The following is a 71287-nucleotide window of genomic DNA, read 5'->3' on the forward strand; positions in this document are numbered from 1 at the left end:
AAAAGGGACTCTCCTAAGCTCCGACATTTTTCAACACGGAAAGAATTACTACCAACAAGAAATGTTTTTCCTCCAGAGTCCTCCTGTGTCTTAATTAGTAATGTTGAGAACAGTTTCATTGTGCGGCTAGCTCCTCCAAAGAAAATTTTTCCAGCTGATGCTTGCCTGCTTTTTCAAGGAGGAAGTTCAAGTGTGCTTGCTGATGGGAGTTGGAATGTGGCAATGCCTAGAACACACCAGGTTGGGGCTGGGTGCTCCAAAACTTTTTGGAGGATGGAGCTACCCATGTTGCTCTTGGGGGGGGGCAAGGACAGGACATCTTTCCCGATGAGCCTATCGCCTGGTTACATCTTGTGACTTTTGCAGGAAATTCTGTGTAACATTCTGAGAGAATGTGACTTCATGGCTGAATCCTGGTCTCTCAGGTGCCAGTCCAACACTCTAACCACTACACCACAGTGTGGCTTACCCCAAGGAGCTCCTGGCACCTCAGAGAAGGGCAATAAATTGGTGTTGGGCATGCAGCAGATGGCCGGTTCAATCCTGCTATCATTTAGAGGTAAAAAAAAGAAAATCAGGTGGGAGGTGAAGACTAAGGTCTATTGAAGACTAAGGACAGCCGCCACCAGGCAAATAAATATTTAGCCGTTCTCACCATCTTTCTCCCACACATGGGACCCACTTCTTAATCTTCCAGCATATATAGTGGTAGCCCTGCTGTTGTGACCTTGCCGTAAGCTCTGGGCCACCAACTGAGGAACAGAAGAATGCTGGACTAGATAGGACAATGTATGTTTATACATTTGCATGGAATTGCATGGGAAGAAAGAGGAGGTGGTATTGGCCAGAAATTATGTGGTCCAATTTATAAAAGTACAAAAATACAGAACTGAAGAATAAAAGAAAAAAGTGAAATAAAAAGAAGAAAAATGATACGTTACATCAATCCCTAATTTTATTCCATCCTTCCATGGCTCCCTAAAGTTTCTCATTCCTGCTGCATATTCCATTTTTTCTAACTATTCAAACATTCAAATTATTCTCATTATAAACTATATCTATACTATGAATTATTATAAACCATTATTATTATTGTGGGTGAGCACTGCTTCTGGTTCACAAGCCCCTTCCTCCACCCAGACAGGCCAAGCACAGGTCAAAAGACATTAATACAAAGTGCTTTTTTTAGTGTGCTGTGTGCTGATTCTCTCAAGGGAGACTGTTCACCTGCCCACTGAAACCCAAGAAAACTCCTGAATACGTTCAAAAGCCCACTTATGGGCTGAACACTGCAGCACACAGCTGCTTTCTGTGCCCCAATACAGTACCTGGTGTTTACAACTTTCTTCTTTAACACATCAATGACATTATAGCACATCTCAATACACATTGTGGGAAGCAGAGGGGCAGGACAGAAAGAAGCCTTTGGTGGGATGAAGGAAAGTCCTTTCCCCCAAAATTAAGGGGGAGAAATGAACTTACGGTATTCGGTTCGATGACCTTTTGCAACTTGTTCAGAAACCATTTTTTATTTGCTTCTTTTCTGTGTTGTAAAAGCAGAAGAGGAAGGGAAACATTTCTTCCTCTTTATTAGCATTACTTTTTCTAATGTTTCCTCAAACTCATGACAAACTACAACTTCTGTGGTTGTTGGAAAAGGGTTGAGTTTTGGCGTGGTGAGGGGGTTTCACCAACAAACAACTGGAAAAACAATGTTGAAACTCAACACAATGTTTGCAGATATCAGCTGTACTCATTGGCACACTAACCTGAGAGTAAGCCTTTCTGAACACAGTGGGGCTTACTTCTAAGTAAACATGGATACATTGGATCAGGCCGCAAATGTAGTCTTGTTGTTAAGGTTGTGTGGCAGTTAATTGGTGTGGTCATTATTAGATAAGAAATTTCAGAGTTCACCTTGGCAGTGCTATATGTTAGTGAAAATAACATATAAAACTGCATTGTATTCTGTGGAATTGCTTGCGAGGGATTGTAAATGAGTCAAAACGACATACAAAAATGTGTCTATTAGGAGCAATCATAAACGACACAAAACGCAACCTACTGAGAAAATTACATCCAGTGTCTAATTTATCTCCACATAGGGAGAATCCTGCAAAGGGTTTAAGTTTTTCTTCTGCTAACTATACCATTGGAATTAGCTCTGGATCAATATTGAGTAGAATTTCATGACAATTGGTTCCATTGCTGAGCTGCTCTTACCCTAATGGGTTTCTCCTAATGGGCTACCAAAAACTACCAGTATCCCAGAATCCATCCCCCAGTTTATTCAGGAATCTCACTGAGAACTCTGTTAACTGATAGCTCAGTCAGTAGAGCATGGGACTCTTAATCTCAGGATCATGGGTTCAAGTTCCACATTGGGTGAAAGATTCCTGCATTGCAGGGGATTGGACTAGAGGATTCTACACGTTTGAGATTCCAGAATTTTCAAGCAAATAAAGGATCCCCTCACTTAGGCTATATCTAGACAGAGACCCACAGTCCCCCCTCCTTGCTGTCTTTTATTTCATTTTGTTGTTGTGCTGCAATGTAATTCGCCTATTCATTTACACATGCTTCCTCCTCCCAGAATTACAAGCTTTGTTGTTGTTGTTGTTGTTGTTGTTGTTGTTGTTGTTGCAGTTCCGGTCAATGACTGGAAACTGCAAGCCGAAGTCTAGACTTGTGGATTTGGGCGTGAAGTGACTGGGTTTAGCTTCTGTGGAAATTACCTAAAAGGATGTGTGCCGTGGTACAAATTCTCACCAGCCTTCATGACCCATTATGGAAACGCCTGTGCTCCTTTAGTAAAGAAGCAGTTTTCCCATGAGAAAAATCTGGAGGCCAAGTGCTCCAGGGAAACAAAGAGCATCAGGTCACTGAGTGCAGTGCAGACTATGCCAACCTTGGAATTGTCGGAAGCAGCTGATCATCAGAGACAGAGATGGGAGAGATTTGGCTGTCTCTTGAATCATAAGCACAAGGCTCTCTCTCACACACACACAGCTCAGCTTCACTCAAGGCTGCTTCCACACTGAGCATGGACTCTGGAATAGCTATGTTCATTCACTTTTTAAGGGTCTCTTCATCAGGGCCGGCCCTACGGCAATGCTGGGTGGCGCAGGGCACCAGGTCACCGGGCTGGGAAACGGGGCAGGGGGGCACCGGAGGGATCTTCGCGCCAGGGCGCCAGATATGCTTAAGACAGCCCTTGTCTCCATGACATCACGGACACCCTGCTTCCATTTCCCTCTTGTTCAGCTTCCTTCCCCAAGTCCAGAAAACCCAACATTTTAAAAACAACATTTCAACACTTTAAGGATTTTTAGCATCTAAAAAAAAACCATACAACATTTGAGATCTACATAGCATCTTATGAAAACGTTACCCAAGAAACAGCTTAGCTTTACAACTTGAGCTGTTCCCTGCAATATGGCTGGGTGAGCTACAATTACACTAGCTAGGCTGTCTAGCAAGGAGGCGCAAATCCAAAGTCTTCAAGTACGTAATTTCATCTGGGCACGACATTTCAACAGCACTGAAATTAGAAATATTCTGTCCCCAGCAAAAGCAACTATTATGAAAGTGGGTGTCAAATTACTGGAACTGGCACCAAAAAAATTGCCAGTTTTTGAAGTCCAGATCAATACAGATTCTGCTGAACTCCCCACCCCCACCCCTGCCACTGGCCAGGGCAGACAAATGAGTTCTGAATTCAGGGCCCAGATCCCCTCATCCATCTCCACTGCAATTTCACCTTTTATTTTGACAGATTCCTTACCAACACTCACAGCCACTGGGTCCACCTCAAACAGTTACCTCTAGTGTGCATGCACACGAAAGCTCATACCAAAATAAAAACTTAGTTGGTCTTTAAGGTGCTACTGAAGGATTTTTTTTATTTTACTCTACTTCCCAGTAATGCCTCTCTGAAGCAAGCTTCTCATAGCCCAGCACACAGGCAACAGAACCAATGTCTATCTGAGTAAAGAACCGTGCTTTGTGCCCTTTAGATTCCCTGACTGCACTAGATGCACATTAGTTGGATCCAGCCTTGCATTTGCTTTAAAGGCCTGTGCTTGCAATGGCAGGGCCTTTGCCCATTTCCTAAGTGTGTTCTGTGCAAAAAGCCTTCTTAAAGAGAGATCACACCGCTTCACTTTCAGTTGCGGTGAAGCACAATCAAGCCCTTGAAATGTTTCACAGCTTGGGACAAGGGTGGGGGAGTTACAGCCTGCAGCATATTTATATGTTTGGTCCAGGACAAAAAAGACTTGTTGCTTTCTCAGTATTGTGTTTCATCTTATTGTGTGGGACAATGGCACAGTGTAAAGGGAATGTGGAGCCCAGAGAGAAAAGATTCCATACTTGCTCAAGGTCTGTTTGATGTCCTGTAGAAATTCAGAAGCTGGCTGTTTACAGACTTTCTCTCCATCTTAGTGATTTGCTTTTCAACACTGGCGATTTCTGCCCAGATAACTTGATAAGTTGGTCGCCATAAGTCTCTCTTCATTGATGATGTGTTACGTCAGCCTTGGCAGAATTGCTTGTATTCCAGTGTGATCTTCCAAGGGTTTCGCTAGATTTTGCCTCTGACTCCCTGCTTCAGGGAAACCTCTGAGAACCACTTCCTGCTGCTTCCTTTTGGATTTAGAAGTGTCTGGATTTCATCCTTGTACCCATCATCTGCTGGTTCCAAAGGACCAAAAATGTGACTTGCGTGACTCGCGTGAGCACTCTGTTCGGTACACTTGCAGCAGAGTACTTGGTCACCCTTGCGGAAGAGGTTTGGGGGCTTCTGGTGGAGCTCACGCATGACAACCATGACATGCCACAACTGGCATTGCTTCAGAAGCCCCAGGATGTTTCCAAACTGGCTGTTTGGCCTGTGTATGTGTTGGAGCAAATCGAAATGCAAATTCCATCTTGGTAGTCAAGATAACCCCAAAACTAATTAGTAGTTGTGGCAAGAATGAGCTCATATATGCTTATTTTTCCTTGCTTTGATGTATGCTAATTGGCTTGCTTTGATGTTGTGCTTATCTGTGAGCCTTGGGATGGGCCCAGAGAGGGGAGGAGCTTTGGGTAGCTGCCACCTATGGCCTCAGCGACCAGGTGTGATGGGAGGTTCTGGACAGACTGATGTATATTGCTTTGTGCATAAAGGATGCATGAACATTTGCTGGGGTGTGAACAAGTCAAGACAACCTCACATTGCATCAAACCACTTGCTGCAGCCCTTCTTGGGGCCTGCGGTTCTGAACAGCCTGGTATTCATATTAGGAATTGTCTTCCTGCGTTGAGGGTAGGGCACATCACTATCAGAGCCTTGCCAGCATGGGATGATGCAGGCATTTTAAAAACTACATGCACAGTCTAAAATTACAGGCTTCTTAAAAATTTATAGGCAGATTGAACAGGTGGCCTCATTCTGTATGCAGTTCACTGCCTGCCTGACAGCCATCCTTACAAAACCTTTCCAAGCTGCTTATATAAGCTGCTCTGCTCAGCCAATGAGCACCAACCAATCTACCATAAGAACCTGCCTCAGTTTCTCCTTCGTGCATGGGAGTGCCCTTAGATTGCCCTTGCTCCTTCTTGTTGTTGTTGTTTAGTCATTTAGTCGTGTCTGACTCTTCGTGACCCCATGGACCATAGCACGCCAGGCACTCCTGTCTTGCACTGCCTCCCGTAGTTTGGTCAAACTCATGTTCGTAGCTTCGAGAACACTGTCCAACCATCTCATCCTCTGTCGTCCCCTTCTCCTAGTGCCCTCAATCTTTCCCTTGCTCCTTCTACCTTTGGACTAAAATTTAATCAACCTCACCTGCAGATTTGGGGGCCAGCAGATTTGAGGGGTTTCTTAAATAAAAAACATAGAAAACACTTTTATCTATGTTTTCTGTGTTTTTATTTACGTATCTTTAGTTATAATAAATAATAAAATATCTTTATTTATAGTAAAACATAATATTGTATACTAACAGATGCCAAATAAAATAAAAGTAGAACTAAACATATGAGAACAAGTTTCCACACCAACATCAAACATAATAAATTAATATCGCAGGGTCCCAAGTAACACAAATGCCTTTACATCATCTTGAACATTATTACTCCAGTACATTTTAGAAAGTTTCCATTCCTCAATGAAGACATTATCCTTACCTGTTGCCTGTCCTCTCTGGTTCTCACTATATATGCTTAACTATGCATACTATGTCCCAAATCTAGCTATTCTCAAAGATGTAGTCATGAAGTGATTGCGTTTAGCTTTTGCATATGTAGGAGAATTTGAGTGCCATGGCTCAAAATTCTCACAAACCTCAATGACCCATTATGGAAAACCCTGTGCCCGTTTAGTGAAGAAGCAGTTTTTCCATGAGAAAAGTCTGGAGGCCAAGTGCTCCAGGGGAACAGAGAGCACCAAGTCACTGAGTGCAGTACAGACTGTGATAACCTTGGTATTGTCGGAAGCAGCTGATCATCAGAGAGAGAGAGATGGGAGAGATCTGGCTGCCTCTTGAATCATAAGCACAAGGCTCTCTCTCTCTCCCTCTCACGCGCGCGCGCGCACACACACACACAGCTCAGCTTCAGTCAAGGCTGCTTCTGCAATGAGCATGGACTGTGGAATATGTTCATTCACTTTTTAAGGGGCTTTTGCATGACATCATGAACACCCTGCTCCCATTCTCCCTTGCTCGTTCTAGAAGATATTCAGGGTCTACACATACAGAACGTTTTATCTTTTGCAGGTCTCCCCTTCCCCACATTTGGCCAATTTAATCAAAACCTGGTACCCTCCTTTGCCATGGTTTTGCTGCCCTGTTCCACTGCTTTGATCTGTGCAGAAGAAGCAGACTGGTCCAGCTCATTTCTAAATGGAAAAACACGAGTTGAGGTGCTACTTTCCATCTTGGGCCCTGACACCAGAAAGCGAAAGTGGCTGGCGTTCGGAATTCCCTAAGAAATTGTATACAGAGCAGAGTTGGGAGTCTGGCACACCTTGTATTTATCTATCCAATGGTCAGGGATGATGATAGTTGGAGAACAGCAACACTTGGAGGGCAACGGGTTCCCCATCTCTGACTTAGGAGGACCTATTGAAGTTAACCAGCAGAGGTCAGGCTCTCAGCCGAGTCTCACTATAAGAATGAATTGCGTGCCAAGGCCCCGTGACCTGCAGTTCCTTTGCGGGTAATAAACACATGGACGTATTTAGGTTTATGAGTTCCAATAGGCCACAACTTTATTGGTTACAGATGTGAGCTGTTTGGCTTAGGAATTTGGGGAAGCCAGGCTATATCTCGATTCCCGCCCATCTGCAGGGAGTCCAACTAAGAGTAAACCACCAATAGGGCGAGCCCTATAAGTTACATCAAAAAGGGGCACCTGAGAGGTCCCCGTTGGGTTTGTGGCATGGCCCTAGCCCATGTCCGGGCATCGGGCAGAATCCACACCCCCAGATCCCTTTAACAGGATACCCTTAATGAGGAGCCACCAGTGGAGGCTACAACCTCTCCTCTATCCAAAGGCTTATCCAATGCCTAACCTCTCCAAGTTGTGACAATTGCTACGAGGTAGGCTCTGGTGCCAGTTTGCCAAGTGGAAAAAATTCTTACCCAGCCCCAACAATATGGCGGCAAACATTTGTGCATAGCAAGATTGCGTCATAGCAAAGCATAAAAAGAGGGTGGGTTGGGAGATCCGGCAAAGGACGAGAGGGGAGGGCACCCTGGCTGTGCCACGGTTTAAATTTTCCGTGGCCACATCCCGTTCCAGCGAGGCCACCCCTGGGCATGGCCACACCCAGCACCAGTGATGCAGCTGGGATGGCACAAGGGGGGTGTCAATCTCCGCCCCCCGCCGGATCACTGCAGGGGCCCGGATGCCCAGCCACAACACTGCCCACCAGAAAAGGTGTGCAGATTTCCTTTATTGATGGTCCTCCCAGTTGCTTTGCAATTGGCAAGAGTAACTGACCACAAAAAGGGTGATGGAGCAAAATATCTACAGGAATGCAACTGTTTTTACACAGGCTAAGAAATGGGTACACATACTAAGAAATGACAAAATAAATGCACACAGGAACACATGGATTTATTCCTTCAAATCTTTAATCCAGTCCTATTGGAATCAGGAGTGGAAGAAATTAATACAAATATATTTTGTATACAAAGAGCCTTAAATATAAACTTTGAAACAGATATGTTGTTTTATAACTAGTTCTGTTTACAACATACATAGTATGCCATTAAAAAAGGGAAACAGGTGGTTAAAAACGAAACTAATCCTTAGTACACAACAGTTTTATAAAAGTTTACAAATTCATCCCATGGGATGTACCAAACTATGTTCTTGAAACAGCTTTACTGCCCTCTAAAACATCACATTTAAATGTATTCAACATCTTCAAGAGAAAAGGAAGTCTTTTTCCATAGGAACATAAAATAATGTATCATTCATGGCATCCAAACACATGTTTATTTTAACCAACATGAAGTCTTGCAGCCACAAATTGAACCACCATCTGAACTGGCAAAGATTCCAAACACAGTGCAATATTGTTCACCAACATTATACATCAAATGGCTCGTGTGCACAGCTGCTCTATTCTTTGCAGAAGTTTGCAAGCCAGAACTCATTCCGTGCTTTTTGCACAGCTCCCATTCATGCAAAAGAACTTTCTGGGAAACTGCACCTGATGCGGCTAACTCAGGCTGCAATATGATGCAGAGCAAGCATTATTGGGTTCACCTCTGAGTAGACATGCCCAGCATTGCACTGTCAGTCAAAAGGCAAGGGTGCTAGTGCTTTCTGAACACCACCCTACTACGTGCAAGCAGGAGACATGCCTGTCGCTACAATTTGCTTTCTTTGCTGGTTTTCAATTCTAAGAGTCTGTCTTCAAGCCACAGGAGTCCAGCTATTTCTTATCAATGGGCTAAATCCTGAATCATGCCACAATCCTAACTCCACTTTCCTGAGAGCCTATTGAATTCAATGGGGTTTACTTCTGAGTAAGAACGGGCAGTGCTGCACTGTTAAGTTAGCTGAATTTACAGCATAATGCTAATCATGTCTATTCAAAATAAGTCCAGTTTGGGGTTTGCTCCCAGGCAAGTGGAGTAAGGATTGCAGCTTCAGTCCCTGTTGAACTCAATGGGACAATTTAGTCATTACTTATGTTTACAGCATAGCTGCCAAGTTTTCCCTTTTCTCGCGAGGAAGCCTATTCAGCATAAGGGAAAATCCCTTTAAAAAGGGATAACTTGGCAGCTATGGTTTACAGCTCCCATTTATTTCTACAAGCTTATTCCGGATCTGCCACAACACCCTTGGCCTATATAGCAGGGTTCTCAAAACTCTGGTGTCAGTGTTTCAACTTAGCTTGGAGGTGGAGGGGAAGCACCTGACTTATCCCCTGCATAGACTTGGGGCAACAAAACCACTGACTTGCCCAAGTTGGCAAACTCTCAGTCTGAAAAGCGGGGAGGTCAAATAAGCGCCATGGAGAGAGCTTGGGAAATGTGTCAAAGAACCCAAGGGAAGCAAAAGAAGGGCAGGGAGAGGAAGATGGGGAGTTTCCCTTCCTTGGCATCCAAAACAAGCCATCAGCAAAACAAGTGGGCGGTTGGGTGGAGATGAGCAAAGATGCTCATGCCATGCTGGTTTGTGGGTCAACTGAGCTGCCGCTGGATGCAAGCAAAGATCAGCAAGGGGAGAGGGGACAGAAAAGGGCAGGCACCCCAACTAGCAATGCCCCAGGCCTTCTTGGGGAAGCCAGCCCCATGCTGTGAGCCAAGGATTTGCAAAGAGGAGGCATCCTAGCCAAGGCAACGCTACAAAAAGCCACTGTTGGAAGCAAGCACTGTTTAGAAACAGCCGTAGATCCGATCCAATGTGCACTTTGACAGTTCTTAGGTGGAAGCGGTCAAGGAGTCTTAATGGGGGTCTGAATGAAGCTTAGCTTAACTATTCAGACCCAGTCAGGTCCGTCTTTCTTTCTTTTTTAATGCACATTACGTGTGTGTGTGTGTGTGTGTGTGTGTGTGTGTGTGTGTGTGATATAATAGAATTCTACAATATATATACAAATACACACACACACACACACACACACACACACACAAATATTTTTACACACTGAACATTATTCAAATCACAAATGATGTGTGCACGCAAAACACACACCATATGCCAACAAAACAAGTAATCTGTTGACGTTTGCTTTCATCCAGAATGTAAAGACAGTGGTGATCATTATATATTGGTCAGAATTCCCAAAAGGGTTAGCTTTAGAAAATCCTTCCAGTGATAAAACTGATTGCACTCTTCTTCAAAAGCAGTTAGTTCTATAAGAGGCATTATCTCCTTCTGTCCAGCACAAGAGATCCTCAGATTTATTCGTAGTCTAGCGTTGTTGTTCCCCGGACAATGTTAAAGTAGCCAGCTAATGCTCCAATGTCTATGTACAACGATCGCTGCCTCTTTAGCAGTTCCGATTCCTCTGTAATCCCAAGACTTGAAGAATCTGACAAGGAAGAATTTTAAAAGAGAGAGAGAGGTCACCATATGATATTATGCTGCAAGACTTGCTTTAGAGTAATTGGTGGTGATTTTTCAAATCTGCTTCAGCTCACTAAATATGCTTCTTTTCGAGAAAACTAATAAATCAGCAGCCTTTGCAGAAGAAAAGGAAACACAGACTCGAGGGAGATGAAACCGTAATAGGTGGTTACAGCCATTCATCCAGTTCTCAGTTTAATTCCTCTGCAGCATCAATAAAGTTTACAGTGAGTAGAAGGGATGTTTCCTTTTTATAAACCTATTACAGTAGTAGGGGGCAGCTTTCTTAGCAAGTGAAGCGCAAAGCATGAAATAGTTCCATTCTCGTGTGCACTAATCTTTCTCTCTCCATCTATCTGTGCCTCCCATTTCTTGGTGCAGTTTACCTCCGGTATGCCAGAGAGGGAACCGGCATAGGGAAACCAGGCATCATGAATGCAAATGTCTGACAAACCCTTGCTCGGCCTGTGCTGCAGCTGAGTTAGTTATTGCTGCAAGCTCGAAAGGTAGTGGAGCTCCACTGACGGGACAGCTGACATATAAAAGGTTACCGCTTCCATTCTAAACACACGTACACAGTTGCCAGCCCCATGGAGCACAGCGGGACTTAGTTCTGAGCACTGTTAAAGGGCTAGGATATTGTCACCCACCACACAAGGTACGTTTTAGCAATCGTCTTAGAAAGGGTCTAGTAGCAGGATGTGGGTGGGACACCTCTGGACAGTCAGACATAATTTTGTCAGATTTGCCCATTGCTGCTTGAAAAGGTCGGGTGCAGGTAGTCCCATACTCATGTGTTTGTTTTTTAAAACAAAACCAAAAATTAAGAAATCGCATTTTAAAAAATTGTATGTTGTTTTTAACTCTGATTTGCATTGCTGTTGTTTTCCCTCAACACGTCCCGTTTCTTAAAACAAAAATAAAAAAACCAAATGAACAGGAACCTCAGCCTGACCTTATCCTAAGACTTTGACCTTAAACTTCAACCTTGCCGTAAGCACAGCCTCCACCTGAAAAAGACTAGCGCAGGGATAGGTCCATCTAGAGCCTTTTGGATAGGAGCAGCTGTGCACTCCCTCCTCCAGACAAATACTCTGACAAGAGTCTATATCAGTCTCCCGCGTTCACCTCATTCCCTTCACCTGCCGCTTCCAACTTGACCTGTGACGTGACAAAGTGCTCCTGTCTAGCACAGGCTCAGTCCTGTCCGCCTGTCCCCTTCTGTTAGAGCAGGGAATGGGGAACCTGTGGACCCCCCAGAGGTTACTGGACTATGATACCCATCATCCTTGGCCACTGGCCATGTTGTCTGGGGCTGATGGGTGCCGGAGTCCAGCCACACCCAGAGGGGCAGAAGTAGATGGATTGGTTTTGTACCAGCAATGTTTTCTGGCAGCTCCAGCTCCTTCCTGGTCAGCAGCCTTTTCCTTTCGAAGAGTGCCGAGTCCAGGCTCTGACACCGAGGCTGTTCCTCCGGAGGGGGGTGCAGGGCCTCGTGCTTAAGCAGCTCTGTGGCAGAGGGTCTTTGGTTTGGGTTCCTTTCCAGAGAAGCTTCCAGCAACCTTCTCATGCCAGCACTGCAGTCCTCAGCAATGTCTTCCAGAGGTGGTGCTTGCTTGTGGATCTATCGGGAGGAAAGAAAAGCCGGCGGCCTTTAGCACGATGCTCACCGAGAGGGAGAGGGGAAAACAGCTTTGGAGAAGGCTCCTTTCTATCATAAGGTTACCGCCCTAGGAATTTCCTCGCCCTGACTCATGCTTTGGAAAACTGCCACTCTGCCGCCGCCGTGGAGAACCACAGCAAAGCTGGAAAGGGAGCCAGTTTCAAAGTGGAACAGCAAACCCTAACAAACCGGCTTAGAGTTCACCCAAAGGTCGGAGATCCTCGCTCCGCAATCTGGGCCAACGAACACAGAGCAACTGGGGATGACCCAGCTTGCAGGCCAAAACGGAGCATCAATTCGGTTTCGGCAAACATCGGTTTGTGTGCTGGCAATGTGACACACTGGTTGGCAGTGTGAGGAGGCTTGGCGGATCAAGGTCACCATGCAAACAATAGGAGTATAGGAAGCTGCCTTATACTGAATTGGGTCATGGGGACCCGCCAGCTCAGCACTGCCTACAGTGACTTGCAGCAGCTCTCCAGGCTTCCAAGCAAGAACTTTCTCCCCACCACCACCTTGCTATGTTAGGGACTGAACCTAGGAACTTCTGCATCCAAGGCAGATGACCTACCACTGAGCTACTGGCTTGAAGAAAATCTGCTTTAAAAAAAAAACACCCTTCTGCACACAATGGCTCCAGTTTGCGAGGCCTAAAACCTTGGGGCAGTCACGGGGGCCTGAGTTCATCGCCCTAGAGTTCCTCTGCCAAGTTCACATTCTGCCTGTGAACTTGCAGTTTCCACCTCCCTCCCACTCAGATCAGAGAGAAACAAATGGCATCATTCCCCTTGTTGTTCATACTTCCACAATCCCATGGAAGTTTACCAAGTTCAAACAGCAAGAAGGTCAAAAAGAAAAGGGAAAAATAGGCTTGGGAGCGAGCGATGCAACTGTGGAAATGCAAGTCAGGGGGCTTCGCTCTCGTTGAGGCACTAAACCTCTGCTGTGGCTGTACCACTTCAAACGACAGGCGGGAGCTCATAACCCAAATGCTCCTCTAACTTTCGATTTTTCTGTGTGCAGGATCCCCTGCCGACGGATAAGCGTTTAACCATGTGAGACCCCACCTGCCATCTGAAGTGCTGTCCAGATTCTGCAGGTTTGTCACACTTTGGGGACGGGGGCAATACAGAAGACACACAAGTATTCTTAGAAATATATTAAATAAGTAGATGATGGAGCAAGCTCCAGTTTGGGTCAAAGCAGTGGTCCCAGGTGAGAATCTAACCCTTTCCTTCCATGCCACTTTGCCAAATGAAACCACCCTTCATCCTGCTCCTGGGTATGTGGAGAGAAGTGGTATTTGTATCCTTCCACCCACATAGCTTGGTGAGGCTAATAGCAGGGGGGTGGACAATTATATAGCTTGGGGAAATGGTGTGAACACACACACACACACACACACACACACACACACACACACACACCTGCTGCTCTAATCCGGGTCTCTTATAGCTTCTTTTCAGTTAAACTTAGAAGTCTGGTTTCAGATCTCAAACATCACATGCCTGCTTTGTGTCCCAGTGAGAATTCATTCCGAGTGCCATTTCCAAGCAGAGTTGGGAAATACCTATCTGTGGTGCTCATTGTGTTGCCACTCTGGGCCTGGCAACTGCGCAGGGTGACTCAGCCTGTAGTTTTGCCCTCGGGAGCATTGCAAAAGGAGCATTTCTGAATCAGGCTCAGCGGTGGGGCGCATGGAGCATATGCAGAAAGTCCCAAGATCAACCCTTCGCATCTCCTGTCAAAAGAGCCAGGTAGCAGGTGATGGGGGAGAGCTTCCCTTGCCCGACACCCTGGAAAGCTGCTGCCAGGCTGAGCGGACAGTTCTGAGCTAGATGGACCAATAACTCAGACCGGGTCTAAGGCAGCTTCCTATGCTAGTTAAGGGAGTACCCTGTTTCCTGCAGTGGCTAACCAGCTGCTTATAGGAAGTCAACAAGCCTAAAAATAAGGCAGGTGCTATCAGAAAGGGGTGTGTGCTGGGAATGGGCACCTGGGCCAGCACAGATCCATTGCCCACGCGGCCAAAGTCCATGCTTACTATGTAGAGGTAGGAGGGGTATGCCGCACGGGGATAGCGATTCACCCATGGCGGGATGCCAGTCTGCATGTGGATGATGGTTGCTCCCAGGCTATAGATGTCGGCTTTTGTAGTGTGGCCTCGGCAAAGGATCACTTCTGGGCTCATGTAAATCTGCAAATGGAACCCAGAGGGAAAATTAGCTCCAGTCTTGAATCTTGACAGTCTTAACAGCAAGAAAGATTGGGCAACAGGGAAGTGGTTTTATTTCCCCCACCCCCACCCCCTCTTCTAGCATAGGTGTGGGGGAATTGTTTTGGTCCTCTAGATGATGCTGAACTACAGCTCCCATCATCCCTGGCCACACTTGCAAGGGCTGATGGGTTTGAAGTGGGTTTCCCATTTCGCCTTGGAGGCAAAACCATTTGTCAAACTATGGTCTGCTAACAAAACAAAAAAGACAGCGGGCGTCTGGGAAAGAGCAAAGTGAGCAGGGACCGCTTGAGCCTGTGGCTCATTCATGTAACACCAAACCGTGGTTTGGCATTACATCTGAACTGAGCCAACGGTTATAGAGAAGAAATGCCATAACCCAGGCAACTGAAACTTCAGCACGCACACATTTGCAGACCAGCGTTGCAACCTGCAGGTTAGGATTGAAACCTTCCAGTGGAATGATGGGATGTAACTAAACCAAAGTCTGGTTTCCCTGCCCCCCCCCCCAAACTATCAGTTATCACCAAATCATTCCAGGCTTTTTTAAACCATTACTATTGCCTATTTTTAAACTTAGACGGTGCAAAATCAAGTATTTGTTCATTTTCATGACTGCATCAAAAAGGGGATACAGTTGAGTGTTCTCCTGCACAAGCTCCCAATAGATCTTCCAATGGGACTATGACCCCACCCCCACCCCCCACCCTTGCAGCAGCTCTTTCCCGTTCAGCACTCATTATAATGACATGAGAGAAATAGCAGCAAGGCTTCCTTCTTGCACATGGGTCTTACCTCTGTTCCTCGGAGGTCTTTGGGATAGAAAACATCTTCCGTCATTTGAACGCTCAGACCGAAGTCCACCAGAACTGCTTTGGTTGACATGAAAACAATGTTGCTGGCTAGAAACAAAAGGAGGACAAACGAGGGATTTGTTAGGGACCTGGAGAGGAAATCTCAACATCTGCTTGAGGTGCAGGCGAGCAAAACGGAGGACAATGTGCACTGGATTTTTCTCCCCAGCAGAACTAAACAACTTGAAGGTGGTTTCCCCCATCATCCCCCTGCAATGCAGCAATAGTAAATACTGGCCTACCTTACAGGGCTGGCTGTAAGGTTTACAGAGGAAATGTATGCAAGGTGCTTTGAAGACTAAAATTAAATGCAAAATATCATTATCCCCTAAGTATCCCCTAATAGCTAAGAATGCTACACTTTTATTTACTATTTATATTACTACTACCTATATTATTATTATTATTAAATTTGCAAGAGCCTATGTGTAAATGCACAGGAGGCTGGGAGAAGGAGGAAGCAGGAAATCTTTTTGGTTTAGTTTCTCTTTTCTGGGACTCTGGTCCAAGCATCCAAGCATCCGGCTAACCAAGAGATGTTAAAAAAAAAACCAAACCAAAAAAAAAAAAACCCACCTGAAGCAAGACATTTTTTTTTTAAGGCAAACAAACTAGAGCTCCTGTGTAGCTTTCAGGCTTCAGGGCAAATGTTGGAAGCTGAAGCTTTTGACAGCAATAAACTGAACAAGATTGGAGACAGGAGTCCCCAAAGACACCAGACTTCATGGCATTTCAGCTACACACCTCTCTTAATGAGGCTTTTTGTACAAATCCTGGCCTTTGTAACGCAGAAGGCACCGGCCTCTTGGTTTTTCCGCCTACCTCGTAGCAATTCGTCACATCTTTCTTTCGGTATTTGGTGGTTAGGCATTGGAATATGGAGCGTCAGGTGTGTTTGAGGACTGGTTGTGGCCATCATCCAACCCTCCTCTTATAGGGGTATCCCCTTAAGGGATCCGGCAGTTGATCCTGTCTGATGCCCTGCTGAGGCTAGGGCCATGGCACGACCCCCGGTGACACCAGGGGGAGCTTTCAGTTGTATTTGCATCAACAGGCTCCTTCCTTGGGGTGTTAACCTGATATGACCCCCCCCCCCGCTGAGCGGGGTGGAGTCACGCTTGCTAGAGAGTCCAATGCCTAAGCCAATACCTCTCACTTGCTCTAACCAACAAAGTTGTGGCCTTATTTTACCCATTAACTCAAATCCATGTGTCACTGTGTCTTCATTTCTCATGGGGGGTGGGGCGGGTCCTTGAACCGCAAATGAGGCTTTTTGTACAAATCCTGGCCTAAAGCTATAGATGTAGAGAAGAATAAGAAAGGATTTCCCCCTCCTTGGGCCTCCTGGCCTTTGTAATGCAGAATCACAAACTCAAGGGAGCTTCCGCTGCATAACCTGTTTGTCTAACTAACTACCGGTAAGCAAACAAACAAACTGTCACAGTGGCCGGAGTGGACTACTTCAGAGTAACGACGCTACGCAGCTCTGCATTTTATTCTTTTATTGGTGCTGCGTATTTACAGTGCTCAAGTCATTGCTATTTACACGGAGCGATGTTGTCAGTCTGTTTCAGAACCTCCTAATGGCTTTTGGCGCGTCTTTCTCCAACACAAAAGCTTTGGCAGACCCATCCTCTTGCCCCTCCTCTTCCTGCGTAATTCTGGAGTTGGGGGGATGGGTCTTCCCCCCCTTACTTGCCCCTTCCTGTCCCACCTGGGACCCTGGCTCCTCTACCTTGCCTGAGCCTCGGACACGACTTCCTGCTTCCCCACTGGAATCGGAACTCTCCCTGCTTTCCCCTTTGCTCGGGGACGGGCTTGAACTCAGGAGGGGAGGGACTTCGCGATATCCCCTGTCCCTCACATCCACCCCCCTCCCAAGCTCTCCTTCACCCCTCCCCAGGCCCCCCCCATGTGTCGGTGACGACTGGAAGCCTAAGAACTCGGTGCTCTCCGAGCCCGTTGGTGTGAACACCTCCCCCCAGTCCTGCGAGCCCCCCCCTTCCGCCTGGGAGGACGGGAATCCCAAAAAGTCCGTGGCGTCAGAGCTGGTGGGGGTAAAAATGTTTTGCCAATCTGCTCCTTCCTCTGACTGGGTGGATCTTGGCGACACCCATACCTCATCCTCTGGTTCCTCAAACTCCGCTTCCCAGCGCCATGGTGAGCTGTTCTCCCGTGCCTCCTCCTCCTCCCCCTCCCTTTCCATGTGCCAGGGCTTGGGTCTGTGGGGAAAGAGGGCGTGAAATTCTTCCACCAAGAATTCCTCCTGTATCTGAGTGGCGGGAACCCATTCATTCTGGGACGGTGGAGCATCCTCCCATGCCATGAGGTACTCCAGGCCCCCCACCCCCCACCTTGAATCCAGGATGGCCGTGGCCTCATTGAGTTGCTCCCTGCTTTCCCTCTCCCCCCCTCCCTCGGGGGTTTGTTCGCTGTCTCGGAGCCTGCTGCTTTCCCTGTACGGCGACAGCAGCGATCTATGAAACACTGGATGCACCCTCATGTCCTCTGGCAGTGCCAGCCTGTATGCCACCGGGTTGACCTGTTGCGTGACCGTGAAGGGGCCCAGCCATTTGGGTGCCAGCTTTTTGCACCTCCCTCTGGTGGGAAGGCCCTCCGAGGACAACCACACCTTGTCCCCCACCCTGATGACCTCCCCTTGTCGCCTGTGGCGATCTGCCCCCTTTTTGTACGCTTCCTTGGCCCTCTCCAAGTGTTCTCTGAGCTGCTGGTGCACCGTCTCCAGTTCCTCTGCCCAATCCTCAGCCTGTGGGCCCTCCTCCTCCTCCTCCCTCTCCCTCTCTGGGAAAGATCTGAGGTCGCGCCCGTAATTGGCCTTAAAGGGCGACACCCCTGTGGAGACGTGCACTGCATTGTTGTAGGCAAATTCTGCTAGTGGCAAGCGATCCACCCAGTCCGTTTGCCGCTGGCTGACGTAGCATCTCAGGTACTGCTGCAGAATGGCGTTGACCCTCTCCGCTTGTCCGTTGGTCTGCGGGTGTCTAGCCGTCGACAAGCTGACCTCCACCTGCAGGAGGTTCATGAGCCGCCGCCAGAACCTGGAAACAAATTGGCGGCCACGATCCGAAATAACCCTTAAAGGTAATCCATGCAGTCTGAAAATGTGATCAACAAACAGTTTGGCTGTCTCTTCTGCCGAGACTGCCCTGGCACACGGTATAAAGTGACACATTTTGGACATGAGGTCCACCACCACCAACACTGCAGTCTTACCCCTGGACGAAGGCAGATCTGTGATGAAGTCCATGGACACCACTTCCCACGGCCTGTGTGGTGTGGCTAAGGGCTCCAGCAACCCTGGTGGCGCTGCTCTGACCACCTTCGCCCGCTGGCAGGTGGTACAGCCCCTTACATAGTCTCGAACATCTTCCCTCACCCCTGGCCACCAGAAGTGTCTCATGACTAGGTGAGTGGTCTTGTCCCTTCCAAAATGCCCCGCTGTAGGGTTGTCGTGCATCTGCTTGAGGACCGTACGTCGAAGCTGGGTGGTGGGTAGGTACAGCGCACCCTTGTAGAAAAGCAGCCCTCTGCGTTCTGCAAAGTCTTTTGCCTGCTCCCTCCCCCCTCTCAGTTCTCTGAAGATGCGGTTGGCAAATTCATCCGCTGCCGTCAGTGCTGTGAGTTCTGCCTCGCTCACCACTGCTGCTCCGCAGGACCATGCCGACGGGGGGAAAATGTGCCTTGGGGCTGGTGGCGCCTCCTCCTCCATGTACTCTGGCTTGCGGGAGAGGGCATCCGCCCTGACATTCTGCTCTCCTGGGATGTAGTGTATGGAGAAGTTGAAGTTCGAGAAGAACTCCGCCCACCGTATCTGCCGCTGGTTGAGCACCCTGGCAGTTCTCCAGAACTCCAGGTTCTTGTGGTCTGTGCACACCTGGATGGGGTGCTTGGCGCCCACCAGGAAGTGTCTCCAGTGCTGGAACGCCGCGTGGATCGCAAGAAGTTCCCGATCAAAAACTGTGTAGTTTCGCTCGGGCTGGGTCAACTTCCTGGAGAAGAAGGCACAGGGTCTCCACTCTCTGTTGGCGTCCAGTTGCAACAAAATGGCGCCCACCGCCTTATCAGAAGCATCTGTTTCAATGCGTAGGGGCGCGTCCTGAACCACGTGGAACAGGTTCTGGTCTGAGGCGAACACCCTCTTGAGGCTTTCGAACGCTGCTTGCGCCTCTGGTGTCCACCTGAACTTCTGCTTGCCTCTCAGGCAGTCAGTGATGGGAGCCGTAACTCGAGAGAAGTTCTTGATGAACTTCCTGTAGAAGTTGGCAAAGCCTAGTAGGCGTTGGGCATCTTTGCGCGTCCTGGGGCTGTGCCAGTCCAGGATGGTCTGCACCTTGTCCTTGTCCATTGCCAGCCCCTTGTCTGACAGCTTGTAGCCCAGGAAGTCCACCTCCTTGGTGTGAAACTTGCACTTCTCCAGCTTCACATACAGGTGGTTTTCCTTCAGGCGCTGTAACACCTCCCTGACGTCCTTCACGTGCTGCACTGGGTCGTTGGAGTAAATAAGGATGTCATCCAGAAAGACCAAGCATTTCCTGAAGAGTAGGGACCCCAGGACGTGGTGCATGAAGGCCTGGAAGCATGCTGAGCCCCCTTGCAACCCGAAGGGCATCACCAGATATTCAAAAGAGCCCAGAGGCGTGAACATCGTGGTTTTCCACTCATCGCCTTCCCGGATCCTGATCAAGTTGTACGCCCCCCTCAGGTCTAGCTTGGTGAAAATCTTGCCCCTGCGTGCCGCTGTCAGGAGATCATCCACTCTGGGCATGGGGAAAGCCACTGGCTCTGTCACCGAATTCAGCCGTCTAAAATCCACCACAAGACGGCGCTGTTGCGTGTCTTTCTTGTCCACCCAGAAGACCGGGCTGCCCCCTGCTGCCTTGCTTTCTCTGATGAACCCCCGCTTGAGGTTCTTGTCGATAAAAGCGCGCAGATCCTCCAGTTCCTGGTCTGACATGGCGTACAGCTTGGCTGGGGGTATAGTTGCCCCAGGCACCAGGTTGATCTGGCAGTCAAAAGGCCTGTGTGGGGGCAGGTGGTCGGACTCCGCTTCACTGAAGACCTCCTGCAGGTCCCAGTATGGTTTGGGTATCGCCTCACCCCCTTTGACGTGCATGGTGGCCACCGTGGCTATCGGAGGCCCCTCCCCTGGTTGGTGCTGCATGCAATGTTCCAGGCAAAAGTCCGATCCAAAAGTGATGCATCTCTGATGCCAACTTATGGAGGGGTCGTGGCGCGCCAGCCAGCTCATGCCCAAAACGATTGGGGGGTCTGAGATGGTGGTGACGTTGAATGCCAGTGTCTCTGAGTGCCTTCCAACCGTCATTCTCATGGGGGGGGGTTTGATGAGTGATGGCCCCTCCCAGCAGCTCTCTGCCGTCAATGGTTGCCACGTGCAGAGGAAAATCCAGCTGCAGAAGCTGGATCTGGTGCTCTTCTGCAAAGTTCCTCGAGAAGAAGTTCGCTGACGCCCCACTGTCAATTAAGGCGAGGACTGTCAGGGGATAGCCATTAGGGAGCGTGAGCGTCACTTCTAGAACCACTCCTGCTCTGGGAGGGGTGGGCTGGCTCCGCTCCTCTCTGTGCGGGTGGGTGGGCTGGGGCTGTTGTCTGCTGACTGTGCCTGGCTGCCGCCCCTTGTCTCCTGCAGCCAGGCTTTCCCGTTTCCCTGCTGTGGTGCTGCGTCAGTGGGGGAGGGCACAACCGTTCCCGCCTTTCCTTGCCACTCCCTGCGATGTGGGCAGTCTCTGACGAGATGCTGGGGGGAGTTGCAGAGAAAGCAATTCCCACCCCTTCCCTCCTTGCGTCTTGGCGCCGCTGGGGTTTGAAAAGCCCGCGCGCGCGCGCTATCAATCTGCATGGGTTCCTGGTCCTGACTGGCCCCAGGCGTGGCTTGAAAGGGTTGTTGAGGGAGTGGCTTCTCCTGCGACCGTGGGAACCAAGCCCGCTTTGCGCGCGTTGCTTGCTTGTCGCTCCATCTGGATTCCTGCCTCACCCCCACCGCCAGAGCCGCTTTGCTCAGTTGATCCATATTACTGGGCTTTGGACCTCTCGAGAGCTCATCCTTCACCTCCTCATGCAACCCCAAGTAAAACGCCGCTTGCATTGGGGCAGACTCCAGATCCCACCCCAATCTGTGCACCAGCATGGTGAATTTCGCCCAATACGCGCGAACTGTCATATTTCCTTGGCGTAAATTATGAAGTTCCTCCTTAGTCTGGTCCATATGACTATCGGACGAATACATCGTTTTCAAACCTTCTAGAAAGAGTTTGACATTCTTCATGCAAGGATTCCTTGTTGCAATTAACGGTCTTAGCCACTCCCTGGCCGCCCCTGTAAGGTGCTCCACAATAAACGCTACTCTGTGCTCATCATCAGGGAACTCATCGTGGTGCAGCTCAAGAGCATACACAATCTCAGTCTCAAAGCCCTGAAACTCCTTCGGGTCTCCATTGAACTTGCTTACTAGGGTCCCAGCTCTCCTTCCTGGCAGCACTTGGACTTGGGGTGCCCCTCCCGCCTTGTTTTTCTCTGCATCCAGCTTGTTTTGGAGGTCTACCGCCACCGCCCTTAAATGCTGCTCTTTTTCCTGGAGCTCTCTCACCTGTTCCGCAAGTTGTAGCCGGTCGTCCTGGACCTTCTTAGTCTCCTCTTTAGCTGCCTTCAATTCTCCCTGCGCCTGCAGCGACAGCTGTTGCAGTTCTAGCTGGGCTTGCTCAGCGATCTGCCGCCACTTCTCCGCCTCTGACACGCTCATCCCGGCAACTCCAAAGTAGCCCAAAAATGATTAGGAGGTTGCTGTCACAGTGGCCGGAGTGGACTACTTCAGAGTAACGACGCTACGCAGCTCTGCATTTTATTCTTTTATTGGTGCTGCGTATTTACAGTGCTCAAGTCATTGCTATTTACACGGAGCGATGTTGTCAGTCTGTTTCAGAACCTCCTAATGGCTTTTGGCGCGTCTTTCTCCAACACAAAAGCTTTGGCAGACCCATCCTCTTGCCCCTCCTCTTCCTGCGTAATTCTGGAGTTGGGGGGATGGGTCTTCCCCCCTTACTTGCCCCTTCCTGTCCCACCTGGGACCCTGGCTCCTCTACCTTGCCTGAGCCTCGGACACGACTTCCTGCTTCCCCACTGGAATCGGAACTCTCCCTGCTTTCCCCTTTGCTCGGGGACGGGCTTGAACTCAGGAGGGGAGGGACTTCGCGATATCCCCTGTCCCTCACACAAACAAACAAAGGTAAACAATTAGCCCAAAAACTTCTGCGGAATTTTTGGCTCCACTACCCTGGGGCTTGATCGATTGGCTTTATTTCTCTGCTGCTGGAGCCTGATGCTGTGTTCAATGGTTTTATACTTTCAAAGTGAATTTTGATGTCGTGCATTGTTATTGCAAATGGTTGTTGTTGCTAGCAGGCGGCATGCAAATACTATCAAGGAATCTGGAACATGTGTCTCCTGTTAAGAAATAAGTAATAAGGGTGCACATCTTCTAAAGAGGGAAAGTAGCAGTTCCCCACATATTAAGGCAGCAATCCTGTACATGGATTTCATGGGACTAGTTTCTGAACAGACATGCCCAGGACTGTGCAGTAAGGGCCACTTCCAATCTTGGCTTGACTGCCAAAGGTGCTCCAAGGACTGCAGTGGGTGACCTCGGAGGCATATTCTAGATCAGGGGGTCCCCAAACTACGGCCCCCGGGCCGGATGCGGCCCAATCGGCCTTCCAATCCGGCCCGCGACGACCCCCGCCGCCCGCTGCCCGCTCTCACGGCGCGCGGCGCAGCGACGATCTAAAAAATCGGCAAAAAATCGCCGAAAATCCTTTGTGCGCATGCGTATGGGCCTCTCCCGACCCGGAAGAGGTCATTTCTGGTGCACTTCCGGGTCAGGGGAGGCCCATACGCATGCGCACAAGCGACTTTCGGCGATTTTTTTCCCCGCCCGTGTGCGTGTGCGCATGCGCACGGGCGCGCACTCCCCCGCCCTCCGGCCCGCTGCGCGCGCACTCCCCTACCCTCCGGCCCGCCGCACGGTAAGTCTGGGGACCCCTGTTCTAGATATTCTGTTTACACAGGGGAAATTGCTCCTAAAATGCCATTACTGACCATCTGCCTCGTTCTGTATATCCTTCTTACTGAGGTTCATTGGAAGACTATTTATTATTCTACTTAGTAACAGATGTAAAACCTGCCTTCCTCGGAAGGATCCCTGGGCTTCATTTATGGTGGTTATTTTAGAAGGCTTGTGAACAGACTGTAGAAAGTCATCCTTATGCTTGTTTGGCTTTGGCGTGCTTTTTACAGCTGCGGCTTTTATTTCTTTATATTTCTAACATTCTGTCAAAGGACTCTCCCAGATCCGAATGAACAGAAATCATAGGCATAAACGTTTACTTAAGATAAGCATACAAATCTCACTGGCAACCTCCAGATAGGTCTTCCAAGGAACTTCCAGGATTATCTTGAGCCCCATTTATAAATCATGGGTGTTGCACATAAGGACAAGCTACCAGTATAATCCTGTGCTCGTTCAGGGGTTGCTGGACTACAACTCCCATCGTTCTTGACCACTGGCCAAATTTGCAGAGGCTGATGGGAGCTGGAGCCCAACCACATTCTGAGGGCCACCACTTCCAAATCAGGGATAGGCAAACTCAGCCCTCCAGATGTTTTGGGACTACAACTCCCATCATCCCTGGCCACTGGTCCTGTTAGCTAGGGATGATGGAAATTGTAGTCCCAAACATCTGGAGGGCCGGAGTTTGCCTATGCCTGTTCTAAATTGAAGGTTTCGAACACTACACAGTGCGACTGGTGTAAGGAGAAGGTGTAGCTGTTCAAAAGTGAATTATAACCTACGTTTTATATCTTGGTGTATAACTCTCTTCGAGTGAAGAAACTCAAGTCCCTTGAGGATATGCTTCGTCACCCAAATGATCTCGAATTCTCTTAGAGGCCCACAGCTTTCCACCTTCTCCAGGACAGAGCCTCCTTCTCCTGCCTCCATGAAGAGGTGGATTGTCTCGTCCCACAAGATGGCTCCATAAAGTTCAGCAATATTCTCATGGCGGAAGCAGGCCTGGATCTCAACGTCCGATGGCTTGAACTGTTCCACTGGGACCTAGGGGGCCAAAATGAACGCAAGAGTAAGTAAAGCAGGCAGAGCAAAGATCCACGGTTCATGAGCTGACACAAAGCACTTACTCTGATCCCACACCAGGGATGTGAAGTTCCCACATAATGCTCTGGAGATCATTGTCTCTATGCCCTGAGCTTACTATTACAAAGGGAAGGAAGGTGGTAAGGAATACAAAAGGCTCAGGAAACAGTGAACTACTTGAGGAAGGGCAAGGGAGTTGTCAAGGTTAGAAAGAGGGTTACTTTGCCGCTGTGTGGATGAGGTATGTTGAGCACCCCTAATGTCCAGCACCCACACCCTAGAGCCAGAATGGGACTTGCTTTGGAAATTTAATAATAATAATAATAATAATAATAATAATAATAATAATATCCCACCCATCTGAGTGGGTTTCCCCAGCCACTCTGGGCGGCTTTCAACAGAACATTAAAAGCACAATAAAAGGTGCTGGAGGAGACTCTTGAGAGTCCCATGGACTGCAAGAAGATCAAACCTATCCATTCTTAAGGAAATCAGCCCTGAGTGCTCACTGGAAGGACAGATCGTGAAGCTGAGGCTCCAATACTTTGGCCACCTCATGAGAAGAGAAGAATCCTTGGAAAAGACCTTGATGTTGGGAAAGATGGAGGGCACTAGGAGAAGAGGACGACAGAGGATGAGATGGTTGGACAGTGTTCTTGAAGCTACGAACATGAGTTTGACCAAACTGCGGGAGGCAGTGGAAGACAGGAGTGCCTGGCGTGCTATGGTCCATGGGGTCACGAAGAGTCGGACACGACTAAACAACTAAACAACAACAAAAGATCAAACATTGAAAACTTCCCTTAAAAGGGCTGTCTTCAGGTGTCATCTAAAAGTCTGATAGTTGTTTATTTCCTTGACATCTGATGGGAAGGGCGCCACTATAATTATCTTCACCATTTGTCACCAATTAATGCACATATCCCAAAGTGTAAGACAACAGGGCAAAGACCTTGCTTGCATTGAGCTCCATTCACATCTCAGAGTGCACCACGGTGCACCCTGGAGATATTGGGTGCTATCTACTCAGAGAAGACCCACTGAAATAAATAGGCCCCAAGTTAGCCACATTCATTTCAGTGGGTACAGAATCAGCACAGGCTACAGCCCACTACATCTGGACAGATATTTCCTCCATCATAAAAGTAACAATACCCCTCTTCCCCTGCTTATCATTACATTAACTGAACGGCAGAATGTCCATCTAACAGCGGTACGGACCCAACACATAACAGACCCTCGGAAAGGGAACCCTAGGAACATACCAGTTTGCAAGCCATGCGCTTTTTGGTTTCTGTATCTTGTGCCAAGTAGACTTTCCCGAAAGCTCCCCGTGGAATGAAGTCAGTCCCGATATTTCTATAGGTTAGCTTCCATGGAAACAGGAGCACATCGGAGTCAATTTGATAGCGTCCATTTTTCGGACTGATCTACAGAAAAAATAGTAAGATGAGGGGAAATTAAAGGAGGCTAATTTTTTTTCATGAGAAACTCACCAAAGAAAGATAGGTCTGGTTTTTGGAGATATGTATTACCCTCCCAGAATCAGATTGACTGATCCCACCTTGTCCAATGCCATCTGTTCTTGCCATGGTTCTCCAGTCTCACTGTCCCTGCACACACAACACTTCACAAGATCTTTTAAATGGAAGTTGCCTGGCGTTGAACCTGGGACCTTCTGTGTGCCAAGCATAGAATTATAGAAGAGTTGGAAGGGATCCCCAAGGGTCATCTAGTCCACCCCCCTCGAGTGATCAGCCTTCACATTCTGGGAACCTAACTTTGCCTGATTTCTTCTTCGCAGTACAAAGAAGCCTTGTGGCATAAAGGAAGGAGCAGCCTTTATGTGGACCAATCAAATGGGAACAGCATGTGAAGTATTCAGTTCGCTCTGGAAATATTTATAATTCCAGTGAGCGATTGGCCTCCCATAAAGACTCAGCTGCACCTTATTGTCTGGCAACAACAACCTGGCTGAGGGATTTGCGTAATGAGTCCATCTGCTGGTTTGTTTGTTCGTTCCTGGAACCTGCCCTCCTCTTGCTCCACAAAGCTGTGGGTTTGGTTAGAGAAGGTAAGCAAACAGTTTTTGACACTTCCTACCCTCAAAGGCAGGTACAGGGGAGGGGGAAAGAAGCACTTTCCCGAAATATTCAAGAAGATAAGCAGAGAGATATGAAGCCTCATGACATCATGCGGGTTTGAATGGTACTTTGAAACCACAAGCACAGCTAGCTGGCAAAAGCGCTACGTTTGCAAGGTTCTCAAACAGCGAAAGGCGAGAGTTTGAGCTACTCACAATTAAAAGTAGGGCTGCGATGTTTAGTCAGCTGTTTTTTTTAGATCAGAGGTGGGGACGCTTTTTGAGCCTGAGGCCACATTCCTTTCTTGGGGGCCTGGGGGGGGGCAGAGCCAAGAGGCCAAAGTGGGCAAAGCAAGGGATATACCCGAAGGAGCGTCTCCACCCCCATTGTTCTGCCTGGACACTGAGGTCCAGCGGCGAGGGCCTTCTGGTGGTTCCCTCACTGCGAGAAGTGAGGTTACAGGGAACCAGGCAGAGGGCCTTCTCGGTAGTGGCGCCTGCCCTGTGGGATGCCCTCCCACTAGATGTCAAGGAAATAAACAATTATCCGACTTTTAGAAGACATCTGAAGGCAGTCCTGTTTAGGGAAGTTTTTAATGTTTGATGATTTATTCTTTTTTTTTATGTTCTGTTGAAAGCCACCCAGAGTGGCTATGGAAACCCAGCCAGATGGGCAGGGTAGAAATAAATAATAACAACAACAACAACAACAACAACAACAACAACAACAATTAAAAATTTACCCATTTGCCTTGGGCTAGCTTCTGCACACATGCAAATATCACCATCCTCTATCCAGGCAACCAAGATTAATCCAGGCAACCAAGATTAATTAATCAATTGATCACATCATATTCAAACCGCAATATGCATTTTAAAGCCAAGCTGCTTGCAGGATCTAACACAGGGGCCTTAGCACCTTAGCTCTGCTGCAGCAGCTGCCTTCTGCACAGCATTTATGTCTCCCAGCCCCTCCACACTATGCAACTTCAAGAGCCATGATACTGTCATTGCATCAGGATACCCTCCCACCCCCTTGGGTGGGCAGGCTTGGTTCAGGAGTGTCAGAGCTGTTGACATAAAGCCACACCTCCATGAATGGGTGTAAGGAAGGCAATAAAAGAAATCCAAAACAGTTGGGAAGACCCATCCAGTTCTATCTGACTGCCCAAGCTCAGAGCAATGTTCTTTCAGTTGTTTTATAAGACTTCCTCTCTGTTACAGGATTAAGATACAGGTATACAATTGGAAAATATTGTCAATTTCTATTGCAGCTTGAAGCATAAAACAGATCGGGGGATATTTGTCCCCCCAATCCAGTCCATCTCATGGAGGGGAGTGCGATCGCACCTGTTCTCCCTACCACACACTTGGTGCATGGGCTCTATCCCCAGGTAGGGCTGTAAGTTTGTACGCAGCTTGCACATGTAAAAAATCAAAACCGTGTGGTCCATTTCCTCAAAAGAATCCAGTAACTGACAAAGTTTGGGGAAGAGCTGTAGCTTCTGTACATGCTTTGCAGACAAAAGCCCTGAGTCCTGTCTGAAACCTGCTGCTAGATGAACAAATGATCTGACTCTGTATCAAGGAGCTTCCTGTGATTTTAGTCTCTGCGTGTTGCATTTTGTGCATCTAGGTCATCCAATCCACAAGCCGGAGTCTATCTTGGAGACCCTAACTTTAAGCCCATTTTTTACCAGCAAGTCCCACGGCCTTCAACAGCAACTGGAGGATGAGAGGAGCCTGCTGGATCAGGCCCAGCTAGTCCAGCATCCTGTCCCCACAGTGGCCAACCAGACACACTCGTTTCCTTCTTTGGGGCTTCCCATAAGCAACAGCATCCTCCCCATTTGTGATTCCCAGCAACTGCTAACAAGAGGCTTACTGCCTCTGAATCAAGTGCAGGCCAAGTGCGTTCACAACGGCAGATTGGCCTTTCAAAGAAAAGAACATACCATATTTAATATGATTCCAGACTCTTGTCTCCTGGGCCGGCAAAACTGCTTGGCAGTGTTGGATACTTGGTTTGCAAAAGCCAGCAAGTCTTCCACGGTCCCGTACTTGACGGACGACAACGCCGAAACTTCCCTTCCGCTGAACAGCAAGGATTCAGCACGCTCCTCATTCTTGTTTGTCTCCGGACACAGGGCAAGGAGGCTGTCATCGTAAACGGCAAGGTCTCCATTTGGGTAAAGGTCCTCCATGATGTCGATCACTTCAGACATATTTAAGTCTGTTAGCAATAAATCAATCTCCTGCTTATGGTCACTGTCGGTGCTCATATACTCCATCACGGTTTTCCCTCTTCCCCTTATTCTACCTGCAAATGGCAAACCACACAGAGCAGAATAAGATTTCACAGTTAGCTAAAGACAAAAGCAAAATGATTTCAACTTAGGAAGTTATTGGGCATCTGCTGTTAGAACACGCATATCTTAACACTGAAGGGGGGGAAAGAAGCCTATGGAGCCTGCATACTTTAGGCCACAACCTTGCGTAGTTAAACAGGCATAAGGCCGGGATCCTATATATACTTAGGTCACATCCATGCTGCACATGTCACACAGATTTAAAGCACATGGTTTCTCCCAATGAATTATGGGAACTGTAGTTTATTCCTCATAGAGCTACAGCACCCAATGGCCTTGACAAGTTACCGCTCCCAGGATTCTCTGCGGAAAGCCACATGTTTTATACGTGCTTAGAATGTATGGAGCGGCTGTGACCTTACTAGGAAGCAAGTTCATTGAACTCAGCAAGGCCTACTTTCAAAGAAACGTGTATAGAATCAGGTTGCAAGCCCCATTTAAAGCAACTGGGGAAGCTGGCAGGTGGCCATAAGGGATTCTTACAATGGGCCAAGGTTGCACGTTTTTAAGTCCCACCGGACTTGCATGTTAACTTTGTATCAAGCTGCTGCTGAAATCAATAGGACTTAACATGGTCTTTTTCAGAGGATGTTCAAAGGGGGATTTAACTGACAGCTATTCCAATACTGCTGCAAGGATGGGGAATCTGTGGCCCTCCAGATTGCCTGACCATTGCCCATCATCCCTGACCACTGGCTATGCTGTTGGGGTTTCGACTCCAACAACATCTGAAGGCCACAGGGCCCTTTTGGACTAATGTGATGGGAAGGCCGTGCTCTCCGACACAACAGATTGGAAGGGAGCGAAGGATCCAAGCCTGCAGCAGGGACTGCAATGTGCTTGGGTCAGTGGAGTTGAGGTGCACACTTTGCTAACCAAGCTTACAAGTACAGGGGAGGAGGGATATCACTGTGTGCTTCAAGGCTGGGGAGCCTGTAGGCTGCCAGAGGTTGCTGGACTTCCAACTCCCATCAGCCTCAGGAAGTCTGGCCAATGGTCAAGAGAGTTCCCTATCTCTGGTGTAATTCAGGACAGCACGGATGGCCCCTGCTGTGGGGCTCTCCCTTCAGCTGCCCTCCTCCTCCTTCTGCAAGAGAAGTCATACCTTCTGCTGCAGCCGCCTGCTGGAGGAAACTGCCCTGCCCTTTTCCCCACCCCTGCACCGCCTCGAAAAGGTGACTTTGGCCACCAGTATATGTACTGGAGAGGAGTGTGTGGGCTGCCTGTGACAGTGGCTGCTCAAGTTTAGCAGCAGAGGGGGCGGGGGAGAAATCTACCAGGGAAATGCTGCAGGCTGGGGCAGCCCCATGCCACCTCCTTCACTCATTGGTTGAAACCTGCCTAGATCCCATCCCATCCCCACCCCTTTCCCCCTTTCTGCTTTTTTAAAATGCATTTGGTGAGAGGAGCACTCATCCAGCAAAGAAATTGATGAAGGCAATGCATAAGAATTACACAGGCTGTGTGGCAGGTGTGGTTCATCACGTCACAGGAACTAGCCAATGAGTGCCCATGCCATCACATTCCAGGTGCTGCAATCCAAGCACCACAGCCATATTAGCTATGTCCGTGATATCTGGTGGAAGCATAACGATTTCCCAGTTTAAAAGAAAACAAGAGAGCGAGAGATTCTGCTTCGGGCTGAGATCATGCAATATCCCATCAGCAGAAGTGCTACCATTTGGAATCTGAGAGGTATCACAATCCTTCCTATGCATTGCAAGGAAACCCAGGCTGGAGCTCGCTCTGGATTGTGTCCCTAGCTGTGACCAAAGTCATGTTCCCCACCAGGACAATCAAAGAATGTGCTGCAATGGCTGGAACAGGATAATCATTATGCAATTTGTCTTTCTAAATTTTTTGCATTCCAGCAATATGTGGTGCAACATTTAAAAAGGGGGTGGGTGGGAACCCTGCAAGACTCCACATTACAGGAAGCTACCAAAAACATTCTGCAACTATACAGTGATCAGTTGAAATGGCACCCCTCCCATTGTTTTGCTTCCAGCTTGTTGCTGTTTTGTTTTCTACGTGATTCTTGACATAAGTTTCAGTAAGAGGATTGGGGAGGGGAACTTACAGGAATCCAAAACTGACATGCCAACTAAAAGCACTTTCCAGTCCACAATCAGAAGGAACCTTCCTATTCACAACACACTCCTTAAAAACCTGGAAAAACAAGGATTGCATTATTTTAGACCATCAGGTGACTGGAAATTCCCCAACACATAACATATCGCCATAGACATTGGTAAGAAGGAAACTGGGACTTGAGCAATTTTTTGGCTTCGGAAGCATATTTATCCTCCGGTGTTTTTATTAAAAAGCACAAGTCAAGCCAGACTACGTTTTAGCACCTTTTGCACAGAGGCAAAGAGGAACGTATCCCCTTTATTTTTGTTTAGGCAACACAGAACTTCTAAGGAACAGCACACACCACTGGAGAAGAGCCTCATTCTCATGAGATGATTTGGCCCTGAACTCATAGGAAGAAACAGAGAAGTCCTGAGAAAAAAAAGAGGGGGTTTCCTGTCTGAAAGATGACACATGCTAAGTTTTGTGGAAGAATAGGTTGTTAACAGCTACTAGCCACAATGAGGGCTGAGTGATATCTGATTTGCAACTTTGCTGCAGTATAGCACCAGCCAAACATCGTGATATACTGATATATCACCATAAGGATGGAGCTATGTAGAGACACTGTCGGGCTTCACGATTTGTCCCACATTGTGATTTTTGCATAACACACACACACACACAGACACACACACACACACGTCATGATTGCAATACACTGCCCAGCCAAAAATTATGAAACCAATATCATGATATGGACTTTCTATCGGTTTTGGACGATAGATGGCACAGTCCTAACACACATCATAATTTGCAATATATTGCCAAGTCAAAAACGATGAAACTGTTATCACGATATGGACTTCAAACCGGTTTTGGACCATATATCAATATATTGCCCAATGACTATGTTCTACCTCCCATGTAAGATGCACTGTGGCTCTGAATACCAGCTGCTGCAGATCACAGGTTAGCAGAGTACAGTTGCACCCATGTCCAGCTTGCAGGCTTCCCACAGGCTTCTGATTAGCCATGAACATAAGAATGTAAGATGAGTCTGCTGGATCAGGCCAATCGCCCATCTAGTCCAGAATCCTGTTCTCGCCGTGACCAACCAGATACCTGTGGAAACTCTCAAGCAGGACTCAAACATCAAAGCCCTCTCCCCTCCTGTGGTTTCCAGCAAATGGTATTCAGAAGCCTTGCTTTCTCTGACCACCTAGTAGCAATTGTGAGAACAGGATGCAGCTGGACTTAACGGGCCACTGGCCTGACCCAGTAGGTTTGCTATATTTTCTCATGCTTTTAAGATGATCGGACCACCTCAGACTTTCAGACAAGACTGGAGATGGACCATTCTTTGAAAGCGATCTAAATTTCACCCTTTCTACCCATCAAATACAATGCAAGAAATATGCCTACCTTTCTTCTAAATGAAGACAAGTGCCTCTTGACTCACCCGGCTTGCTGAACACAAGCCGCTAGTGTCTACATATGACAAGAAGGAAGAACCGGACAGTGACACAGAGAGAAGAGAGAGAGAGAGAGAGATCAATTAACTCCTCCCAAGGTTGGACAGGTGACACCTGATCTGCTGCAGCCTAGTTATCTTCCTTGGCCAAGATCCTTATCTTCATCCTTCTCAGAACATAGCTGTAGAAGCCTTCTGGCAAATGTTTTCAAACAAGGTACGTGGAAAACAAACCCATTGGGATCTATGTCAAAGGACCAGGTCAGGTGGCTGCGGACCTTGCAGCACCTTTGAAAAAAGGATCAGGGCCATCTGAGGATTGCAATCCTCCAGTATGAAATTAAAGGAAAGGAGAAGAGGAAGGACTGAACATAATATGAAATGGGGAATGGGAGAGCCACTCACTAGCTGAAAAGTGTGATTTGTTCCATCTTATATTATTTTGAAACAGACCAGGAGATAGGATAGTTTCATCTTTTTACCAGAAACAGCCAGAAGTGCCCCTATCTTATCTTAATGTTGTTGCTCTTTTTAGATTGCCAGGGCCAACATCTCCTAAGTTTCCTGCTGCCTACACTCAAATGGCTGTACTGTGAGGCTTATCGATGTTCTTTTAAAAGGATATAATTGTTTCCATGATGGTATAGGAAAGCAGATTGAGCTCCTGCACAGGGGATTCTTCCACAGCAATGCTTTCCAATTCAGTAAATAGATGCCTCCCTTTACCCCTGTCCCCAGCAGTTGCTTCCACCCACTATTCCAAGGATGGGAAGCCCGGGGTTTTTCACTTTGGATCACTGGTCCTGGGAGCGAAGTTTCACACTGGCAGACTAAATCTCTAGCGCAGCATGGGAGGGGAAAAGCATCTGGCCAGCAGGCCAGATTGTTATCTCCCCCACCCGTCAAGGTTTAACAGGTGAACCAGCAGCCACCCACCTGCCAATCACCTGACATCACAATGACATCAGCTGTCCTTTTTTGCCCTTCCAAAGCACTGTGCAAAGCAGGGCGCTGAAAGGGGCTTCTGAAGACCCGACAGTCAGCTGACTTTCTTTCAAAGCGGTATCTCTTAGGCAACACTTTGCTGGTCACCAGGTTGGTGGGGCTTGCAAACCCCCTTTCAGCAGAGCCAGGTTTTTACCTGCCCCGCATTTGACGCCCTAGCTGACTTCAAGTGCATTCATCAAGTTGGCCTTTTTAATACAAAACCTTCAGCACTATAGTATTTAGGGCATATATGCCCTGTCCTCTGAAAAAGAAAAAAAATATGTATTCCTAACAAGCAGAAAAAGCTCAGAAATCCCTCAATTCCGAAAGAAACTCTCACAAAATGATACATCTGACCATTTGACACTCTTCCTTATAGCCAAGAGATCTACAATTGCTGCAGACTTTGTGCGGCAATTGGACTACAACTTCCATCGGCCCCAACAAATGTAGCCAACCATCAGCAATGATGGGAACTGTAGTCCACAATATCTGGAGGGCACCACACTGCATACCCCTGATCTTCAGCAGTGCAAAACAGCAACTCAAGCGCTTGACTAACATACGCTCCTGACACAGGTTCCCACAATCAGTGTTAGCATAAAGCAGGCATCCCCAAACTGCGGCCCTCCAGATGTTTTGGCCTACAACTCCCATGATCCCTAGCTAAGAGGACCAGTGGTCAGGGATGATGGGAATTGTAGTCCAAAACATCTGGAGGGCCAAAGTTTGGGGATGCCTGGCATAAAGGTTCCCTACACATCTCCATCCATAGAGAAGGTTCTAGCACTGCAAACAGTACTTAGGATGGAGCCACCCAAATGATTCCCCCCCCAAAAAAACCCCCAGCCGATTATGCAGAGCACAGTGTTCAGGTAGAACAACATCACAAGAAGAGTTCGACCTTTATCAGAATCACATGCCCACACAACTCTGGGAAACGTGAGTTTTGGGGCTTGCCAAAAATTTTATTGGCATATACTATTATGCCTGGATTGCCTAAAACAACAATACAATGAATCATATAACAGTGGATACGAAAGTTGCATGAATTTGCCCCTTTGTTCTATTCACGCATTAAACCAGCTCTGGAAGATCTGGAATACTCTGCATTGCAGATTCGGCAATTTCAGATCAACAACCTGTGGTGACACAGGCAGTGAAACCTGGCATGGTGGACCACGCCCCTCTCATCAAAAGGTGACCTAAAACAGCCATCACCTTTGAGTGAATTAGATACTCCACCCTGTCTTCAAGAAAGAACCCCTAAATATCCCAAACACCGTTTCCCTTTATCTTCATAGGGTGATAATTAATGGACTCTTTGAACACACACATACACGCCTGTGGTTCCTGAGCTACTTAGCCTCACTGCACCAAAGTAATAAAAAATTAAAAAATAGTCCAGTAGCACCTCAGAGACCAACTAAGTTTGTTCTAGGTATAAGCTTTCATGTGCATGCACACTTCTTCAGATGCACATGAAATCTTATACCTAGATCAAATTTAGTTGGTCTCTAAGGTGCTACTGAACTATTTTTTAATTTTTAATTTCGACTGCGTCAGACCAACACGGCTACCTACCTGAATGCACAAAACTACAACTCCCAGAATTCCCAGAGGAAAGGGAATGACTAGGTAAAGCAGTTTAAGGCAACAAAGTCGCACAAGGGTAGGGAACCCGTGACCATCCAGGTGTTGCTGGACTCCAACTCCCATCAGCCCCGGCTAGCACAGCAAATGGTCAGGGATGATGGGAATTGAAGTCTAGCAACATCTGGGGAGCTCCTGATTCTCCCACCTTCCAGTGTACATACCCTTTCAAGTCACTTTTGCTTTCTATCTAGGCTGTATCAGGACTGCATTTTAAATTTTCTCGGTGGGGAAAGGCCTGTGGCTGTTGTTTCCCATTCCTAGCAGTGATGATGGTCCCACACAGATTCTGAAGCAACACCACTAAAGAAATTCACAAGGCAACCTTTCTGAGTATGCGCGTGGCACATTTTCCAGGAAAGGAGCTTTGCCAGGACATAGGGAGGAGGCCGGAGAGATTATTCCAGGCAACCTGCAGCACAGCTGACCCTTTGGGCCTCTTGCACAACAAAGTACAGACAAAGTGCTAAGTCCCCTGGAAGGACACTAGCTTGGGGAAGCCACTTGTTGGGATTGGCTAAGAAGACCTTGCCCAAGTGCTACACTGGGATTGCTCCCCACCTGATGGGTTGGAAACGTTGCAGGTTCCACTAAGGTGGCATTCCAGATAACTCTGCCTCGGAGTAGCTGACCAGCAAAGCTATTAAGAGCTGACCAGCAAAGCTATTAAGAGGAGGCGTAAGCAAGCATTCCTTTATCTGGGACAAGGACACTTGCCTGTGTCCCCATTGGGCAGCAACATGACCTAGTTTTGAGGCGGGCCTGTTCCCTTTCCCCCGCTTACTACATTTCTCTCCACAAATCTGATTCATGCAACGTGCTGCTATCAGGTAAACAAAACAGACTGCAGGTGAGTCAGGTCGGGAGCATCCAGACAGACATGACATTGGGAACTGCGGTTGGCAGCATATTTTCACCCTCTCCACCCCAAAGGCAAAGGCAGTGGCTTTCAGGGGATGCCAATCATGTTTCCAAGCTGAGCATGTGAATGAAGGCGGAAGATGTTGGCCCACCTTGCCTAGCACTGCCCCTCGCAGCTCTCAAAACCCCCAAACTTGGAGAGCCAATATAGTATTGATGGACTACAAGAACTATCAGTCCCAATGCTCAGGGATGATGGGAGTTGTAGTCCAGCAACATCTGAAGGGTGAACTTCGCTTTGGCTCCTCCTGACAGGGGCCTCTTTCCCAGCTCCGAGCTCCTTTTAAGCGGAGATCCCAGGGACCTTCTGCACACAAAGCGTGTGTCCTATCACTGAGCTCTCCTCAAAGGGCAGAGGCACCAAGCCTAGACGCCATTGAGAGGGAGTAGAGAAATCCCGGGTGAAATTTCCTCAGGGTGACCCAATGAAATCAAGAAGGCTCCCTTTCACTTTCGTGTTCACTCAGGAGAACCACTGCTTCTGCTCACGGCTGCCCCTTCGCTTGAGATGATGCAACATCTCGCACGCCGGGAGAGCCCAGCCAGTAACAATGAAAAGTAGAAAAAGGAACTATGGCAACTTCTGCATACTACTTTTTTTCGTGCTCAACAACAAGCGCGAATCGCATTTCTTTTGCTTGCTATTCTCCATCCAAAGTGTTAACATACAAACAACGGGTTGGTTTTAGTGATGGCTAACTGAAACCCCACTGACTTCAAGGGGTCTTCTCTAAGTATAAGCATGTTTGAATTTAACCCAATATTGGCATCTTCTTTCAAAACACCAAAGTCAGGAATGGCCAGAATATGTTACTGTTGTTATTATAATCGTCACGTTTATATCCCACCTCCAAAGGAGCTCATGGTGGTATAAATGGTTTTTCCTGCTCTCTATTTTATCTTCACAACAGCCCTCTGAGGTAAGTTAGGCTGAGAGGCAGTGACTGGCCAAAGGTCCAGCACACTAACCGCTATACCACACTGTTATGAAACACAGCTCCCAAAATTCCTGACAATGGTTGACCATGTTTGCAGGGGCTGATGGGAGTTTTATTCCAAACATTCTCTTTCTTCCTCCAGGCCTTCCTTCCTTTCCCACAAAACCTCTAGCTTAACCCTTTAGTTCTCACCTGTCATCTCTCCCACTATTGAAATACCGCAGCCTCCTCAGGGCAGGAAAACGTTCCTTTTTGCTTACAATATTAGCATATGTCAATGGCATCATCACCAAGCTCATAGGGTCGGATCAAGACTTAAGTTAGCTGCATGTACTTTGAGGCCTGTTGATTTCAGTGGGAGCTAAGTTAAGCCATAACTAATGTATCCCACTGATTTCAAGTTAAACTCATTTAACCTGGCTCCAACCGTTCAGCAAATGGTACCAAACTGACAGTATAATGATCCACTGGCATGTTTGATGTAGCAATGGGCAATTGGGAAACACTACTCCTACTCTGGGTTGACCCACTGACATCTATGGACATTGCTAACTTGTTCTTGTTGTCGTCATCTTTAAGTCGTTTAGTCCGACTCTTCGTGACCCCATGGACCACCAGAGCACGCCAGGCACTCCTGTCTTCCACTGCCTCCCGCAGTTTGGTCAAACTCATGTTCGTAGCTTAGAGAACACTGTCCAACCATCTCGTCCTCTGTCGTCCCCTTGTGCCCTCCATCTTTCCCAACATCAGGGTCTTTTCCAGGGAGTCTTCTCTTCTCATGAGGTGGCCAAAGTTTTGGAGCCTCAGCTTCAGGATCTGTCCTTCCAGTGAGCACTCAGGGCTGATTTCCTTCAGAATGGATAGGTTTGATCTTCTTGCAGTCCATGGGACTCTCAAGAGTTTCCTCCAGCACCGTAATTGCTAACTTAGGCTTCATCCTTTCAGTGGATCTACTCTGAGTAGGACTAGCACTGAATAACACCCAAGGCATTGCACTTCTAAGATAAGTTTCAATGGTTTAAGCCAAGGCGTTAAGACAAAGGGATTTGGGTACAGGAGCTGCAGGAAAATGTCCTGACACAATAACCTGCATGGATAAAGACCTATCTCAATAACACAACCTGAGCAGCTGCTACTTTTAAAATCACAAATACTTTCTATGTTCACTAGCCTCAGATATATTGAAAGTGTTTCCCTTTTTTTGCAATGGGATGGAGACTCATTCAGCTGCCAAATACCTTTTTTTTGCATTTAAAAATGCAATAACTGATCTCTTTTTTTAAAAAAAACTATTTTATATAGACAAACACACTCCATTTTACAGGTACATACATACTGATTTACTAGGGACTATTTGTGCAGGGTTTGTATAAAAGCTTTGAACACTGACCCCAAACAAATTTAACAGTACTTAGCAGTACTTTCTCTAGACAAGAGTATCCAAAACTCTTCATGCATACCATTCCTTACAACAATGCTATAAGGCAGATCAGCCTTATTATTCCCATAGCTGTGATGGGAGGGTCTGAGGCTGCCTGCCAGAGGCTTACTGCCAGAAGGGAGCTTTGAATGGGGACTTCCCAAACACACTCACATTCATTTCCTGCAGGGATGAATGAAATCACAGCTGAGATCCCCTTGTACTACCAGTAGCACTGTGAATATCTGATGGGCTGTCAATGCAAAAGACTGAAGAGGCATTTGTAATGCAAGTTTGCCTTCTGGCCAAGACAGTTTCCAGAATCCAGATTCACATTTACCAATTAAAAGCCACTGGAAGCTGCAACCCCATGCACATCTGCTTAGAAGCAAGCCCCACTGAGCTCAATACACCCAGATATAAGGTGCACAGAATTACAGCCTGGTTAACTTAAGGTCAGGAACCTCATTATCTCCAAAGGTAAATTATCTGAAAATAATGTCGCTGGAATGGGGCTGTGGCACTCTGGGTAAAAGGAATTAGCCTTACACAGAAGTGAGCCCCACTGAGTTCAATAGGGCTTGTTCCCAGGTTAAGTGTGTCCAGGATTGCAACCCAAGTCTATACAGTATAAGATTTTAAAGCACCACAGCACTTGGGAATGGGATGTTGTCATTATAAGTTCAAGTCCTTAACAAAGACGCCCTCTTAATGAAGACTTAAGGAAGAGGGATCACCCCAATGCTATTCGACATGATACCCCGCGGACAAGTCACTCTCAGCCTCAGTTTCCCAGCTGTAAAAAGGGAAGAGAAAGTGCCCCTTCTTCCTATCACCACGCAGCTGCTGCGGAAGTTTAAACTGCAGGTTCCTTTTCATATTAAAACTGAACGGGAGATGTCTATAAAGCACTATATATCTCGCCATATATCAGAAGCTCAGGGCGGGCAACAGGTTAATTTAATTTCAATATGGAAAATTCGGGGCGAGGGGAAAAACCTTTCAGCAAAAGTGGGGAGCAGCAGCCGTCGTTCTTCGGATGGGTCGCCCCGATGCTTACTTGCTTTTTCGCCCTCGGCTCTCCGAGGGGACTCTCCGACGGGGCGGGCGTCGGTCTCTGCCCCGCTTCCTGGCGTCGCGTCCCGCGCAGCCAGCTTCACCTCCAGCGCCTCCGCGGAGTTGGCGCCCCGGGAGCAAGGAAGGCAGCAGCCGGAGCCGGGCAGGGCAACCACCTCTCTCCGAACTCGCACCCGGAGCCACTGGCGGCGCAGTCCAAGCTGAGACTGGGGAAATCCCGGCGGAGGAGGAGGCGGAGCTCCGCCTGCAATCCCGAGACCAGCCGGGCGGCCGACGGACTGACTCACGGCTCCTCGACGCGCAGAGACTGTCCGGCCGCTGCCGCTTCTACCTCCGGTTTCGATTTCGCTTGTTCCCCATACCCGACAGAAGCGGGAGCTGGCGCCGACGCTGGCGCTTTGCAGCCGCGGGATCGGATCCTTTAACTTTTTGTGATCTACTTCTTTATTTATTTATTGGTTGCATTCACACTCCGCCTTTTTCTCCAAAGTGGCGCGCATGGCTCTCCCTCTCCTCAATTGATCCCCACAACAACCCTGTGAGGGAGGTCGCGGGGGGATTTGAACCCTGGGCTTCCAAGTCCTAATCCGACGCTCGAACCACTGCGCCACACTGACTCCTGCATTTGCTCCAGGGAATTCAGACACCTGCCTGGCCTCCCAAATTCCTCTTTTTTTTGCGGGAGCTGCAGGAATTTTCGAAGTACAGTACAGTACAGCCTTTTTTTTAAGCCTACCAAACCTTGGTTCCTGCGGGAGGAGGCCCTGACATTTTTTGTGCAATAGCTTTCCACTCCTTTCCTTCAAAAGAGGCAAACAAAAATAGTGATTTTTTTTTTAAAAAAAGGAACAAAATCATAAAAGCAAAGCTAAACTAATATGGTGGTTGTTATTTCTTCAGGAGCTCAAGCTGGGTGTAAGGTGTCTCTCTTCCCTTTGCTTTCCTTTCCTCACAACAACCCTGGGAGGTAGGTCAGGTTGAGAGTTGGGTGAATGATTTGGCCCAAAACCACCCGGCCGGCTTCATGGCTGAGTGAGGGATTTGAACCCTGGTCTCCATCAGGGCTCTAGTCCAACATGCAATCCCTACAACACTTTGGCACATTCATGACGTTTTGCAAAGCATAAGAGGGCAGGTCTCTGCCCCCAGGACCTTACAAACAAAAGTGTGGCAGACAGGAAACAGCAGGAAAGAGTTAAGTGGGGAATAACATATATTTATTTCATTTACCCAGCTTTAGGCTTGTTTGCAGTGGGGGATAGGGATTAATGGCAGTCTGAATGGTTCTAGCTATACTTAAACTGCCTCTCCAAAAGCCAGAGGGGAAGGCCGCACCTTGCAGGCATTTCTGCAGGTGTCTAAAGAAGGGGAAATTCTCATTTCGGGGATTTCCACAGCCACCATAAAGGCTCTGCTTCCAGCACTTAACAGCTCTCCCCTCTCTGCTGTTGGAAGACAAATCAGAACCTGGGTAAAATAACATAGATAATGTAGAGCAGCCTTTGCCAACCTGGTGCCCTCCAGGTTGGATTATAGGGGCTCATATTAGGATGAGGAAGTTTCCAAGGCCCCCATCTGCACATTTAAAGCAGATTTTTTTAAAAAAAGTTTTTTTAAAAAAATTAATTCCATATTAATAGTACGGAACAATCCCCCCCTTCATCTTGTAGAGATAGGGAGTCTTAAGTAAAATTAAGCAAAAACATTAATTTGTCCATACAACTCGGCAGGAAGTATCAAAATTTTAGTCTCTGGTGTATCATGCCAGTTTAAAAGAGATTTCACTATTCTAACAAATACGATTTGTAGTTACATCCCTATGGGCCATTACATATCCTTTGCCCCCGCTTCCCTGTGGGCCTTTACTAGGTTTTGCCATAGGTTAATGCCTACTTACGGTATTAATGTTGATTGTAAGTTTTGTTTTGACCCCCCCCCTCCATGTGTGAGCCCTGGGGCAATTCCCCACAACAGCGCTACCACCAAAATGATATAGATATAGTCCTATATAATGCTATAGTCCTTTGGAACACTTGACAGAACATCATCCATATTTTAGATAAGCTTAGTTTTTATTTTGGTATGAGCTTTCGTGCATACCAAAATAAAAACTTAGTTGGTCTTTAAGGTGCTACTGAAGGTATTTTTTAATTTTATTTTGCTTCGACTCAGACCAACACGGCTACCTACCTGTAATTAGATAAACTTGTGAAGTCTGAATGAGAGCAAATAACAGAAACGGTTGTTGGTGTTTTCCAGTTGCAGTTCCAGTTTCCTGTGATGGTAATACTGTACCCTTTTATTGTCCCAGTCAGGGCATAATCATAAAATGAGATACTGAGATATAAAGTGCATACTTTTTCTCCAAGTGGCATAACCTCCTCATTTAATCCCTGCAACAACCCTGTGAGTTAGGTTGGGATGAGAGGACGTGAATGGACAGAGCTTCATGGCCGAGTTTTCTCTTCACCTCCCCTTTCTCCTAATCTCCATCCTTTTCCTTCTCTTAAAAAGGTATGCCGGTATGTCGCCTCTAGAGTAGACTACAGTTCAGTTGTGGGTCACAAAACACACCCATTGAAGATCAATGATAAACCATGCCTTTTACTGGCCCAGCTTCCCTGGGTATGCAGCTGCGTCAACAAGGCAGGACTTTGGGGCAAAACGTAGCAAAACTAGTACCGGTATCAGGGTTCCTCCTCCGCCCCCCCCCCACGCATTACAGAGGGCTTATCACATTTTGAAGCAGGTTTGAGTTTATTAAATTTGTATACAGGTATAGCTTCTCACTACAAAAAGTCCCAAAGTGATTTACAACCAGAGCAATAATAGAGCAATAAAACACACACACACCCCAGCGAGTGTTAAAAACATGAAGTCAGGATACGAGACTATAAAAGGGTTCACCCACACCATAGCCACCCCAGCCAACCTCAGATGAACATGAAAACAACCATTGGCGCTACCCAGATTCTGCAAGATCACCCAAATTAAGCCTTCTCCAAAGTTACCTTCACCTCTAAAGCCTTCACCCAAATTAACTTCTCCAAAGTTATCACTTCACTCTTTATTTATTTTATCTCTCTTCCAACTTCAACAATGCCTAGCATATGTAACATTTTTAGCCCACATTTTCACCCAGAAGCCCAGAACAATCCTGGGAGGCAGATTGGAGAACAGTGATTGGTCTAAAACCGTTTGGGCCACAGTCTCTCCCAATGAAATTCTTGGGGCCCTACTTCTGAGTAGACATGCTTAGGATTGCACCTGTCAGTGGGCTTTGTGACTTAACATTGCAATCCTATACATGTCTTGCTCAGAAGCAAGCCCCACCGAGTTTATTGGGAATTACTCCCGAGTGAGTGTGTGCCAGATTGCCGCTTGGATTTGAACCCAATCTCTTTAGCCTCAGTCCAACACCAGCTAAAGTTCACCTTCCGCAAATTATTTCGAAAAACTCTCCACAGATTATTTTCGCGTGGAAGCTCCACCGAGGTCATCTTTTCAGGTCAAGATTTTAAGAGCCTGGGGTGGAAGGGAACTTTTCCATTCGAAGGGGAAAAGATTAAATATATATATATATATACATGTCTCTCTGTTTTCCCCTTTAATCCACACCAGAGACATGTGAACAGGCAGATAACATGTTAGGGGTTTCTCTTATCTCTCATCCATTCCAGCCTTGCTTTTCCTGGGCTCACCTTCTTGAAGATGGAGTCCATGTGATTCATCTTCCACCGAGATCCTCTCTCAGCCTGCTAATCCCTGAAGAAATCCGTGCAAAGGAAACGGGCAAAGGAAGTATATCAGGTGTGGAGCGATGGGAGGAATACAGGGTGAGGAATAGACAAGTGTAGCCGAGGAGCAGTACGTCCTTCTGAGCACCTACAGTAATGTGCAGCCGGACCTTCAGGTGTCACTATTTTAAAAAACCTGCCGGGGTTATTAGCATTCTGAAACTCACAATTAATTTTAATGACACCCTTGGTTCCCAACAGGGCCAACCTCACAGGATGAAGAGGCGTCTCTTTCTCAAGTTGCCAAGGTGCATTTTTCAGGGTGTGCCACACGAGATTCCATAGCCCAAGCATGTGCCGTGACTCCAGAGGCGAGGCCCATGGAAAAGTTTTATCACCAGCACATGGAGGAGGAATAAAGCTATCAAAGAGCTTAGCACCCAGCCATGTGGCCCTTGGCTCATCTCGAGAGCAGGGTGGAGATGGTTAAGCTGTAGTAGCTATTACTACTACTACTACTACTACTACTATTATTATTATTATTCATAGTGGTAGTAATAGTTTTCATTTATGAATCACTCCCATGGGGAAACCCCAAAGTGAATTGCAGCTAAATAAAAACATATATAAAACAGTTACATATATGAAAACTGTTTTTAAAAATTACAAATATAAAACATTCTTTAAAATATACATAGACAGATTTTTTAAATGGTGTGTACATTAAGCCAGGGATAGCACCTAAAGCCAGAATTGTGTATAGTTAAAACACAACAGGTGTTTTAACTCCCAGATACCTGCCCTCTTTCCACCCCCTTTTAATTTTTTTAAAATTTTGTCGCCAAGCGCATAAAACTTTTCATATCCTAGGACAGGCACAGGCAAACTCCGGCCCTCCAGATGTTTGGGACTACAATTCCCATCATCCCGGACCACTGGTCCTGTTAGCTAGGGATGATGGGAGTTGTAGTCCCAAACATCTGGAGGGCCGGAGTTTGCCTATGCTTGAACTAGGATAAAGATCACTTAAGAAGGCTTGTTAAAAGAGAAAGGTCTTTAGCTGCTCCTTAAAGAGGCAGCAGAGAAGGAACTGATATACAATGGGAGGGAGAGTTCCAAAGAGAAGGTTGTTGTTTAGTCGTTTAGTCGTGTCCGACTCTTCATGACCCCATGGACCAGAGCACGCCAGGCACTCCTGTCTTCCACTGCCTCCCACAGTTTGGTCAAACTCATGTTCGTAGCTTCGAGAACACTGTCCAACCATCTCGTCCTCTGTCTCCCCTTCTCCTTGTGCCCTCCATCTTTCCCAACAGGGTCTTTTCCAGGGAGTCTTGTCTTCTCATGAGGTGCTACTACACTAAAGACCTGATCATGACATCATGCAGAGCAGGCTTCCTGGTAGGAAGGTGTCTGCAACATGCCCTCTCCTGCAGAGCCCAGTGACTGGTTGGCAATCTAGGGGATGGGACAATCCTTGGGGTCTCCTAGTCCCTAGCTGGTTCACCAGGACCAGCACCTCGAACCTTGTGGCTGTAGCTAATTGGCACCCTTTTAGAGGTACTGTATACAAGCACTGTTATCATTGGCACCATTGCCACATAAGGACGGCGACCCTTGATTGGTCTGAGAGCTGCACTCGCCCTTGACCAGCTCTCCTGGGTCCACAAGCTGGCAGTGGATGTGGCCAAAGGCCTCCCATACGTCCACATGCCATGTACAGAACATCCACACGCAACACACACAAGCCTTTTGCCCGCTCCCCACTCATGTTCTACCAGTGAAGTACAGGGAAGGGCCATAGCTCTCAGGTGGTAGAGTATTTGGTTTGCATGCAGAAGGTCTCTGGTTCAATTCCCATCATCTTCAGGTAGGGTTGGCTAGAGTCCCCGTCTCTCTCCCCCCCCCAAAAAAAATCCCAGAGTGTCTTTGCCAGTCAGTGCAAGCAATGCTGAGCTGGATAGACCAATGGTCTTGCTTGGTAAAAGGCAGCTTCTTATGCTTCTTCATGCGTCCAAACAGATGAGCAGGGAGGGGGCAATTTGCATCTCGGTGTGATGGAAGGATTTAAACCATGATGAGGATGAAATTAACTCTACCTCTGTTTCTTTTGCTCTACGTACTTAATTGCCACCAGAAAATTTGGGCTGCGGGGCTTGGGGGGGGCATTAGAGAAGGCATGGCAGGCCAGATCAGACTAGTGGTTCTCTGTTCTAGAGCATCTGTGACCCTTGTCTGGAATCTCTCAGGTTTTTTCACTTCAGGGTGGAATTTTGAGATGGACTCACATCATCATATAGAATCACAGTTGGAAAGAGACCACAAGGGTCCTCTAGTCCAACCCCCTGCAATGCAGGCATCTTTTGCCCAGCATGGGGCTCGAACCCACGACCCTGAGATTAAGAGCCTCATGCTCTACCCACTGAGCTATCCCAGGTTTGCCAATGCATGTAAAGTAGTCCCTAAGACTTCAGCATTAGACACACACACTGTATACAGTTAAAAGTGTGGGAGACATTGGTTTTAATTCCTATGTGATAATCAGGTGACACATCTGTCACTTGATTGCTTACCTAAATACCAGCGGCTGGACTCTATGGGTGGGGTTGAATTACCCATCATAAGGACAAGCTCCGAGCTGAAGGCTAATCCTGCAAAAGGGAACAGCTCTAGGGTAACCCTGCAAACTGTTACAAGTGGCGGTGGGTGGAATAGTTGGTGTTGTGTAATTGCACTTCATTGCACTTCCTTAACACCCTGGGATAGATTTGAAAGAAAAGCAGACTACAAATACAAGGAATAAATAAATAAATGGAATATCTCATGCCTCCTTCAGGCCTCAGCCCAGTATACCTGAAGGAGCGTCTCCTCCTCCATCGTTCTGCCCGGACACTGAGGTCCAGCACTGAGGGGCCTTCTGGCAGTTCCCTCACTGCGAGAAGCAAAGCTACAGGGAACCAGGCAGAGGGCCTTCTCGGTAGTGGCACCCGCCCTGCGGAACGCCCTCCCAGTTAAAGAGATAAACAACTACCTGGCATTTAGAAAACATCTGAAGGCAGCCCTGTTTAGGGAAGTTTTTAATGTGTGATATTTTAATGTATTTTAATCTCTGTTGGAAGCCACCCAGAGTGGCTGGGGAAACCCAGCTGGATGGGTGGGGTATAAATAAAAAATTATTATTATTATTATTATTATTATTATTATTATTATTATTATTATTATTATTGTGTTTCACTGGAAGGTTTGGGAGCACATGGGCTGTGCAGCATTTCATGGCCTGTTTACAACAGGGGTGAAGAACCTCAGGCCTCAGGGACTCCTGGTCTTTGTATCTGGCCCTTGGCCCTCTCTCCAGGCCATGTCTCCTCCTCTCCCCTTGCCACACTGCAGCCTATGGACTATGCGCAGATGGTGAAACTGACAGCAAAAATTAGAGGCCCCAAAGAAGAAATGCTTGTAGAAGAATGGAGACCCTTTCCGGATTATCTGAGGAAAATATTACAGTCAAATAGAAATCGCAGGCAGGACTTGAAATATAAGCAAAGGAATGAGAAGAAGGAATGTAATGTAGGATATATGTTTTAGAGAAATATTACATTTATGCCATTCCTCAAATGGTTCTGCCTGGGTGGACTGTGTCTTTGGTCTTACAATGCCTTTTGCTTGCCTGAATGGAAGATAAGGTGTGAGTGTGTGAAAAACCAGCCTTCTGAACAAATGTGAAATTTATTTATTTCTGCTCAGCCCACTTTTGTCTCTGGCTCTGTCCAACACTGGCATGTTGCCCAGGAGGGAATGTGGCCCCCAGTCTAAAAAAGATCCCACCCACCCCCCTGCCCTCAAATAGTATCATTTATCTTGACAAAGAAATGCCAAAACTCTTTGCGACTCCCATCCCAACCTCTAACTGGTTTGTAGATGTGAATCAAAGATTGAAATGAGCCGAGAATCAGTAACCCCACAGGTGTGATCATGGGTTCCTTAATCATCAAGGCTGCAACCGTGTTATCTCAGATGGGTGTGGTTCCCTGTTCCATAGAGACACACTGCAGCCAGCAATTGACCCAAGACAGCAAATGGGTGTGGATGAAGAATGTCAGAATTAGCTGAGCAGCCAACAAATTAGATCTAGCAACCTCTCTATCTTGACTCGTTAGAAGAGGCCACAAGTGGTGCAGCCACTTTTCATCAGGGAACATCAGGGACAACAAGGAAGAGCCAAAATAGTTTTCAGCTGATGTGCTTTCAGAACATAACGAAAGCTCTGCTGGATCAAAGGTCCATCTAATCTGGCGCTCTGTTCCCACAGTGGCCAGACAGGTGCCTAAGGCAAAATGCATCGTTCGAGTTGTATTATGCTTCATTACGCTAACTCCGGAAATGGTTTTCAAACTGGCTGAATTAAACATGCTGCATGTATTGTTGGTGGGACCGCTGGCAAAAAGGGTGGCAAGAATAATATTTTATTGTACTAGCCAAAGACCATGACAAAACCATACAAACACTATCAAGAGGAAATAAATACATATATAAAAACATAAAGGCTCTGCAGAAGCAATCAGAACCGTATATTGCAAGCGAGACTGTAAATGGGGTGCCTCTATAACTTCATACAACAAATTTCTATTTAGACATCTGAATCTCCCTTACAATTTACTGCAGTTTTATCTTCCTTCTTCCTGATCTTTCCTTCCTGCCAGCGCAAAGAGGGCCAAATTATAAGCGACTGAGGCATTAGAGTTGCTCAGCAGGCACAGAACCCTCATTGCCTAGGGGAGACTGTTTTCCTGGACAACAAGGGATTTAGAAAGCATCTCTGGACCACTGGTGATCTGCAGACCACAGTTTAGGAACCCTGTAATAAAGTTAATAGTGTCTACCACAGTCTTTAGGCCTTTCATGATTATTTCATGAAAGCACTTCTAATGATTCCTTCAGTCAGACTTCAAGAACAAGGAATGTCCCATGAAAAACAGAAAGGGTGGTCACCTAGATTTCTGGGTGTGGAAACTGAAAGCAGTCCTCCCCCTCCAGGCTCACGTGCACAGGTGTCATAATTGGCCACCCAGACAGTCCTGCTGTGATGACTCCTGCCTGCTCAATGGGAGCCATGCGCAGAAGACTCCTCCTTCTGGAAGCATCCAGATTATACGCACGGCAAAGGAAGCTTGGGATGGACAGCAAAGTCCCTCAGGGATCATTCGTGAGACTAGTCAAGATCCAGTTATCTTTGGGATAACCATCACTTTGATGAGGTAAAATAAAAGCCCGAGAAAACAGGCAGCGGTTAACACGATCGCTTCTACACACTTATAACACCTTAATTTACTTCAGCACAAATCACTAGAAGGGAAGTGTTTTACTTCAGTTGGGGAAATTATAGAATAGATGGAAGTAGAGGCGGACTGTCTTTTCCTAAGCAATAGTGATGGGGAAGGGAGACCTGTGGCCCTCTGGATGTTGCTGTGCTCCAGCTTCTATCACCCGGCCGTCAATCTTGGCCATGCTGCCTGGGGCTGATAGGAGATGGGAGTCCAACAGCAGCTATGCAGGTTCCCCAGTCCTGCCCATTCTGTCTAAAGCTTCCCCACACAATGGGCCACAATTTAGGGATGAACAAATATTGCTCCAGTTCACTTGTCCTTTGACTCAAATCTAGCTGGGGGTAATGGAAGTTATAGTTCAAAACATTTCTAGGGCAGTGCATTGGCAGAGGCTGCTTGAGGAAACCTGTGCACAATACACCAGTTGCTCTGAAGAAAAGCACAGAAGAGCTGGATCAGAACAATGGCTCACCTAGCCCAGCACTCTGTTCTCATACTGGCCTGTGGAAAGCCAGAAACAGGACCTAGGTGCAGTAACATTCTTTATTTCCACCAGCTGATACCGCTGGAAAAACATGGTCCTCATAATGAATTTATCTCAGTATATGCTACCTTTTCATTTAATAAGATGTCCTGTCCCCACTCTCTTTCTCTCTGAACTCTCCATATAGTGCCAAAGATAAAAATAGGATTGACATAAATATTATCGATGCAACTGCGGGCAAAATTATTGCAAATGTTTCATGTTTTATTCTTTCCATTTGTTTATTTCATAAACAATATGTTCATCCTGTTGGATTAATAATAATATTGTTTAAGAGCACACACCTTGAGGACTAGGAAGTTGACCAGGGGCAGGTGAATGAGCCACAAGGGGACCACAGTTAAGGGACAAATAAACAGACGAATAGAAATGGTAGAAGCTTCATCTCTTCACCTCAGGCAGCAAAAAAAAACTAACACTGGCCCAAAGTTAGAAGGGGAAATTTAAGCAGGTGCAGCATGCCATCAAAGTGTAGGAGTCTGGAAAGGCACCCCTGTTCCCTGCAACTGTTGTCTTCTGCAGCATCCAGTTGCCCTTTGAAGTTGAACGTTATAGAAACACACCTAGTCAATGTCCTACTAAGGATGGGGACAGGACTGCAGCTTGGTAGTGGAACACATCCCTTAAAGACAAGGGTCCTCCAATGCAGGGTGGATAAAAATCAATGATTTTTTTAAAAAAATCAAAAAAATCAGATTTTTTTGATTTAAATCGGATTTTTTTGATTTAAATCGATTTTTTTGATTTAAATTGGATTTTTTTAAATAAAATGCTTTTTGAGGAAAACATATTACCATCCAAAGGTTATTCTATCATGAAATAAAGATTAGTTTTTTAATTTTGTAGTATAAGGTTGTATATGTTTAATTTTGGGGGTAAATAAATTCCATTAATCCATTCACAATGTTATGCTCTTCCAGAGGTTTTTGTAAGATTATTGGGCAGTTTCTCTGCCTACAAGATATTATCACAGGTGCTTGGTTTACTTTTGCAGTTCTCAAAACTGAATTTGACTAAACAGAGATCACATGCCTCTTCTTCACAGCAAAAATGTCATAACATGAACAGAGTTGAGAAAAAGACCTTAATCCTATTGTTCTACAAACCTATGAATACAGAAACAACCCCTTCAGTGCTAAGTTTCAAGAAGTTCAGTGAATAGAATAGAAACAATATTTTTCTGATTGTTTGGAGTGGACAGTATTTAAGTTTTTCATGTGTAGGCTGGGCTGACAGTCTTAAGTTTCTTAAAATATATATATATTGTTTTTGTTTAGCCAAATTAGTTAACAAACATGGATGTTTGTTTAAGCAAATAACATTTGCTGAAATGTTATTGTTTCAGTTGAATAAATCTATTTAAATTGTTATTATTAAGGTAATGATTATTTTTCTCCTTCCTAAGTACAACAGTAAAGTTGTCCAAATATGAATGATTAACCTATTAAACTGGGGATAAAAAAACTAATATGAAAAGTTGTTATTCTAAAAATCTACATCTACTTGCATATTAAAGTTATACCAGCAAGAATTAGTCTTTATGATTTAAATCAACTATGATTTAAATCAAGCCTTACTGACTAGTGATTTAAATCGTGATTCAAATCGTGATTTAAATCAGTTTGATTTAAATCAAATCCACCCTGCTCCAATGCAATTCCAGGCATCTCTAAGCAAAGCTGGGGAATGCCCCCTGCCAGAAATGTGCTGCTGCCAAAAGGACCAGTGGTCCTTATCAGGCAGCGTGTTATAATGTTTTCTTAATCACATTGTTTTTGTTTTTATCATATTGTTACTTTATAAAGTCCATTCCTACAAAATTCAAACTCATTTCTCAGCTTGGCTGCACGTGTCACTACAAATGGTGCTAAGTGGGCTCAGAATTGAGGGTACGTTGCTACCGGTATTGCTGCTTATTTCCAGGTGCCTTTTTTATTATTCATGTGCAAAGATTTAAGCTCTGTCCTGATGTTTACTTGGATATAAATTCTGCTTAGTTTAACAGGACTTACCATAATCCTAAATAGACTGGGTTCACTGTAGCACAGTTCGAACGCTCTATCAGCAGCAACTTTGGTGACCCATCCTTAAATAAAGCCAGGATTACAGTACAAAAAATTACGGCGTTGGAGCCCTGATGGTGGCTGAAACCAGCACTCAGTTCAGGTCTTAGCACTGTTGTTACGACAGGCAAACAAATTAATCGACAGGAGTCCCGATGGGCCATTCGCCACGACAGATAAAAACGGAGCCTCCGCATTCAGAAGCATTCTATCCAATAATCTATCGCTTCTTCTCGCGAACCCCGGAGATTTGCCCTCTCCGCGCTCCCGTCGAAAGGAAAAAAAACGCCCGCGCGCGCGCACTGAAGCCGATGAATATTGACCCTCGTGTCGCCCCGTCAGGTGTCGCGCGTGCGCAGTGCGGGCCCTTCCCGCGTTTCTTTCAGGAATGGCGGCCCCCATGGGGCGAGTGCCTCTTTGGTTCCAGTGCCGGGGTCTGTGCTTCCTCCGCCGCGCCGAGGCCAGGCTGAGGGTCGCTGGGAACCGGTTCAGCTCCACGGAAGCTGCGGCAGCTGCGCGGAGGGAGCCGCAGGGCCCCGGCAGCGAGGAAGCGGCGGCAGGTAAAAGAGGTTTCGATTTCTTGGGAGGCCGCTTCCCGCCCGCCCTCGCGTTCCTCCCTCTCTCTTGAGGTCTGCCTGTTGCTTGGCAACTTGAGGGGAGAGGGCGAGGGACCCTCGAGTGGCATAGCTGTTAAGTTTCCCCTTTTCTCGCGAGGAAGCCTATTCAGCCTAAGGGAATTTCCCTGAAAAAAAGGGAGAACTTGACAGCTATGTCGAGTGGGTGAGCAGCGAGGCGAAGGGATTCGCTGCCCGGGGATGCGCTGGCGGCCACCGACTTGAGATGGCTTTGAAAGGGGACGGATGATAAAGCTACCAGTGGCTATAACCTCGAAAACAATATCGCCTCCAGGGTGTCTGTTGATAGTGGTTTAATATTGCATCCATACAGGGACGACCCACCCATGAGGCAACTGCCTCAGGCGGTAGGGTCCAACAGGGGCGGCAGATCCCAATGTCAAGCTTTCTTCGCCCGCCACCACCACTGCCTTGTTCTTGAGGTGGATCTTCCCTCACCGGTTCTTCCCTGGTAGGGAGGGAGTTGCCCTTTTTGGGTCCGCTTCAGTTGGACCTATACTAGTGTGACCAGCTGAGTTGTGCAGCACCAGTAGAGTAGTCCAGCAAAGCTTCACAATCTTCTCATTTTCCTGTCGTTGGTCTTTCTAGAATTGACAGTGAACACCGTTCAGTATAAAGTGTTTTATTGACTCAAGATAATTCAAACACACACACACACATGCTTCATAAGTTGTATTACTGCATCATAAACTGTACTGTTTGCAGGAACTTGGTCTTAGAGGTTAAAGTGAAGAAATTCAAATACACAGAAAGATTCAAGTTCGAAGAGAGATCCACCACCACCACCCACATTGCCTATGGCCTTAAGCTATTTCAAGATGCCTACCACAGCTGGCATCTTAACCATGAACAGATATCGGGTGTTGGGGAAGGGCACCTTGAGAAACAGACTGAGCAGTTGGTGCAATTTTGCGCATATTCCCAAATTACACAAACACCTGTGAATACTAGTGTTATTGCCGTCATCCTCCCCATAGGTATCTGGTTCACCACTGGAAAACAGGGTGCGGGCCTTTGGTCTGATCTAGCAGGGTTCCTCTTAAGTTCTTATACCTGGTACCTGGGGCTGTTTCCAGTTGAGCAAAGTGTGCCTTCTCACACACATCCAAGCCCCCACAGGACAGTTCATGCAGGCAAGGGATGTTGTGCTTAATACCTGGATGGCACCGTAGCCTCTGGACTTTTTTTTTTTAGCATGGCATGTGTAGGGGAATGATAAAACTAGGTTGGTTTGGGGAAATATTCCATTCCACCCTTTATGCAAGCATTCAGAAATGGTGTGCCTATCTGAAGTCTGATGTAAGTCCATTTTACTACCTTAGCAGATCTGCTGCACATAGGCTCAAATGGTGATTTATTTTTGTATATGCTACCTGCAAGCATGAGCATCGGCACATGGCAGCTATTCCAGTGTGGGAAATGCACCTTATGTAAATAATTATTCTGGTTTTGACCATGTCTGAAGAAGTAAAAATTATACAGGTAACAAGTTTAGTGAAAAGAAAAATGCACACAAGCTTTTATGTAGGTTTTTTTGGGGGGGGGATTGTTATGTAGTATGTACCTTTTTGCTTTTAAAAATGAAGTACATGTACTAATATCAGGTTGTAAAACTCTGCTCATATAATCTGCCCCCCCCTTCCATCCAGATACTGAAATTAGCACCAGAAAGAAGACATTCAGTAAGGTCTTAGCAGAAAGACGAGAGCAGGCACAAAGAACAGTGTTAATTAACTGCCCATCCAAAATCAATGAGAAAAAACTACTCAAATACTTGTCATCTCATGGAGACATTAAGAATCACTTCTTCTATGAAAGTTACGTAAGTACAGTATTTGCAGCATTAACAACTGAATTTGTGTGATTCAAATATAAAGACCCAAGAGCAGATGGACTTAAGATAACTCATCTGTATCCTTTACAGAAGTGGATAGCATGGGAATTAGTGTTTGGCAGATTTTAAAATACTTGCACACAAAGGTCTCCCAAGGCAACTTACAAAATACAGTTAGTTTCATACACATAGCAGGAACATTTAGCTTTACAGTGGAATCTTGGTTCTCAAATGGCTTAGTTGACGAACACACTGGCTCCCGAACGCCAAAAACCTGGAAGTAAAGTGTTCCGGTTTTCGAACATTTTTCAGAAGCTGAACACCCGACACGGCTTCTGCTTGAGTGCAGGAAGCTCCTTCAGCCAATCGGAAGCGGTGCCTTGGTTTTCGAATGTTTTGGGAGTCAAACAGACTTCCGGAACGAATTAAGTTTGAAAACCAAGGTACCACTGTAGTCTTAACATGTTAAAAAAATGAAAAATCATTCTAATGTCTAGCCTGTGCTTACAGATATAATCTGTTATGTATCATACTACATAAATGTTACAATTTCTTCTTTTCTATTACTTCAGGGGATGTATGCAGTAGTAGAATTTTCTGAGACCAACAGTATAGCTTCACTGCAGGATGCTACTGGTTCTGTACAGTTGGTGGATGACTGTCCTGTTCCATTTAAATCCAGAATTTTTACAATAACATTGAAAAACCCACCAAGCCAAGCTTCCAATCAGACTCCAGTTTACCGTCATAAACAGGCAACTATTCAAGTTGGAGAGCTGCTGACGAACCTATGTAATGCTGACAGTGTAAGTTCATGTTTGCAATTTCTCTTATAAGAAATAAAGCAGCTTTATTATTGTGTTTGCACTTTGTAGTAAGCCGTGGTTACTAACTTACTGTGACCACTGTGACCAAGCAGATTGCTTCTGCTTCACTTCTCCACAATAGTTTGGCTTTCCAAACAGGCCCGGCTCTAGGTAGACCCCCGGTGGTGCAGGGCACCATGGCGCCAGCCCGCCAGAAAGGCGCCGCGAGCTGCGCCCGCCCGCTGGCCGGCCGATCCACCGGTCCGCTGCGCAGCGGCGCCCACCCGCCCACCGCGCTGGGAAACGGGACGGGAGGGCGCCAGAGAGATCGCGCTGTGCCTGCCCGCCTGCCGCTGCGCCCACCCACCCACCGCGCTGGGAAACGGGGCGGGAGGGCGCCGGTGAGATCCGGCGCACCACAGCGGCAGGGGCGTTTAAGACGGCCCTGTTTCCAAACATGGTTTTGGGGAAGTGAAACAAACCACGACCCCTGGTTTGGATGTAATACTAAGCCAAGGATTGTGACTTGTTGCTCCTACTCACTAGTTGAGAGGAACAAAGCAGGAACAGTTAGCATATTCACAGTAAACCACCAATTATAGCTTAATGACATGTGCACAGGGTGACTTTACATATTTGCTAAATGTATCACTTGGTACACTCGGATAACAGTAGATGTTAGAACTTGAGACATTCTGATGATTAATATTAGGATGAAACTGTCAGTGGATTATGGTGGCTTACAAATTCCATCCCTTTTTATCTTCAATAGTGCACAGTAATTTAGCAAGCACCAAATAGCAGGAACAATTAAGTCAGTAGGACTACCAAAAGGGGATGTTTTAAGCCAAGTATGTAAGAATTGCTGTATATAGAAGTTACTTATGTCTTTTCTGAATCTGTTGATCTTCCATTGAACCACTATCTATTGTGTTCAGTGCAGAGAGAACTGATGTTTAAAGTACTTGTTTTTAAAGTACAGTACTTGCTCTGCACACCAGAGTTTTAAGCTAGTTTTTCCAATAATCTTTAAGGATGGATTTGGAAAGAAAGAATGCTGAGTTTAGCCTCTGCTTGCTTTATGTTGTAAAGTTGTACCTCGCAGACAATGCAGCTGTTTCTCAACTCTCAAAGGTCATCCAAGTGCCTCACATAACCTGAGATTGTGTCCCCCCTCTCCCTTTTTTTGTCTTTGCAGTTGAGCGACCAGTTGTACATGCTCGTAGAGAAGTATCAGCTGACAGAGGAAAACACTAAGCTCCGATTTTTAACCTGCTCTTTAATTCAAGACATTGCAAGTGCTTATTTTCCAGACTGCATTGTGAAGCCCTTTGGCTCTTCTGTGAACAGCTTTGGTAAACTGGGATGTGACTTAGACATGCTTTTGGATCTGGATGGGATCCGAAAAAATGCTACCCAAAGGGTAAGGTCTTTCTCTAACAGCATCCTCCATTTGTTTGTCTTTTGATTAGAGTGTGGAATGACTGTTTCACAATCATGACCATTTTTATTAATTTGATTTGTTTTAATTGCCATGATGCAAAATATCAAAGTTGGCTACATCTACAGCTTTTTTGGTTTGTTTTTGTCATTTTGCACAGCTGTTACTGAACTTCCTGAATGCCGTGCATTCATCTTAAGCTGCTTTGCATCCACTGCTCCCAGTCTTTCAGTGTATATACTTACTAGTTTATTCATACGACTAAGCAGCAGGCAGGTTCTAAGCTGGAAAAAGCCTACCCTTGCATGTGTCCGTTATGGCTTCATTTGCTGGACTCCAATCAAATTATCAGAGGATCTAATATTTATAGGCCTAATCCTTTCTCAAACATGAGCTTATAATATATACATAGCTCCTTGGAGAGCATCTAGTGACATTATCTTCAATTCAGCCATCAGAAGAATTGCATTTCAGTTGATGTGTGAATTAATGTTACATCTTCAACCCAAATTTCCAGCCTGTAACTACCGTGTTTCTCATATTATAAGACATGTCTTATATTAATTTTTTCCTCAAAAAAACACAACATGGCTTATTTTCAAGGGATGTCTTATTTTTTAATAAAGTGCACGCGGGCGCTGTTTGCCGGGCTTGTCAAGCCCAGCAAACAGCGCCCGCCGATCTTCGGTGACAGGCGGGGGTGGGGGGAGAGCGGAGAACGATCTCCGCTTTCCCCCCCACCCCGCCGGTCACACAGCACAGGGCCGAAGATCGGCGGGCGCTGTTTGCCGGGCTTGTCAAGCCCAGCAAGGAGCGCCCGCCGATCTTCGGTGACAGGCGGGGGTGGGGGGGAGAGCGGAGAACGATCTCCGCTTTCCCCCCCACCCCGCCGGTCACACAGCACAGGGCCGAAGATCGGCGGGCGCTGTTTGCCGGGCTTGTCAAGCCCAGCAAGGAGCGCCCACCGATCTTCGGTGACAGGCGGGGGTGGGGGGAGAGCGGAGAACGATCTCCGCTTTCCCCCCCACCCCGCCCGTCACACAGCACAGGGCCGAAGATCGGCGGGCGCTGTTTCCCGAGCTTGTCAAGCCCAGCAAGGAGCGCCCGCCGATCTTCGGTGACAGGCGGGGGTGGGGGGAGAGCGGAGAACGATCTCCGCTTTCCCCCCACCCCCGCCTGCCACACAGCACAGGTCCGAAGATCGGCGGGCGCTGTTTGCCGGGCTTGTCAAGCCCAGCAAGGAGCGCCCGCCGATCTTCGGTGACAGGCGGGGGTGGGGGGAGAGCGGAGAACGATCTCCGCTTCCCCCCCCACCCCCGCCTGTCACACAGCACAGGTCCGAAGATCGGCGGGCGCTGTTTGCCGGGCTTGTCAAGCCCAGCAAGGAGCGCCCGCCGATCTTCGGTGACAGGCGGGGGTGGGGGGAGAGTGGAGAACGATCTCCGCTTCCCCCCCACCCCCGCCTGTCACACAGCACAGGGCCGAAGATCGGCGGGCGCTGTTTGCCGGGCTTGTCAAGCCCAGCAAACAGCGCCCGCCAATCTTCGGTGACAGGCGGGGGTGGGGGGAGAGCGGAGAACGATCTCCGCTTCCCCCCCACCCCCGCCTGTCACACAGCACAGGTCCGAAGATCGGCGGGCGCTGTTTCCCGGGCTTGTCAAGCCCAGCAAGGAGCGCCCGCCGATCTTCGGCTCTGTCCCCCGATGTGCTACGGCTCGGGGAAGCAGGCAGGGAGACGGCAACAGCCCGCAGCTTCTCCGGCTGTTGCCGTCTCCCTGCCTGCTTGCCCGAGACGAAGCGCCTGCGGGAAGGAGCCAAATTGTGGCGCGGCGGGGCTTTTCGCGGTTTGCCTTCCTCGAACCAAGGGGAAGGCAAACGGCGAAAAGTCCCCGCCGCGCCGCAATTCAGGGCTCGCAGCTGCGGTGGTAGCGGAGCCGGCGAGGGCCCGATCTTGCGCTACCTCGCCGGCCTCTCGCCACTCGCGCTCACTCCCGCGGCCCAGCCGGGTCCCAGGGGTTAGCGCACGCGCTCTAAGGCTCTTGCCGGGTCCCAGGGCTTCGCACAGGGGACACCGAGGCTCCTGCTGGGTCCCGCGGCTTCGCCTCTCGCTCGGTCGGGGCTTTGCGATAGTGCTTATTTTTGGGGTATGTCTTATTTTTCACCAACCCTTTGAAATCCTGTCATGGCTTATTTTTTGGGGATGCCTTAAAATATGAGAAACACGGTAAATGGCTTTTTCTTCAAGTACGAAACAACAGCATTTCATTGACTGATTACCGTGTGTGTGTGTGTATATATATATACTTTCCCTCTCTGCTCACATTACTTCCTGGAATTTCCTGACACTGAAATTTGGGGGTGCTACAAATTACTCATATTCAAAGAGTGCTGTGTACATAGATGGTACTATAAATTTTCTCTGCTAGAAAATTCTCTGGAGAATATTCTTCACAAACTAAATTCTAATGTAAGAACCAGTTTTACAACCCACATTTTAAAAATCTAGTAACTAACAAGTCAAGCTGAGTTTTTTAAATATTCCTTTTACTTTAAAAGCTACATTTCATACAAACACAGCATAATTAGAATCCAAAGTTGATGGTAAATATACGGTTAGTGGCAGGCTTAGTGATTAACATGAGTCATTCATGTTGAATTTTCAATTTGAAGTTTCGTGCAAAAAAAATCAAAGAATGATTTCACTGCATTGCCCCATTGAATAAAAGTATCTGTACAGTTTTTGGTTGCCACCTGAACAAGTTTACCCATGATTAACATGTATATTAACTAATTATATCATTTTCAATGCATTAGAATTATAACATTTTCAATGCATTAAAATGAATATTCTCCTATTTTAAATGAAAATTCTCTAATATTCTTGTTAATCGAGAATATTCTCCAAAAGATTATTCTCGAGAATTTAACATCACTACCACTGAATGGGGTCAAAGGTCAGGGATGATGGATTCAGGGAGTCCAGCAACATGTGGAGAGCTACAGCTTCCCCACCCTGCCCTAAAATTTTGATGGTGTTTATTGCTTTTATCAGCATCACCCACAAAACAGTCTGCTCTCATGCATCTTTGCTTTCTGCAATGAAAATGGGACTTGGGTGCCCGTACCATGTGCTGCATTGCAGCCGGTGGCCACATTAACATGCTCCTGGACAATGAATGTGCAAGCACAGGAAGAGTTAAACACAATGTCCGCATGGGGATAAGCAAACTAAGCAGGTTTGTTCCAGGCAGCTACAAAGCCATGTACATTTCCTCTATGCAATTAGCCAATGTTATCTCAAACAGCAGTATATGCAAACTGCAGTAATGCGGTTCACGGTTACATTGTTCTTATGACAGTATAATAAAATGCTGCCCATCAGCACAAAGGAGTCCCAGATATACCACTTCCTCCTTTTGCGTAATTTTTGCCAGAGTGTATTGGCCAATGCTGCCTTGTTTTGCTCCTGTAAACAGAGGCTGTGTGCTTAAAAACCATTTCCCCATCACATGTGGGAAACCCCTGACTTTCTCCAGGTTGGTTTTTCTCTCTACTGAGAGAACTGGCTCAGTTTCAGTCTTTGCCTGGAGGCAGCTTTTCTTGTCATGGATATGGATGGTGCATGTGTTTCCAATATCAGAGCATTTCTTGAACAGCATTGCTTTTATATATAAAAAAGTTAAATCTATTCCCCAAGTGTCCATTGGAGCTGGACATGATTCAGACTGGCTGGGCTCTAAGGGGTTATATGCAGCCTGTCTCTGACTGTCCTTTCTCCTGCTGCAGCCTCCATATGCCCCCCTCCCTCCCAAGCTGAAGCAGCATCTAGGGCAAGCCAGGACAAGTTAGTAGAAACTAGGTATGAGTGGGGCTCTTTGGATCCTGGCCATTTAATTTTAGGGATATAACTGCTCTTCCCTGCCTCCTATAACACCAGTACTCTAAGATATGCTACCGATTTGCTACCAAGCCAAGTTACTTGGTATACTATTAGTATACAAAGCCCATAACAACTTGGGGACAGTTTGCCTGCAAGATATGCCCACTCAACAGCTTTGATTGGCAGAACTGGCACTATTACAGATGGCGTGTAATACCCATTCCACATTTGTAAGGACTTGATCTTTTAGTGTGGTGGCACCTATACTTTGGAACTCCCTGCCTATTGATATCAGCCAGGCACCTTCACTGTACTCTTTGCTAAAAACATGTTGTTTAGACAGGCCTACCGAGATATCTAGAAAGCCAGTGTGTTTTTAGATTATTGCTGGTTTTCAGTTTTTGAATGTTTTAATTGCTTATACTAATAATTGTACAGTCATACCCTGGTTCTCAAATGGAATCCATTCCGGAAGTCCGTTCGACTTCCAAAAACGTTCGAAAACCAAGGCACGGCTTTCGATCGGCTGCAGGAGCTTCCTGCACTCAATCGGAAGCTGTGGAAACCACGTCGAACATTTGGCTACCCAAAAACGTTCGCGAACTGGAACACTCACTTCCGGGTTTGCGGCATTCGTGAGCCAAAACGTTCGAGTTGCAAGGCATTCGAGAACCAAGATATGACTGTATTGTTTATTCCTTCTTTGTAAACCAATTTGAAGTTTTTTTTTTTACAATCAAGCAGTATAAAAATTATGTTAAATAAATAAACCACATCTTTCGAGTTCTAGGTGTGGAACAATAATATTTTGCTCATTCAGCGGGGCAAAGACTAAAAAGAGGCAGGTCAGTAGAAGATGCAGGTAACAATCCTAATTTCAAGTGCTCATCATCTTACACAAATTTCTGAAGAGGACACTGTGTCAGGGGGCTTGCCTTGGTTTTGAACATTTGACTTATTCTGTCTCTTTTGTGTTAGCAAACAGGTCCCTTCAACATAGATTATCTAATGAAGAGAGTACCTTCTGAACGAGTAGCAACGCAGAGGACCCTTTATGTGATTGGTGAATTTATTGATAACTTTGGCCCTGGGTGTGTCGGCGTCCAAAAAATACTTAATGCTCGCTGTCCGTTGGTACGATTTTCTCATCAGCCTTCAGGATTTCAGTGTGACTTGACAGCTAATAATAGGTAAGCATTTTCAAATGTATATCCTACCGTCCAGGAAACTCAGGGCAAGGGCAGCCAGAAATACCCAGGACGCTTAGTGATGTCTTTCCAGCCTGGCACTGCATCCATTGCACCAGAGAAAGGGAACCAGGTAATCTCCAGCTGGTGGGCTCTTAACTCCCATCAACCCCAGCCAATGCAGCTAATGGTCAGGGATCATGGGAGTTGTAGTTTATCAACAGCTGGAAGGCTGCAGGTTCCCCATCCATGCACGATACTGTATACCACACCATATTGGGTTTAGATATGGATGCATCAGTGGCTATAGAGTGGCAATGTATATCAGCATTCTTGAGCGGGAGCAGGCAAAACGGAGATTGGGATCTGCTAGCATCAATATAATCTCTCCCCCCCCCCAACTTTATTCCTCACCCCACTCCAGCAATGGAGACTGAGATTGTTTTGACCAAGCAAGGCTGGATTATCAGACAGGCCACCACAGCCCTGGCCTAGGGCCTCTGTCCATCGTAATGTGGCATTGGTGCAGCCTGCAAATTACTCCCTAAAAAATTACAGGTAAAGGGGCCCTTCTCAACAGGGCCTGTAATGTTCATAATTAGGTGCTGGTTTTGACAATGATGACAGCACTAAAGGGTGTGGGGAAGGGTCTGTTAAGTGGTCCACCAAGACTAACAGCAGTTTTCAAGTGGTCTGCTGAGAGAAACCACTTGAGAACTGCTGGATAAAAGTATACAGATGGGCATTAGTGTTGAGGTACAGTGGTCCCTCGATTTACGAACTTAATCCGTTCCGAATGCACATTCGTAGGTCGGAAAGTTTGGAAGTCGAAATGCGGTTTCCCATAGGAAAAAAAATATTCGGAAAAATTCGTAAGTCGAAAAAACCACATGTAAAAATTCGTAAGCCGAAAAACCGCATTTAAAGCCGCCAACGGTTTCCGGTCAGATGTAGAAAAATTCGTAAGTGTGCGGCCATTTGTCCCGTTCATAAGTCAAAACCTACAGATGTCAGGTACCGTATATTTCCGCGTATAAGACTACTGGGCGTATAAGACGACCCCCGACTTTTGAGAAGATTTTCCTGGGTTAAAAAGTAGTCTTATACGCAAGAATATACAGTAATTGGTAAGTTGAGGGACCACTGTATTAAAGAAAACTTTGTTTTTTCACTTGATGACCAGTAGGGGGAGCAGGCTTCATAGTAATAACATTTCTGGCACAGTTTCTTTCTTTTTTTCTTTGAGCGTTTTTTCCTTTCCTTTCTCAATCCTGTGTATAGGGGAAATACCAATTATATGAATACTTTACAGTTGCCTTTATAATAAACCACAGGAGACACCTGTGTTGATGTTTCATTGACCAGATTAGCATTTGTGAACTTTGCCATGTTGAGTTCTCTGTGCCAGACAAAAGCTGTCGTTTTGCCCTCTGCAAAGAAAGATCACAGTGCTTCCATGTTACCACTCATGTCTGACCCTGCCTGCCAGCCCTCTCTGAAGCCTCCTGATACCGTTTCAGATGGCCTTAGTTGCTTCCCTCTTTACCCTTCTGAGTGACAGCCCTATTCCTATGAGGAGACATAGTGGGTGAAATCCAATTACTAAATTCTACTCAAAGTTGAATTTAATAACCCTGCATTAGCCATGAACATTAATTTCTCTTGAGTATGTCTAGCATTGGATACAACCTAGTATCTCTTAATGGGTCCACATCTGGGTTGCGGGGCAGATATACTAATAAGCACAATGCCCCCTGCCTTTATAAAGTTTGCATCTCAGGGAACATCATACATTGAGAACTGTGATTCTGTGTTGATTTGACTCTTCAGCAATAAACCAGCAAAGGTTTATGCAAGCCTTACAGTTGTAGATCCTTTGTCTCCTGGGAAACAGTCTGTTGCCATTTCTTTAAAAAGGATGCATGCTCCCAGTTTCCCTGTTGGCAGGGGCTCTCCTCAGACCCTCATGTGTTGCACTTATAAGTTGTTGACACTCTATATTGTCCCTTTGACCCTCTTCCATTCCTTTTCCAACAGAATTGCCCTGAAAAGTTCTGAGCTCCTGTATATCTACGGCAGCCTCGACCCGCGTGTGAGAGCTCTGGTGTTCAGTGTGCGGTGCTGGGCACGGGTCCAAGCCATAACCAGCAGCATTCCTGGCTCCTGGATTACTAATTTCTCGCTCACAATGATGGTCTTGTTTTTTCTGCAAAGAAGAAAGCCCCCCATCATTCCAACTTTGGATCAGCTGAGGGTGCTAGCTGGTAAGAGGGAGGGGTTTGACGAACATGTGCAGGTGGAATAATAATTATAAGATTTTCTCCTGCCCTTCCTCCGGAAGGGACCCAGAGCAAATACAACAAAGAAGAAAAGACAATGGACTTTTAAAAAATCAAACTGCAAAACCAGATATCCTCACAGCTAAGTTTCACAGTTCCCAGCACTAGCTGCAGTATCCCAGACAGTCTTCAAGGGCAGCCCCACATGAAGCACATTGCAGTAGTCCAAAAGGGGAGGTCATTGGCATGAACGACTGAGGCCAGGTTATCCCAGTCCACGAATGGCCAGAGCTGGGCATAAGCACTCGTAGCCACAGAAGCTGCTTGGCAGTCCAGTTACAGATTTAAATCAAAGGACTACTTCCAGACTATGCACCTGTTCCTTCAGGGAGAGTCTAACCCCTCCCAGAACTTCGCAGTGGTTGCAATTTGTTTTTTAGTTGATAAAAGCAATGGAAGGAGGGTAAAAGTTTTTAACTGTTAAGCATTGCAAATTGGAGCAGTTGCTTGGATTTTGCACCACTTTCTACCTCTGCGTTTCCAAAAGGTACTGTTAGGAGCAATGAGTACCCTCCTTACTCATTCAGGCATTAAGGGGTGGTGTGTGTATTTGTTGCTGTTTCAGTTGTATTGCCTTTTTATATGCTGTGTCCCACCCTGGGACCTTCCAGTGAAGAGTGAATAAGAGATATAAATAATAATTGTCTGTGCCTGAATTGTTTTAATGCTGAAGTGCTTGAACGGTTATTTTTATAATTTGTCACACAGTAATTTCTATGCAATTAACTTCATCCCTTATCAAATTCTATAGTCTCTGTATGTGATAGATCAAAAGTGTTTTTTTTGTTTCAGATGCAGAAGATAAGCATGTGATTGAAGGTCATGACTGTACCTTCGTTAGTAACTTGAACAAAATTAAGCCCACAGAAAACACAGAAACCCTAGGTAAGAAGGCCCCCTTGTAAATCTTTTCACCAGTCAGATCTGAACTTGGGTCTCTTCTTTCCTCACTGTGCTTTTTCTCTTTTTTCAGATGTCCTATTGAGTGACTTCTTTGAATACTTTGGAAATTTTAATTTTAACAAGTATTCACTAAATATCAGGAAGGTAAAAGTATTTAACTTTCACACCCCTGTGGGGTTTATTACGAGTCTTTACGTTACTGTATGAAAATGTCTGAATATTGGAGGCGGGGGGGGGGCAAATCGACATTAGTAATTCTTCCTGCTTTGCTGTGTTGCTATGACTGTATTGTGCAGCCAGTATGGGTTGGCATTCAATTCAGAAACCTCCAAATGTATTATTTGGGTGAGAGAGGGGCTGTTTGCTGAATGGATGTGGGTGGCTTGTGGCGTTTTTTGAGCAGCCGTATTGGGAGAACATTTTAATACCTTGCTAGTTCCCTGCTATGTTGGATCTAAATGGGCCTTGCTGGCTATGGCCTTAGGACAGGGGTCAGCAACCTTTTTCAGCTGTGGGCCGGTCCACCGTCCCTCAGACCATGTGGACTATATTTTGGGGGGAAATGAACAAATTCCTATGCCCCAGAAATAACCCAGAGATGCATTTTAAATAAAAGCACACATTCTACTCATGTAAAAACATGCTGATTCCCGGACCGTCCGTGGGCCGGATTGAGAAGGCGATTGGGCCGCATCTGGCCCACGGGCCTTAGGTTGCCTACCCCTGCCTTAGGACAAAGCATCTAAGGCCACCCCTCGGTTGTTGTTGTTTTTTTGGCTGATGCACAAACTCCAGCTAAGAGCCCCCTTGGACTTATTCACAGATGGGGGCGAAAACTTGAATCCTTTCTCCTCTTTTCAGTTATTGTGAATGAAAGAAATATGCAAATATGTATTTTGCTGTGTTTGAGTATGTGGAAATTGCTGCCTTTCCGCTCTTGAACTTTCCCTCTGAGCCCAGTTCATTGTCTCTGCCACAGCAATTCTGGCTTGCCCATCGAAATGCTTCTCTAAGGACACAGCATATTCCCTGTGTTCTGTACTACAGGGGTAGGCAAAGTCAGGACGGTTGGTGTCTTTTGCTAGATCTGCAAACCAGAGCCTGGCAGAAAAGATATTCTGTTAATATTGTAGAACAGGGTGCCTCTGAGCATATTGTATGCCTAAATATTCTCCCCTCCCCCCCCAGTACTAGAACTGAACTGAGCACTCAGACCTTTCATACACGAATCCATTTCTGGTTAGCTTACTTCATTTCAGCAAAATAAAGAAAATCCTTCAGTAGCACCTTAAAGACCAACTAAGTTTTTATTTTGGTATGAGCTTTTGTGTGCATGCACACTTCTGCTATAAGCAAGAAAAGCCATTACATTTCTGGGAGTTGGAAACTCTTGCTCATCTACTGCAACTTGCCAGAGATCCACCAGTAGATCCCGATCTCCCTTCTGCATACCCTTGCATATAAACACCTGGCTTTCTTTTGAAAGGCCCAATAAATGGGTGGTGGTAGTTTTGGACTTTGCATGGGTTTCTGCTTCAGGGCAGTCAATAATACATGGTGCACATGTTAAATGATTTTTGTTTCACCACTGCCCCCCTTTTTTCCAAATACTGTATACAGGGGAAAGAGCAAAACAAGCCAGAAGCGTCTGCTCTTCACATACAGAACCCCTTTGAACAAAACCATAATATCAGCAAGAACGTAAATGCAATGCAGCTTGAAAGATTTGTCAATTTGGCTAGAGAGAGCGCCTGGCTTTTGCAGCAGACAGGGAAGGGTCCGACCAGCAGCAACCAGCGCTGGGGACTGGCAGCCCTTCTCCTAACATCAGCAGGAAATAATGCCAGCAAGGGTACGAGAAGGAAGAGGGGACCAGCCAGCGAACGGATCAAGGGCTTGTTGGACTCCTTGAAGCTTAACGCTGAGAATGCGAAGAGGCCTTTTAGTACTCGGGCGTAGTAGTTTCTGCAGCATCAACCATGATCTCTTGAGCAACCTGGTTTCTGCATGGAATGAAAAGGTAGTCGTAGCAGCGCAGCCTTCAGGTCTTCCGCAACTGGGGAGGTTGATATGCTGAATCTCCTCTTGCTCTTCTTGACTGTTTGTGCTGCTCTTTTGGTTGAGAAATATCAAATTTTTTATGAATAGGTTTATGCTCAGTAGTGATCGGAAAGGCACAAAGGATCTGAGAATCTGGGTCTTGGAAATATTGTTAAATAAGAGAGGGGGGAAATGTACAGTAAACCCCTTCCTTCTGGGAACGGCTTGCACCTACCTAGCGCACTAATGCACAGCAAACAGTTGTAGCCAAAGTACCTATATCTGTTTTTGTAACCACACCCATAAACGATGCAAGGTGAAATAAAGTGAGCAAGGCAGAGTGGTTGCATGTGGTACTGCTGTCGTGGAAGTCTTCAGTGCTGAACAAGAAATGTGTTTGTGAGTTTCAATATGAGAACAAATACTGCAGATGATGCCTTTGTAGAAGCTGCCTTTGTGCATCCACACCCCCCCCCCTCCACAAAAAAACCCCTTTTAAGTTTTTTAACACAATATTACCATTTCCTTACTGTCATGTTGTCTCTGTATTTGAAATCTTCATTTAATTTTAATACTTGAAAGGTTTGGGAAGTTGAAATCCAAGAGGACTGCAGCCTGTGTTGTTGATACTGCCTGGAACTTGTATTAACCTGCACTGAAGGTTCTGAATCGAGCTGTCACAGACCTTCCTGTGAATTTGCAGTATTTTTTTCTTTGGTGTGATCTAAGGACACATTACGTGTGCAGGAGCCCAAAGCACAGCACACACGGCTCCTGCAAATTTATCAGCTACTTGCCATTATTCTGCTTTCCCATTGAGCTCCATGTTGTAGGGTGGCACAGATCCAAGTACACATCCCTGAATTAATTTGTGCTGTGCTTTTTGCGTACATGTGTGATTACGCACACAAACCTCTTCCCTTTTTTTGCGGGTGTGTGTGTGTGTGCTCAATATTTTTGTAGGTGACTGCTGTGCTTAACAACTCACTCCATCTCCCCTCTGTTTCAGCGTTGTCCTTATTTCTGACTTTCTCCCTCTCAAAATCATTCTGTTCCTTTCACTTTTGAGACCTGTCACTTTGACTGCTCTGCTTCCTGCTGGAATAGCATTCTTGTCAGCCTGAAATAAATGGATGGTGACTGGCCTTCCAGACTCTGGTAGGCAGCTTCTCTAATGAATACAGTGGTACCTCGGTTTACAAACACAATTGGTTCCGGAAGTCTGTACTTAACCTGAAGTGTACTTAACCTGAAGTGAACTTTCCCATTGAAAGTAATGGAAAGTGGATTAATCCGTTCCAGGCGGTCCGTGGAGTACTTAAACTGAAGCGTACTTAACCTGAAGCAAACTTTCCCATTGGAAGTAATGGAAAGTGGATTAATCCGTTCCGGACAGGTCCGCGGAGTACTTAAACTGAAAATATTCAAACCGAGGCGTACTTAAACCGAGGTATGACTGTATGGGGAACCATTAATATGAAATAATATTACCCCTTTTTCTATTTTAAAAATGGCCAATTTTTCCTTTGACTATTTAACAGGCTTCTAAGGCTGCAGTGTGAAACTAAACGGCACATGATAAAAATGAATCAAGAGTGAAATGTTTAGCATACAGTGGTGCCTCGCTTAACGAATGCCATGCTTAACGAAATTTCCGCTTAACGAAAGGTTTTTTCTAGCGGAGGTTGCCTCGCTAGAAGAATGCATTTTACGAAAAATTCGTCTAGCGAATTGCGGTTTCCCATAGGAATGCATTGAAATTCAATTAATGCGTTCCTATGGGCAAAAAAGTTTTTTAAAAAATTAAATGCATTCCTATGGGATTCGCTAGACGAATTTTTCGTTATAAGAAAAGACCTGTGGAACGAATTAAATTCGTCTAGCGAGGCACCACTGTACTGTCTTCATCCTCTTAGTTTCTGTGTTTATCCTGCTTGTTTTCCAAATCTGAATTGCTATCAAAGTGCCACATGGTGGTCTTCCCTCCAATCATGTGGATGGCTTCTGAAGCACCTGAAATCAAGGGGAAGGAATGAGGTTGGGCCAGTCCACTGCTTGTCACTGAGTAGGAGAGGAGCCTGGCTGGCTGGAGACCAGCATCCTGTTTCTGACAGTGGACAGCCAAATTCTTCTGGGTATCTCACAGGAGGGCACAAAGGCTGCAGTCTTCCCCTGCTTCCAAGCAGCAGTGCGCATTTATGGAGTATGGGGTCCAATTCCATTTTAAAGCCATCTACAAGCCTGTGGTCAAATAACTTTCCATTCTGTGTGGAGCTCTGATTTCTTTGGCCTCCCCTGAATCTAGGAGCATAGGGACCCTTATGTTGAGCCAGATCATGGTTCCATCCAGCTCAGGATTGTCTACACTGACTGGCAGCGGTTTCAGGTAGGCTTCTCTCCCAGCCCTCCCTGAAGATTCCTGGGGGTTAAAACTGGGACCTTCAGCATGCAAAGCACATGCTCTGCCACCTGAGCTGCAGCCTTTCGTGCTGCCAATCTGTTTTATTGGACAACCTTGAGTTTAGGAGAAAAATAATACACTCACACCAGGTATAATTGTATAATCCTTTATCATGTGATCCCTGCATTGCAGCGGGTTAGGCTAGATAGGCCCTAGGGGTCCTTTCCAACTCTGCAATTCTGTGGTCATGTACTCTGTCCATATATTTTTTTAAAAAAATTGATAATAAATTAAAACTGAGTGGCCTTTCTCTGTAGGAAAGGCGCTCCAATCTCTTGATTAATTTAGTTGTTTTTTTCTGTACTTCCTTCATCCCTACAATGTCCTCATTGGGATGGGGGCAATCTGAACTGTGCACAGCATTCCAAATGCAACTGGTTTTTATATACGCTCATCATTGTATTGAGGTGTTTCAATCATTTTCCTGGCATTTGCTACCTCCAGCGCACTGAGTTGATCTTTTTCCTAGGGCCACCTATGATGACACCGAGTTCACTTTCCCTACCCCTTCAAACATCATTCTGTATGTGAAGTCAGCTGACTAATCAAGACGCATCATATCACTATTTACCTTGGACCTCATTTGGCATTATGCTGCTCATTCACCCCCAGAAGCATACTCCATTGTCTCTCAAGACGGGCAGATGCCAACAACAACCCAACTTGGAGAAATCCTTTGAAGAGTTTCCACTATCTGTTTTGTTTCTGCAGACTAGGGCTCCTCGCTGCTCACTCTTGGTTGCACATCAGCAATTAGTCTTTTAAATAGCACTGGTTCCTGTACTGATATTTGGGCAGCTCCAATACTAAATAACATCTTCCGTGATAACTATCTTTATTCCGGCCCCTCTGCTTTCAGTTTAACCAGTTAGCTACTATGGGATAGATTCTCTGTTATGAATGGCTAAGTTTACTCAGAAGTCTTTAGTGATTGATTTTGTCAAATCATTTTTCAAGTCCCAAGTATTTAAGGTCTACTGGATCATGTCTTTATGGGTTTGTTAAAACGTTTGTTCTTTAATTCTTTGAAGGTGCTAAGACAGAAATCTGCTTTGGGGAAGCCGTGCTGATTCTTCTGCAGCAAGGCCTTTCCTTTTTGTATGTGTTTTCTCCCCAAATATTGGCTTTAATGCTTCCCACCAGCTTAAGTATGATAGACCTTATGCTATCAATCTCCTGGACTGCTCCCCCTTTCCATCCAGAACTCTTTAAAAAACATTAGTGTTAAATTGGCTACTTTCTAACCGTCTGGTACAGAAACTGATTTTAGTGACTTGGCATTTTTATTGCAACAGTTTTACATGAGAGCTCTTTCAGAACTCTTCAGTGCGTCGAATCTGGACCCAGTGACTAGCTTGTTTAATTCATCAATTTGCCCTCCAGCCTCCATTTCTATTTAACAAGGAGGGCCATCCACACAAACCAGTTTTGTCACTGAGCGTCAAGCCTAGAGGGGTGGCAGGGAGTAAGAAGACACTAAACTCACTTTGCTCCTGCCCAGCTTCTGTCTCTCTCACACTATTCCCCCCCCATTAAAAATCTTTATTTAAATTGTTTAAAATATTACAAAGGAACAAAACAACAGCACAGAAAAAACAAAACAAAAGGAAATAAGAAACAATAACAAATCATATGAGACCATAACAAAGACTTATAAAATTTACAAAATTTTCAAGCAAATAATAATGAACATTAACAAATAAAGAAATTTATAAACAAATAATATAAACAAAGGAAAGGGGGGGGATGAAAGGCAAATTTAAAGAAAGACAACAATAACACATAAAAAACCCAACTTGACTCCTTATTGTTTGTACACCGCTTCCCTTTTGTTTAATTTTCTTTATATCTTGCTTTATCTACATTTCACATTATTGTTTGCATAGATTCCCTATATTTACATACATTCTCTAAATTTCCCTGCATATCTTTTAATTTAAGCAAATCACCAAATCAGTTTTTATATCTTCTTTGATCAGATAGTCTTCAACGTATTTCCGCTCAATTTTACATTTCTGCTTGGGAGTATTTCTGATTACTGCAGTCATTTTATCTAAATTTATAAACTCCACCAACTTTTCCTGCCATTCCAAAATTGTGGGCATTTTTTCTCCCTTCCAGTTTTGTGCGATGAGCCTAGCTGCTGTGCAGGCATATAGGAGTATGTTATTTCTATCTTCTGGGATGTTTTCTGGTACAGTACCATATTTAGCAATAATAATTCCAGTTTCTTTTCAAACGTCATTTTTAGCATCCTTTAAAAAATTTCATATACAAAATTCAAAAATTTTAGTGCATTGCCACCAGTAATGATAATAGCTGCCAATCTTTTCCTGGCATTTCCAACATTTGTTCACATTGATTTTGTATATTTTGGCAATTTTTTCTGGGGTTAAATACCACCTGTAAACTAATTTTAGCATATTCTCTTTTATCCCTGTACACGCTGTAAATCTCATCCCCTCCCTCCGTAATTTATCCCACTGATTCATATATATAGGCCTCCCTATATCCTGAGCCCATTTTATCATGGTGGACTTCACCACCTCATCTTTTAATTCCCATTCTAACAGGTATTTATATTTACAG

General features: G+C 46.2%; 2 protein-coding genes across 10 annotated transcripts; one reads left to right on the plus strand and one right to left on the minus strand.

Moving 5' to 3' along the window:
• Positions 1 to 7797: 7797 nt before the first annotated feature.
• On the minus strand, positions 7798 to 44107 carry MAP3K8 (mitogen-activated protein kinase kinase kinase 8). Of its 8 annotated transcripts, none has more exons than XM_035129628.2 (9): positions 43209 to 44107; positions 31045 to 31133; positions 28551 to 28915; positions 25778 to 25942; positions 24212 to 24473; positions 15270 to 15376; positions 14283 to 14435; positions 11953 to 12199; positions 7798 to 10540 (listed from the first exon to the last, which is right to left on the minus strand). In XM_035129628.2, exons 2-9 carry the CDS (start codon positions 31061 to 31063, stop codon positions 10410 to 10412), a joined length of 1449 nt encoding a protein of 482 aa, XP_034985519.1. In that variant the 5' UTR covers positions 31064 to 31133; positions 43209 to 44107; the 3' UTR covers positions 7798 to 10409. The 8 variants fall into 8 exon arrangements, with proteins under 8 accessions (XP_034985519.1, XP_034985518.1, XP_034985520.1 ...); XM_035129627.2 differs by lacking the exon at positions 43209 to 44107 and adding an exon at positions 39491 to 41237; XM_035129629.2 differs by lacking the exon at positions 43209 to 44107 and adding an exon at positions 32463 to 39484.
• A 7431-nt stretch (positions 44108 to 51538) lies between these two features.
• MTPAP (mitochondrial poly(A) polymerase) lies at positions 51539 to 66702 on the plus strand. 2 transcript variants are annotated; one of them, XM_035129807.2, is made up of 9 exons: positions 51539 to 51732; positions 53457 to 53629; positions 54214 to 54447; positions 55646 to 55870; positions 60747 to 60958; positions 62993 to 63219; positions 64087 to 64179; positions 64268 to 64341; positions 65818 to 66702. In XM_035129807.2, exons 1-9 carry the CDS (start codon positions 51561 to 51563, stop codon positions 66154 to 66156), a joined length of 1749 nt encoding a protein of 582 aa, XP_034985698.1. In that variant the 5' UTR covers positions 51539 to 51560; the 3' UTR covers positions 66157 to 66702. The 2 variants fall into 2 exon arrangements, with proteins under 2 accessions (XP_034985698.1, XP_034985699.1); XM_035129808.2 differs by lacking the exon at positions 53457 to 53629 and having other exon boundaries at positions 51635 to 51732.
• The last annotated feature ends 4585 nt before the right edge of the window (positions 66703 to 71287 follow it).

Source organism: Zootoca vivipara, chromosome 12 (genome assembly GCF_963506605.1).
Source record: "Zootoca vivipara chromosome 12, rZooViv1.1, whole genome shotgun sequence".
Lineage (NCBI taxonomy): Eukaryota > Metazoa > Chordata > Lepidosauria > Squamata > Lacertidae > Zootoca > Zootoca vivipara.

Excerpts from the sequence above, each read along its gene's own strand:
- MAP3K8 (XM_035129628.2), bottom strand. Across the intron at positions 25,943-28,550 it reads CTGGAATCATATTAAATATG|ATCAGTCCGAAAAATGGACG; the intron begins GTATGTTCTTTT and ends TTTTTTCTGTAG. Across the intron at positions 15,377-24,211 it reads TATACACCAAGATATAAAAC|CCAGCAACATTGTTTTCATG; the intron begins GTAGGTTATAAT and ends TTTTGTTTCTAG.
- MTPAP (XM_035129807.2), top strand. The coding sequence starts at position 51,561 with ATGGCGGCCCCCATGGGGCGAGTGCCTCTTTGGTTCCAGTGCCGGGGT. Across the intron at positions 51,733-53,456 it reads CAGCGAGGAAGCGGCGGCAG|ATACTGAAATTAGCACCAGA; the intron begins GTAAAAGAGGTT and ends CCTTCCATCCAG. Across the intron at positions 64,180-64,267 it reads AGAAAACACAGAAACCCTAG|ATGTCCTATTGAGTGACTTC; the intron begins GTAAGAAGGCCC and ends CTCTTTTTTCAG.